Genomic DNA, 62,197 nt, shown 5'->3' with positions numbered 1-62,197 from the left:
GGGCAGTGAGAGAACGCCTTAGAAATGAGGATGTGTACTGGTGCCAACTTTCAAGGGGAGGAAGAAACTGCTGACGAGGTGCCAAAATGTGTAGTGTTTGTCTTATCGTCTGATGGTTCTTTATCTTATAATTAAAATAACCATACTTGGGATGGGCAGGCGGTTGTTTTCATGTGTCTGTTCATTAGAAACAACAATGGTAAAACCATCATCTACCTCCGCTGACTTGTTTATTTCCCCACATAAACATTTCACATTAAGGACGGGTAGAGTTTGGTGTCATCAACATAACAGAGAAAATTGATATTAAATGTGTAGGAGAGATGACCAATTGGAAGTGGCCAGATAAGAAATGGTAGAGGTCCCTGAGGACACCAGTAGTAAGTGGAAATGGCTGGAATTAGACATTTTTGAGTTGAATTAAGTGAGTGCAACTGAAGAGAGAGGACGAACTAGTTCAGGTGTGTGTCAGTAATATCAAGTAAGGTTTGTTATACCTGCATCATTTATATTGTTAAAACTCTAACTTTGATAACAGAGTTAAAGGCATATTTCCACTCTGAAGCAAGTTTTCACATTTGATTCTGCATTTAATCCTCTGTAGATCGCTATCTTCAATCATGTTATCATTGTGAGTCTTAACCAAATGGTGCATTAGCCTCCACGTCTGAAAAGGATAGAGTGGAGTGAAAAACAGAAAAGTCAGTGATGTACTAATGTAGCAAAAATAGGAAACATTAGAACTCAGTGTAGCTCACCCAACACTCTCTATCTTTCTTGCTCTAACTCACTGATTTACTCATTACCCATCATGACTCATTACACTGCTGGGGTAATGTTTCTGCCATTTTCTGAATGTAATTTTACTAATTATTTTATTTTATTTTTAAGATTTAAGACTTTGCAGCTGTGGGTGGACAGTCTTCGCAGTCTCACATGAAAAGTTCTTAAAAACTTAAAGACTGGAAACAAAAAGATCAAAAAAGGAAAAGGTTCTTTACTGTCCAGAGATGTCTGAGAGACAAAAGAGTTTATTCCACTCTGACAGTTATATTATTATTATTATTATTATTTGATTTGATTCCTAAAAATATGAATTGTTAGGGACCCTCTGCTCTACCTGACTGTAGCTTATAATAAAAAGCACTTCGATTGCTCAGTTAGAGTAGAAAAGTGTAACATAAATAAGAAACGTTCCATTTACCAGTTCGGCGTCACAGGTGTTGGTGAGTGAGCTGGATGAAGTAGCTAACAGTGCAATGCACACAAGTGTGCGTTCTATTACACAATGGCTACAAATAGAGTAAAGCCCTACCTTAAATCTGCTGATAACATTCACTGAACTTATCCTCCTTCTCTGACTCTTTAAGGTCTTTATGCGTGTGCTTTCAGTCTTCACGTGTCAAGTAGTTGACACAGATTAACTCTGACATCCAGGAAATGCCGACAGCGAGGAAACAGCCGAACCAACAAATGAACAAATTCTTCCTTCTCTTATTTTTCAGTTCATGCATCCTTGATTTCTTTGCTCTCATTTCCTTGAACCTATCAGTGTATCTTAGCTCCTCCCACCAGAGAAGTGAGCAAGTGAAGCGAGAAAAACATGTAGAGCGGAGCTAAGAGGCTTTAACAATATCAGACATCCTTGCTTTAGTCGTTTTAAAGCAATGCCAGTTAAATATAGCACATCCATTGTTTCGTTACAGCAGACTACTACTAAAGTATTTGGCTGGGTCCGTGTGATGAGTGAGACTTTTAAGTCTGTGCCAGAGACAGAATAATTCTCTCATCCAGGAAATACTGAATGCATTTTAACAGTTAAGATAACACAGAAACAAGTTATTCCCCCTTTTCTTATATTTTGGATTCTACATCCTTGATTCCTTTGCTCTTATTTCCCCAATCATCAAATTGCAGCTCAGTCCCTCACACATGACAGGTGAACAGACAAGGTGAAGAAGACATGAAGAGAAAGGAGCTAAGACGAGAGGTATTCATGCCTCCGAGCCATTACAGCAATGTCAGTTAAAAAAGATGTTTGGCACAGATGCTGCTGGTGTTCATTGTTTTGTTGCAGCACACTCCTACATATTTACAGAGTCCTGTTTCCACTCCCTGTTTGTTATGTCTCTTTTATACGTCATTAGTAAAACACATTACTCAGGATATAGTAGATCCTCCAGATCTCCCCTTTCCTGATGCATTTTAGAGACTCAAACATGCTTCAAGATGGCACATTAAGACTGATTACTGGGTCACAGCCTGCAGCACAGGAAAGAAGGGCAATGAACAGATAAATGAGGAAAAATCTAAGCTGTTGCAGTCCTGTTCTTCATACCTGTTTTAGACAGTAGGGTGAGCAGTTTAATCCTTCACCTGTATTTAGGTATAAGAGAGCCATGTCTGCTTTGAGAGATCAGTTATTGTGATGGATTGTAGCTTTCGAACTTGGATGATGAAATCATCTACTTCCTGCAGGGTTATTGATCACTTTCTTTGATTTCTCAAGTGCATTCAAAATGATTCAGCTGCTGCTAGTGAGAAAAAAACCACAGTAATGTCAGTAAATACCACCTCATGGATCACTGACTGCCTGACAGACTGACCAGAGTATGTGAGACTGGGCCGAGCTCTGTCTGATTTAGTGATGTGCAGCAGGACCTCCACAGTTGGACAGTTCTGTCCTGGACTTCATGCCCTTAGACTTTCAGTACAAGTCTGAGTCAAGACACCTTCAGAAATACTCTGATTCTGCAGAGGCTGGATTTAATAGTGATGGCAGGAGGAGGAGTTCGAAGCACTGATGGATAATTTTGTGATGTAATCGTGAAACAATCATCAGCTGAAGTACAAGTACCTTATACTCATAGTACATTGAAAACAGGCGGAACTGGAAGATCAACACAGAGACTGAATACAAAAAGGACATGAACAGACTTTTATCAAGTAGCAAGAGCCTTCAATATGTGCAATCCTGTCTCTGTAAGGCAGAATAAATATGTTGATCATTATTAAATCATTTAGAAGAGAGAGACCTAATGTTTAATTCTTTTCCTGTAACTGTTTTACTCTTTGGTGTAGCTGAGGATGTTTTATTGTTCTTTCTTTGTGACTTTTTATACTGAAATGATTTTTATGGTTTTCTGTTTGTCTCTGTTTCTGTTTGGGGTTGCAGAGATGTGTGTAAGACTGTAACTCTGCTTCCTGGTCCAAGGTCTGGAGATCCACATTTTGGGGTTTTGAATCCATTCAGTCAGATTTCTATAAATGTGCGGTGCTCCATGTAAAGTAGTGTGGATGCCATCTCTCCTGATTCAATCCAATTCAATTCAATTTTATTTATATAGCGCCAAATCACAACAAAAGTCACCTCAAGGCGCTTCATAGATACAGAGGGAAAACCCAACAATCATATGACCCGCTATGAGCAAGCGCTTTGGCGACAGTGGGAAGGAAAAACTCCCTTTTAACAGGAAGAAACCTCCGGCAGAACCAGGCTCAGGGAGGGGCGGGGCCATCTGCTGCGACTGGTTGGGGTGAGAGAAGGAAGACAGGATAAAGACATGCTGTGGAAGAGAGACAGAGGTTTATAACAGATATGATTCAATGCAGAGAGGTCTATTAACACATAGTGAGTGAGAAAGGTGACTGGAAAGGAAAAACTCAATGCATCATGGGAATCCCCCGGCAGCCTACGTCTATTGCAGCATAACTAAGGGAGGATTCAGGGTCACCTGGTCCAGCCCTAACTATATGCTTTAGCAAAAAGGAAAGTTTTAAGCCTAATCTTAAAAGTAGAGATAGTGTCTGTCTCCTGAATCCAAACTGGAAGCTGGTTCCACAGAAGTGGGGCCTGAAAACTGAAGGCTCTCCCTCCCATTCTACTTTTAAATACTCTAGGAACAACAAGTAGACCTGCAGAGCGAGAGCGAAGTGCTCTAATAGGGTGATATGGTACTACAAGGTCATTAAGATAAGATGGGGCCTGATTATTTAAGACCTTGCATGTGAGGAGCAAAAATGACTCCAAGGTTCCTCACAGCGTTACTGGAGGCCAAGGTAATGCCATCCAGAGTAAGAATCTGGTTAGATACCATATTTCTAGGCTTTTCAGGGCCGAGTACAATAACCTCAGTTTTATCTGAATTAAGAAGCAAAAAGTTAGCGGCCATCCAGGTCTTTATGTCTTTAAGACATTCCTGCAGTTTAACTAATTGGTGTGTGTTACCTGGCTTCATAGATAGATAGAGCTGGGTGTCATCTGGATAGCAGTGAAAATGTATGCTATGTCTTCTAATGATACTGCCTAAGGGAAGCATGTATAATGTAAACAGAACTGGTCCTAGCACTGAACCCTGTGGAACTCCATAATTAACCTCAGTGTATGAAGAGGACTCTCCATTTACATGAACAAATTGGAGTCTATTAGATAGATATGATACAAACGACTGCAGTGCAGTACCTGTAATACCTACAGCATGCTCTAATCGCTCTAATAGGATATTATGGTCAACAGTATCGAATGCTGCACTAAGGTCTAGCAGGACAAGCACAGAGATGAGTCCACTGTCAGAGGCCATAAGAAGATCATTTGTAACCTTCACTAAAGCTGTTTCTGTGCTGTGATGAGCTCTGAAACCTGACTGAAACTCTTCAAAGAAGCCATTCCTCTGCAGATGATCTGTTAGCTGTTTAACAACTACTCTTTCAAGGATTTTTGATAAGAAAGGAAGGTTGGAGATTGGCCTATAATTAGCTAAGACTGCTGGGTCTAGAGATGCTTTTTGAGTAAAGGTTTAACTACAGCTAGCTTGAAGGCCTGTGGTACATAGCCGATTATTAGAGATAGGTTGATCATATTTAAGATCGAAGAATTAATTAATGGCAGGACTTCTTTGAGCAGTTTTGTAGGAATGGGGTCTAAAAGACAGGTTGATGGTTTGGAGGAAGTAATTATTGAAGTTAAGTCAGAAAGATCAATTAGAGAAAAAGAGTCTAACTTAACATCAATGGTACTAAGAGTAGCTGTAGATAATATTACATCTGTGGGATGATTACTGGTAATTTTTTCTCTAATGATAAAAAAATTTTTTGTGAAGAACTTCATGAAGTCATTACTAGTTAACGTTAAAGGGATGGTTGGCTGAAAAGAGCTCTGACTGTTTGTCAGCCTGGCTACAGTGCTGAAGAGAAACCTGGGGTTGTTCTTATTTTCTTCAATCAGTGACGAATAGTAAGATGTTCTGGCTTTGCGGAGGGCTTTCTTATAAAGCAACAAACTATTTCTCCAGGCTAAATGATGATTTGTGACACGCCATAAATTTGTGACACGCCATTTCCTCTCCAGCTTACGAGTCACAACAACCACAACGTTAACAACAACGTTAACAACAACGTTAACAACAACAACAACAACAATAAAGATTATGATAATAAACTTTATTAAATAAGACATTTTCTGTTGAAGGCATAGTTGTAGTTCACACGAATGTGAGCAGGTCATTAATCTGTCATCATGTTGCTGAAGGAAAGAAACAGTAACAGTAGTAGTGAAACTAAAGTTAAGCAAAGCTGTACTATATGAAATGAAAACTAACCACAGATACAATAGATGCATTATTTAAGAAAATTGAAATGACTGACATGGAATTTACAATTCAGCTTGCTTTTCCTCGAGGACTTCAATAGTTTTTTTCAGTTGTCCCAGTTTCATTTCACTTTCCTCTATTTTCTCACCCAACTCCTTATTCTTCCTGTCAGTGTTAGCTTTAAATTCCTTCACTTAATTCTTATAGCACCATAAGTGGGATTAATTCATGAAAACCAGGTTGATGTTCTCCAGAAATGTGTTAACTAGAGGAAAGAAGCTGATGAATGAAGAAATGAAGATATCACAAAGTTCTTTTATGCATGCTTGTGGTTACAGCTCAGTTTTTTGCACAACTGTTTGTGTGTGTGTGTGTGTGTGTGTGTGTGTGTGTGTGTGTGTGTGTGTGTGTGTGTGTGTGTGCATGCGTGTGTGCATGCGTGTGCGCACGTGTGGTTGGGTATGCTGCAGTGTGGTCTGTGTGCAGAGGCATTAGCACTTAGCTCCTCAGGCTTTCATTTTTGTTTCACAGATATTTGCCTGTTTCACATGAAAATGCCAAGGTGACAACCAGAGGGGAAAAAAAGTACATAAAACATACAACAAATAAACGTACTGTTTAAATATTTCAAATGTGCACAAACAATTCTGCTCACCTTTTACATAATTTGTCAATAGGTTTGGATGACAGCTGCGAATGATGCATAAAAGAAAAATAAAGTTTTTGTATGTCAACATCAGTCAGGCACAGGGTTTGATGAGGGGAGAAAACTAGTATGCTGATCATTCAGAGTCTTGCAAAGACTTGAGTGATGGGCAGGTCTTCTACAGCAACACAAGGGAAGACACCAGCCTCCCCCGCAGCCACGCCACAGACCAGGCTCCGCCACAATGAGAAACTGTACTTATTGCTGTTTTCACTTTCCTGTAAACAAACCACATTTATGGAAAAAAGATTCACAAAGGTGATGATTTATGGCCTTGGCAACTCCCATTGTGTGAGTGCTTCTTTCTCCAGTTCTAGTATAACTATGAGAAAATGGTCTGACTATAGATGTGTACTCTGTAAGTCAACAGCAAAACTGAGTTGGTCTGTACATGCCTTACAAGGGTGTAACACAGCATGGAAGCCTACAGGCATTCATGGACCAAGACTACTAGTGTCGTGGAAAATTTAACAATAACCTGCAACACACCCAGCGAGCTTGATTTGAAGTGGGTTTAATAAACACATTGCAATGTGGAGAGAGCATCCCAGTGAAACACCAGGACCATCTCCGGATTGTGGCCACCGCCCTTACATCTTATATACAGAGACACAGAAAAAGAACATTCCACAAATTCTCACATGTTGGCCCCTTTCACGGGGGGCTATACCTCTGCCCTCACAGAGAGAATTATGACCTTGTTTTCTGCTTGGCCGTCACCTAAGGATTTACATCCCTGATAAGGAGAAGGAGTCTCACTATCTGTTCAACGTCACCCATTACAACGGCCTCACTGTGTTAACTTTCCACATGCGTGTAAACTAGTGACAGGAGTGCTCTTACTATAGTAAAGTGAGAAAGTGATATTACTATAACTAATGTGATATGATTAAATATGTGATTAATACATGAGAAAAGAAATCTGCCACTACATTCCACCCTTTGTGATACCGCAATTAAGAATTAAAAATAATTAATTAAGAATCACATAAAAACACATGGAGATTTCTGTTTGAACTACTGAACATCAGCACCATTGTGTACTCAAAGAATTTACAATGTGCATCTTCCCTAAAGTCAGAAGGAACCAACAAATTCACATTTTATGGTCACCTTCTCTCCATCTGAGTCTCCACCCTTTGTTCGAAGGATGGCAGTTATATCATAAAAGAAAACACAATATGAGATCATATAAGAAATGAAACTGTGTTCGTTTTTCATCTGCAAAGAAAACTTCAACCTCGGTTACATCAAGCTGCTCTTTCATAAGAACCTGTTGTTAAGATAAGGAAGTTTTTAGGTGTGTGATATATTTTCCCACTTTATCATTAAATCTCCCAATTTATTAACTGTTTCTGTAAAAGACCCTCTTCCCCAGTGTTATTAGGGATTGAGGCACACATGTCTCACCAAACATCACACACTCCTTTGTGCCATTTGCTTTGCCCTGTCCAGATGTTTGCCATCAAGGACAGTGAATATGTCTGAACCTGTAGGTAAATTAATACCACAAACATATACTAACACTGATGTTAGTGCTTCTCGAGTTTTAAAGTAAAACCCAAAAGTAGCCATGAATTTCCACACAGCCAACATATATCAAACACTTCTGAGCTACATTTTTCAACAGAATTATAGCTCTTTTCTCTGTCTATGCAGTGTACTGTACTCTTTACTACTGTAGGGCCATCAGCCAGTTTAAAAGGTGTAAACCCTCTCCAAGGCATTTACAATTATCTTTACTGTGCCCACATCAGTGATTGGGGAAACCAAAACAACCACATTTAATTCTCAAAGAACAACCTCCTTCTTTAGGTGCTTCCAGCATGTTTGAGGTCTGTCAAAATCCCTCAATGAAATGTGATGAACCCCAAATCCTATCTTTACGGTGTCAAATGTGTCAAAATTGAGTACACATGTCAAAAGAACTCACAACTGTTGTTACTATGTTTACTCAGACAATGAGGGCCTAATGCACTTACACATCAGGAACTGACATGCTAGATAATCAGTCTACCTACCCTACAAAATGTGCACAAGTTGCTGTAAAACTTGCATGCTATAATTACTCCAATCACTTTTACTCATGCTCAGGACTCTAACAGAGTTTGTGATGTTTGGAGAGTCATGTAAATTCATATCATTTATAAAATGATTATTAACGTCACCCCAACGACCTCCGTAACTTAAAAACATACTAAGCTTTCCAGGGAAACTGATTGGCTGTTTAAGCAGGTGTGATCTGCATTCATTCGCTGATCCCTCTCGGGTGGCACAGAGCCTGCTCTGCAGTCGTTGAGTTGGAGCTTGGCACGCCCTTGTTGGAGGAGGGCGCTCTTTTCACCCCTCACCCTCTCGTTCCAACGCAGCTTTATGGTTATTGCTGTGGTTCTGGAATCTTCTCATGATGACTAGTAGGGCCCCAAACCGCACGACCTTTGACCTCAACCACTGCCTGGGCTGTCAGCTCTGCTATGAATGGTCCCTGCTTCTCGCTGGGTCTCTGAAGACTTCTGATCAGCACCCAGTCTCAGTCAGGAGATTCCACCCTTGGGACAATTTCTTCCAGCAATACTCTGGCTGCTGCACCTGTATTTTTTGCTAGGAGGAAAAACTTCTATTTGAAAACTTCTCCTTTTGACGCATGGTCTCTCCCATGAGTCAACTCATCAGAACCAGGAGAATAACAAAAAGGAAAAGGTTAGTTACACAAATTCTCAGACAACATCATGGCTTCTCCTCCGGAGTAATTTCGCTTCAGCCCTGTAAACCCTGTGTTAAAGACTAACATCAGCATTAATGTCATGGTAAGTGGGTCTAACTCTTGGCTCTGCCTGGAGCCTGCATCCGCACCACAATTACCTAGAAACCAAAATCGGTGAGTAAATATGAACTTCACACTTACAAACAACTGTAGGTTATGAGAGTAATAAGGCATCCAACACCACAGACAAAAGTGTGCCATATGCAGGTTATTTCCCCAAATCATTAAGACACTACTGTTACCATAATTTGCCCAAACCATGGATCATCCCATGTGTTTAATTAAAACTACTGTAACCAGTAACTTATCTTAAGTAATGTCACTCACTTGTTTTCACACTTTGAGCTCAACACCTTAAAATGAATAACGATATGATAATGAGCCCCACACTAAGATGTTCTGTAATCACTGCACAACCGTCTTCATTTCACTCATGTCTGCCTGAGTGATGCCAGAACCCTTAGAGAGGGAAAAAAAACATTAGCCAGCGGTTTGTCCTGGCAGGTCGGGCCTGGATCAACAGATTCCAGAGGTGTTGCTGTAAATCATGTGGTCAACCCTCCTTGTCTGTGAAAGGAGTGATACTGATTTTAACACAGTATGTGTTTCACATTGAATACACATTTTCCTCCTGCAGCATTTAACATTTGCCAACAATACAGTGTGTTACTGTAACCAACAAGCAGCCAGGAAAACACAGTTTTCTCCACACAAAATCAGTAACACAGAAAAGTGCTATCTAAAGGGTTAGGTCTGCAAGGCCCACCCACACTCATGTGGACCTCCAGTCTCCCCTCCTCTGGTCTCTGTCATCCTCCTGCTCCTGCAAAAACAAGCAAACAAAAACACACACATCCACCCTTTTTTCACTGTTTAGGGTTTATTAGGCATTAGCATTGATTAATCCTAAAATAGTTACCGTCATCTCAATTTCAAGTCAGTCACACTTAGTCCACATCATCAGTCCAGCCACAGTCCAATCACATGCATTCATCCAGTCACATGCAATCGTACCAATCATTGCTGACAGTGGAAAACCGCGCATGAATTTAAATATCCACTGACAGCAATATTACATCATTCCAAAAATAAAAACAATTCTTGTTGCTTTTGAAATGGATTGAATCGCTACAATCCTTTTAAACACAGGACTTACCATCTGATATGGTCAGCGTCCTAGGTAGGTGAATTTCCTCAGAAGCCCATTGTAATCTATTTTATAGCGCTTTTACTTCCAATCTTGCAGGCCTGCTTTTAAATCATCAACACACAAAATCTCACCCCCAGAGGGATGATACCTGGCAGGTTTTTTTTTTCTACCTAAGTGCACCGTTACAAAAAAACCCAACATATTAGGCCTTGTTCAGGACATGTCTAAATATATATATATAAAAAAAATAAACCTGTGTTTCTCTTACAAAAGAAAACAACCCTAACCTAACTGTCAAAATCAGCCTGCTACTAAAACAAAAAAACAAAAAAAACAACAACCCTCAAATCATTTTATTTTTACCTTTGTTGCGATCCTACGGACTTTTCTCAACCTCCACAAGACAGCCGGCCACAGTTTCCCAGCCCAATTTTCATGTGCTCTCACATTAACAACAACAGCCTTCAATTTTCCTCCATGCTCTCTTCTCCCCACTTCTCACAGCTTCTGTCTCTCTCATGCATCTGCAGCAGTTCACGGTTGTGGCGTGTCAGGGGCCCAGTAGGCCGTTCTTCTTCAGCTTTGCCTTTTGTCTTTCAATCTTTTCAGTCTCTGTCTTTGCCATTTCAACTCCTAGTATGGCAAATGTGAAACTCAGACAGTCTTCTCAAGTCCGTTCACACATAGTGATGTCGCAGGTGAACCTCCCAGCTTGTGATCAGGAGTGCATGCTTCCATGGTATTTATACATGCTGCTGAACCCTTTAAGGTTTAGGGTTTAGGCCAGTGTTCGAAGCTTGTTCCTCAGGTTAAGATGTACATGGAGTGAAGCTGTGTAAAATTCAGCCAAAACATGGGCTGGGTGTGGTTCCAATTATGTTAAGCTATCATTTTGCCGCTGAGCTTGTGGAGGACGTTGATCCAATTCCGTAGCCACCTGTACTAACACACTAAGACATATTTAATGTCATTTTCATCACTACTTATTAACACTTTCCCTCTCTTATTCTTCTGTCCACATTTTAACACATCTCTTTCCATCACTCTTGGTTATACACCACCCACAGCACTTCTTACGCCGCACACACACACACACACACACACACACACACACACACACACACACACACACACACACACACACACACACACACACACACACACACACAGAGTTTTCTTTACTGCATTCCTCAGTTTTTACTCACTTCATACTACATGTATTCTTTCCCATATTTCTGAAAGAAGAAAAAAAATCACACAATCAAAACCTGGATTTGCCCAGACCACCAGTAGGTAAATGGACTGGTTCTTATATAGCGCTCTTCTACTCATCTGAGCACTCAAACTTGTGCATTCACCCATTCACATAAAAGTTCTCATAAAACTGTCAGTCACAATGGTGGAGGGGTGACCTGATTTAGATGCTGTGATGGGACTTCAAGAAAAGTGAATATAAATGAATGTCCCAAAAACCCAGCAAATTGGGGCATTGTTGTAAAAATTATGCCAATGTCACTTTTTACCTGGTTCAAATTCAAAGTACACATTAAGTCAAGTAGACTCAAAATGCCTGGATGTGCTCTTGCTCTGCTTCTATCAAGAGTGCATCAGTAGTGAGTTCTGTGTACTTGGTGCAGCCAAGTATCCTAAAATGCATTCTGTCTGGAACAAAATAGGACATTACTTATTTGCAAAAGTCCTCCAAGGTTTTTGGACGTCTCCATTCCCGCTGGTTTAACAGACAATTGTCAGCTGACCAGGGCGCTGAGGCTCACCAGCGAGAACGCCTGACTTGCACATCGCTTTCAAAATCAGTCATGGCCATTGATCACCAACCATTGATCGAAGATTGATCAATGGCCATGAGTACCATTCACAGAGATTTGGGGAATGGCTGCAATCACAGCATCATTTACGCGAAAAGGGAAAGACTATCTGAATTGAGTAGGAGACCTAAGGGTACATCTTTCATCATCTTACAATGCTGTGATTGCAGCCATTCGCTAACTCTCTGTGACTGGTACTCAGGGCCACTATTGACACGCAGATGTGGTTAGCCCAATTCAATGCAAAAATACGAATGCTGCAAATTACCATAAAAAATAAATGAATAAATCATCAACAACAACAACTACAACAACAACTACAACAACTACAACTACAACAACTACAACAACAACAACTACAACAACAACTACAACTACTACAACTACTTCTTTCTGGTGAGGGCATACTTGCATTTCACAAGAATGTGAGCAGGTTATTAATCTGTCATCTTATTGCTGAAGAATAGAAACAATAACAGTAGTAGGTAAATGTCTTTATTGTGTGGCAGTTTGCAGTTTACATAAACATTGTTTCCACTTCTATATTTAAGTTATGGCAGAAAAACAAGTACCAACTGGAAATGTATTCTTAAAAGTTGTCATCAGCACATATGAGTCTGCGCACAATGGTAGCTGATAGTGAAATGTTTTTTTTTTTTATATCAGATAGTAAAGAAGAATGACAGCTCTAAAAAAAGTTAAACTGAAGTTAAGAGAAGCTGTACTATATGAAATAGAAACTAACCACAGATATAAAAGATGCATTATTAGAGAAAAATGAAATGACTGACATGGGATTTACAATTCAGCTTGCTTTTCCTCGAGGACTTCAATAATTCTTTTTAGTTGTCCCAGTTTCATTTCACTTTTCTCTATTTTCTCACCCAACTCCTCATTCTCCCTGTCAATGTTAGCCTTACTTTCCTTGACGGAATTCTTAATGTTCTCCATGAATGTATCAACTCGAGGAAAACCATCAGGTAAAACTTTTGCAGATTTCTTCATGAGTGTGATCAACGGGTCCATAAGGCTCAAGTATTCACTCAACAGTTCAGAACCGAAGTTCACTCTTTCCACACGTTCAGCCTGATGGGATAAAATGTAACAGTTTCATATTACATGAAGGCAGTTTACTATGTTGTAACGTTATACTGGTCACATATATCCACAAGTTTCTCATAGCGGTTCTCTGAACATGTACTGACCTTCAGTCTGTCCATTTGTTGTTTTATGTTCTGATAGTTTTCTTTGAGTTGTTTCTGAAAATCCAGCATATACAGTTATTAAAAGAATTTAAATTACACCAGCAACTTTGTTTGTGGTGACTCGCAAAATTACTGAAGCATAAGAAAAAACAATTTACCAGCTGGTCCTTGTCTATCAGTGCACTTGAAAGGCAAACCAGAGACAGCAGGGTGAAGATGAGGAACAAGCCTTTGGTGGTGCTGCAAACAGTCACTGATGCCATTGCTGTTCTTAGCAACTCTGTCTCTAAGTCAAAGTTGTACAGCATTAAAATTTGAATGGAAGGTTTACAAACTGCAGTTGACTGTCTTCATTATCCAGTGGCGTTATCATTCAAAAAAGTGCAACTTTAAGGATTCACAAAGAATCACAACTGAAAACTCAAATTACAAATCAATCTGAAACATTTTAATTTCTATATTTAAAAAAATGTGAAGTCTGTATAAACCATGTTACAGTGATTTACGTACCTGTGATGTCAAAAGAAGCTGATGAATGAAGAAATGAAAATACGGCACATCACACAGTTCTTTTATACATGCTTGTGGTTATACCTCCCATTTTGCGCAACTGTTTGTGTGTGTGTGTGTGTGTGTGTGTGTGTGTGTGTGTCACTGTCAGTGTAAAAAGTGGCATAATGGGTATCACACATCCTGTGTGTTGCATTCTTTCATTTCATGAGAAACTTTACTTATTGCTTGTTTCATTTTCCTGTAAACAAACTATTTACAAGAAAACAAGATTCACAAAGGTGAGGATTTATGGCCTTGGCAACTCTCATTGTGTGAGTGCTTGTTTCTTTTGCTCTCCTCCACTCTTTGCCATCTGGTGTGAGTGTGGCTGTGAATGACAGGTGTAGCAGCCCTTGGCATCAAGAACAATAGAAGATACCTGTACAGTCCCCTTGAACCTTAGCAATAAGCAATATCAACAAATGCGCTTCAATTCGATCAGGTATATTAAAACAAAACAAAACAAGTAATTCTGAGATTTACAGTCACTGCTTAAATAAAACTAAATAAAGGCTGTTTAAAAGTGTCAATGTGTTTCACAGTTCAGCTGGATAAAATATAACATCAGATCACATTGCATCACATACCTCAGTCCACTTGCCAAGGGTGCAAACTCCCGTGAACACGTAAACATTCGTCCCGTTTCTCATGGGGCGCTGCTAGCTTGAGCGACACACATGTCTAAGTTAAAAAATATCACATGGATGCATGTAACATAAGTACAGAACGAGAAAGTTTTCACGTATCTCATGATACAAATGCAGTAACATACCTTACGTTAGAAACAAACTTAACACTGAAATTGATTAAAATATTATTGCAACTTACATGGACTTTATAGAATAGAATAGAATAGAATAGAATAGCCTTTATTGTCATTGTACAGAGTACAACGAAATTGGAGTGCCACTCCCTTGGTGCAAGTTTCAATAATAAATATAAATGTAAAATATAAAAAGTGCAGAAAAAAAAAACAATCGTAAGTACTCAAACAATAGTATGTACAATATATACAGGGTAGCAGCATTAATATAATGACAGTATGAATAGCAGCATAATATAATGACAGTGACGGTATGGAATAGGTTCAATTGTTTTTGTGCTTATTTACTACGGTGATAGCTCTGGGAAAGAAGCTATCCCTGAATCTGTTTGTCCTGGTTTTATGTGACCTGTACCGTCGGCCTGACGGTAATAGTTCAAACAGTTGGTTGCTGGGGTGAGAGTGGTCCTTGATGATATTGCCAGCTCTGCTGAGGTACCGAGAGTTTGCAGTGACCTCCAGGCTGGGCAGAGAGCAGCCAGTGATCTTCTGGGCTGTGTTGATGACCCTCTGCAGTACTTTCCTGTCTGCAGCTGAGCACCCTGCATACCATGTTGTTATGCCGTACGTTAGGATGCTCTCTATGGTGGCTCTGTAAAATGTCACCAGCAGCCTCTCCTCCAGGTTGTTCCTCCTGAGCACTCTCAGAAAGTGGAGACGCTGCTGGGCCTTTTTAACCACCGCTGTAGTATTTGCAGTCCAGGAGAGGTCATCAGATATCTGCACGCCCAGAAACCTCATGGAGTGTACCCTCTCCACACAGCTCCCGTGAATGTAAAGTGGGGCCGGGTCTGCTCTGCCCTTCCTGAAGTCCAAGATAAGTTCTTTAGTTTTCGTGGTGTTCAGTTGGAGGTTGTTAACTGAACACCACTCACTCAGTCTGTTGACCTCATCTCTGTAGTCCGACTCATCCCCCCTTGAGATGAGTCCAACCACTGTGGTGTCATCCGCGAAATATATACAACTTATACATATATACATATATACAACAAACTTATACAGCTTATGACTGTGCATGACAGACTGCTCTATACAGTTTACTGAGTGCATCTGTCATTAATGCTACTGTGCACAAAGCTCCAACAACCCCCGTAATGATAATTTATGGTACAGACCAGCGGTTCATTACAGCAGGTTTGGCTGCATTTGAGGTCCTGTTTCTTTTCCTGATAGGTTCCCAACATCCCTGCCTTTGATCAGATCATTACCCTCTGTGTATTTACCCATATGGAAAAGAAATAGTAAAAACTTATAAAAAACTTGCATAAGATGTGGCCTACTTCATATAGTGAATCATATAAGGCTTTTTATGATTTACTCATGAAAGTGGCCACTTTCTCATTACTTTCATATATTGTTTTTGTAAGTATCCAAAACATACAACTTTCATTTATATCATTTTTCAAGGGATCTTATATCTATTTTCACTCTTGTATGCTTTTCATACAAGTTTCACACAAGACAGATACAAACTTTATGACTGTTTCTACAGTCAGACTGACACATTGCCACAGCGTACAGCTAATCATACAGACTATTTCCACAGCTAGTAGCACATCAAGGTCTTCACTCCAGTTAAATGATTCCTACACCTGTTCCTCTCCTGTCCTCTGTCTTAGAAAACCCTCAGTGTTTCAGCTGTTACCTCCTCACTGTCTCCTCTTGATTCATACCTTGGAAAAGGAAAATTTTACCTCAGATTCCCTCACCTGTTCAACTTGATACCTGAAAGGAATTTTCCCGACCACTTACCACTTCACTGATTAATCCTCTATACCTTTGCACACAGGGACACATTTGATCAACTGACTCATTTAGTTTTGTTAATAAAAACTGTAAATCTGTACTTAGCCTTAGCCTTTGTGCTTTTGGAGCTCCAGTTCTAGTGTAATTCTGGTAAAATGGCCTGGCTAAAGATGTGTACTCTGTAAGTCAACAGCAAAACTGAGTTGGTCTGTACATGCCTTACAAGGTTGTAACATAGCATGCAAGCCTACATGCATTCATGGACCAAGACTAGCGTAAAAACTGCACCTCTAACTGAGCGCTTGTATTGAAGTAGTCAGATAAACAAAGATCACAGAATACTGACTGAGATCACAAGAGGGCGCCAAACCATAAGAAACAAACAAACATTAGACACATTCAACTTATACACAATGATGTTTGAAGTTTGTCATGCATCCAAAAGCCAAGATTTTTATTATCTTTAACTTTCTTAATACAAGATGCAGAACAGTGAAAATTTGACACTAATGCTGTGAGGGCCTTTGGGTGTGAGGAACAATGTAAACTTTGCTAAACTAAAGCATTATTTATTTTTAGTAGTTGTAGTTATCAGCACTATACTAGTTTAATAATCATTAACGCCTGACTTGCACATTGCTTTCAAAATCAGTCATACTCATTGATCAACAACCATTGATCAAAGACCACTGATCAATGGTCATGAGTACCATTCACAGATATTTGGGGAATGGCTGCAATCACAGCATCATTTACGTGAAAAGGGAAAGAATATCTGAAATGAGTAGGAGACCTAATGGTACATCTTTCTTCATCTTACAATGCTGTGGTTGTAGCCATTCGCCAACTCTCTGTGACTGGTACTCAGGGCCATTGATCAGTGGTCTTTGGTGGTTTACGCCAATTTGCATATTAATGATCAAGGAACTGACCTCAGAGCCCATTGTTTATTCAGTGGGCTGGTTTCAGTTATTGTGCAAATGTACTGTTTATAAGATTGGGGAAAGTGACTTGGATAAGTGACGAAATGTTTCACCCACTGAAAACCCTGCATCCAGATGAACAGAATCAACCTTTTGGGAAAAATAAAGCAGTTTAGTAAAAGACAACAGTTTTTCTTAGGATACCAAACATAATATGTGCATATGGTGTAATACCCTCTATTTCACCATCTACATTCTACTGTTTTATGATTTAATGTATTATTTAATGCCTTTTTTAAAAGCAGAAAAGATGTTTCTCAAGATGTCTACATCACTTTCAATAGAATCAATAATATTATTTTTCTTCTATAACCCCAAACTTCATGTACTGGATCCCCACAGCGAAATTATGACATCAGGGACAGAGAATTCGTGGCAATCAAACTGGCACTGGAGGAGTGGTGTCACTGGCTTGAGTGAGCAGAGCAGCTCTTCACCATGTGGACCGACCACAAGAACATGGTTTATCTACCTTCAGCCAAGAGATAAATGCTCGCCAAACCTGCTGGTCTCTGTTTTTTGGTTGATTCTATTTCATTCTCTCTTATCACACCAACTATAGGAATGCAAAAGCTGATTCTTTTTCTCTCCAGTTTTCTTAGATTACAGATTGGTTAGAACCAATGTTCCCTCTAATTTTTCATGTGTCTGAGCGAACACACAAACTCCCTGAGCATCCCTTGGACCACTGTGAGCAACAGCAGACGTGTGCACTGTGGTGCACACGTCTGCTGTCAAATCCATCCAAGTTACATGGTTTATTAAAAGAATCAAATTACAGCATTTACATTTATGTTAGACTACTTTTGATTAACTGCTTTAGCCCACATACAATGAAAATTAAAAAAATCTTGTTCATGACCTGTGTTGTATGTTAACACTGTTGGAAGTTAAAATAAGAGAGTCCTGTAACTCTCTCTCTGCAAAATACAGTATATAATGACCAATGTTGGGCAATTAATTATATAGTTACTTCTTCAAAAAAGTAACTGAGTTAAGCAAACACACAAGATTTTTGCAGCTGTTTACCTTAAAATGTAGCCAAGGCGTTTTTTTTTTTTTTAAATAAACATTTCAAACTATTTATTTAAAAAAAAAAAACGCCTTGGGACCGCTCTGGCCTTTGTCTCCTGTCGTCACTGGAGGTTCCGAGGGATCCGTCCAGCCACGCCGCCGCCCGCAGCGCCACCGTCTCCGGCTTCCACGCCGCCGCCCGCAGCGCCACCGTCTCCGGCTTCCTCGTCTGGCCCAGCCTCCGAGTCTTCATCCTCCTCTGGCCCAGCCTCAGTGTCTTCAGTCTCGTCTGGTCCAGCCTCCGTGCCTTCACCCTCGCCTGGTCCAGCTTCTGCCTCTGCGTCGCCTGGTCCATCCTCTATGTCTGGGTCTGCAGTTAACCGGCTATGTACCAGGCTATTGGTCAGGCACTATGGCCGTCGGGGACGGCCCCCAGACCCCCTTCGCCTGAGTCGCCGCCGTTGCCGTCCGCACGGTCGGCCCCCTGAACTGCTTCCACATCGCCGCCGTTGCCGTCCGCATCCCCATGCATAGAGCATGGGGATGCCCTGACAGAGCATACTTAAGAATCTCTTGAAAGTCATGGCATTTAATATCAAATATAACAAAACATTAATTTCTTCTGAAATGAAAGCAGGACAAAAATCACTGGTGATTTGATTTAAACTTGTAAAAAGTAACATTGCACTTGTTAAGCTTTTGTAAGGTTGGAAGTTCACAAAAACGAAAGCAAAAGCAAGGAAAACAGGGCTATTTACACACACACACACACACACACACACACACACACACACACACACACACACACACACAGAAAAAGAGGAAATGGTTACAAATGTAGACACTCAAGACAATCAAAGTCAAACAAAATCATGAAAGATGGCCATCAAAATAAGGACGGGGCAAATCCAATGTTTAAATACTAACAAAAATAATAATAATAATTTCTTGTATTGGAAATTTCCTTTCAATAAACCCAAGGACACTTAACAATAGAATAAAATACATGATGGAACAATGACAACAAAGAAAAATAAGAAAACAAAAGCTGGGAGCAGAGCAGCTAAAAGCTCTGCTTCACATGTTGGTGAGGTGGAAAGAAGGCACAGCAAGCTGGATACACTCAAAAAAATAATTCATTGGATGAACGTAATTTTATCTTGCCACTTATATTCCATCTAAACAAATCATGTTATATTAATCCATCTTGATTGTGTTGTCTCAACAAGATATATGTGTGTAGGTTTAACATAATATTAACATTAACATTCAATTAATTTGACTTTTGTTCAATCAACATGTTTGCACCACGTTAGTCTAATTAAATTTATTTAAATCCATCTTATATTGTTTAAACACTTTGGCACATCAAAAATCAGTCTTGTTACATGAACTAGTAAAATATTTGTTTGTTACACCAATGATAATCTTGTTGAATGAATGAAATGTAACTTATGTCTGTAGTACATGTTGTATTCATATTAAGTAATGTTCAACCAAAAAAAAAAAATCAATGGATTTACAGCAACTTCCAATCCACCCATCTTCTTAGCTTTATCTGGGCTGCGGAAGTGATAGGGCAAGAGGGACAGGGTACATCCTGGACAGGTCGCCAGTCAATCATACAGAGACAAACAATCATTTGCACTTTAACACCTTTGGGCAATTTAGAATAACTAGTTACCCTTACAACTGCATGACTTTTAACTGTGGAGGAAACCAGAGTATACGCAGAGAGAACCCACTGCAAACTTTGCCACATTGTGGATTTGAACCCAGGATCTTCTTCCTCTGAGTCAACAGCACGAACCACCATGGCATTAATCTGTCAATACAGACTTAACAAAAGTAGGAAAGCTATGCTTGATGATGCTTTATGTTGTTGTTCTTGACAAGTTAAACCATAAGAAATAGTAACAGCATACATGTGGTGTGGTTGTCTTCCTCTTGTAACCCCACTGATTTTCCTGTGGTTTGACATCTAATGTGATCTTGTGAATTTCGTGAGTCGACCCCCAAAATGAAATTGGGTGGTTGTTACATGCATAAGATCCAAACTTGTAATTTGAACTAAATAATTCCATGTTTTTATGGTGAACGTAATTAAATCATGTAGCATCTGCATGAAATTCAGCAACTTAATTTGTTCTTGTTGAGATGACATCATACAATCTAGTAAGAGCGGTTAGTTGCCTGGATCCAGCCACTCTTACTAGATTGTATGATGTCATCTCAACAAGAACAAATTAAGTTGCTGAATTTCATGCAGATGCTACATGATTTAATTACGTTCACCATAGAAACATGGAATTATTTAGTTCAAATTACAAGTTTGGATCTTATGCATGTAACAACCACCCAATTTCATTTTTTTGAGTGTAGAAGAAGAGGATCGAAGTTAGTGGGCAGAAGAGATAGTGCTTAACAGGTCAGAAAGGTAAGGAGGAGCGAGGTTATGAAGGGTCTTGAAGGTGAGCAGAAGAAGTTTGTACACTATCGGGAAATTCACAGGGAGCCAGTGAAGTTCCTGAAGAACAGGGGTGATGTGCTGATGGGAGGTGGTTCTGGTAATAATGCGGGCAGCAGAATTTTGAACCAGTTGAAGCTTATGGAGGGATTTTTGGGGGAGACCATGCAAGAGAGAAGTACAATAGTCAATACAAGAGGTAACGAGACTATGGACATGAATGGACGTAGATGGGGTAGAAAGAGAAGGATGTAATCGGTTAATGTTGCGTAGAGGGAAATAGGCAGAACGGGTGAGATTATTGATCTGAGATAGGATAGTGAACTGTCTAGGATGACACCAAGGCTCTTAACCTGAGGTAAAGGGAAAACTGTGGAGTTATGGATGGTGAGTGAGAAATGATTTGCCTTCAGTAGGTAGGATTTAGTGCCACTAAGGACGATTTCAGTTTTATCCTAATTAAGCTTCAGAAAATTAGAGGTGAACCAGCATTTTAATTGAGGTAGGTATTCTGTAAGAGAAAAAGGTGCGAGGGAGGAATATAGATATAAGAGATATAACTAGGTGTCATCTGCAAAATAGTTGACAAGACAAGACAAGAAACTCACAGTAAACAAGAAAGCACGACTATGGTTAGTGTTAAAATGAAAATGTTGACAAACCCACTGTGCTTATAAACAAATTAAACAAAACAGATTAAAGGAATGTGAACCGTTCTATTAAGAATTCAAGGTAAATAATGGCATGGCATGTGCTAAACTTAGTGTAAATAGGCAAATGGTAAAAAAACAAAAAAAAGATTTGGTTAAAATGCTGTTTTAAAACTCAATGTCAACCAGTTTCACTCGGTTGAGAACGCAATCTTTTGTCAATCCGGTGAAATTCAAAATATACATCATGTGGCTAACAATTACAATGGCACAATTTTCTGTTTGTCACAATGTGACAGCTCAAACACTCACTATGTGTTAATAGACCTCTCTGCATAAAATCATACTTGTTATTAATTTCTGTCGCTCTTCCACAGCCGGTCTTTTATCCTGTCTTCCTTCTCTCTCCTGAACCAGTCGCAGCAGATGGCCCCGCCCCTCCCTGAGCCTGGTTCTGCTGGAGGTTTCTTCCTGTTAAAAGGGAGTTTTTCCTTCCTACTGTCGCCAAAGTGCTTGCTCATAGGAGGTCATATGGTCTACCTTACAATATAAAGCACCTTGAGGCGACAGTTTTTGTGATTTGGTGCTATATAATTGAATTGAAATTATTTTGTTTTTTACCATAAATGAAGTTTGTGTTTTACTGTAAAACAAAAGTGAATATTGCCACTTCTAGAAATCAGAGGCACACAGACACACCCACAGACAAGCCAAGTCACGCACAGGTAAGCTGTGTCATGGGGGAGGGGACACTGAAGAATATAAAGCATTTTGTGGTGTGAGCCCTTCATATTATCATTCATCAGTTCTCCTGTAGCAAGTTAAAAAAAACAAACTGGAACACTGTACTATAAGAGGATATTGCAGGTATTTTTATACAATTTTCACTCAAATTAAAACTTGCAATTTTCTTACTTAAACGTTTAAATTTACTTCATGCTCAGTTTTCTTCAGAAGAGTGATGACAACTGTGAATTTATCCAGAAGCAAAGGAGTGAGTGGTGTCACAGCCACCAGGGGTTTATTCATCATATTCACCCTGTTGGTTCTGGTCAACCTTTCAAGTTCACTGATAAAGAAGGACCAACTGGTAAAATGATTGTTACACACACACACACACACACACACACACACACACACACACACACACACACACACACACACACACACACCAGTTGTAGTTTTACTTTTACCAGTTTGCCTTTGGCACACATGTTTCACATGGCTGCTTGTGGACATTCTTTATCTGGATTTGCAGGAAGGACTGAAAGAAAACATTCAGAAATTACAACAAGCAGCAGTGACAAGGAAGGTGAGTCTGTCTCTGTCCATGTTGTTAGCGTGAATGAGTAGTGTGAAATATCTATCACTGCTAATATAAATATTTATAAATTTATTAAACAACCAAAGCCGAAAAAAGAATATAAAAGTATTTTTACACATTTGTTTTACTTTATTTTCTCCTCCAGGATAATCTCAAATTAGACATATTCTATATTCCACTATTCTATGATGATTATATGCGCTTACTGGACATTTTCTATGAAACTCTAAATACAACAAGTGAACATTATTCACCACTGCTGGGTTTAATTGATGACGTGAAAACATTCCTGAAAGCCACCAAGAAGTACATAGACAAACACCTTGAGATGACAGCTGGAGAAATCAAGGACTATGAAGAGAAACTAAATGTTGTGATGGAGCGGCTAACCAGAGGTGTGGACTCGAGTCACATGACTTGGACTCGAGTCAGACTCGAGTCATTAATTTTATGACTTTAGACTTGACTTGAAAAAATGTTCTAAGACTTGTGACTTGACTTGGACTTTTACACCAATGACTTGGGACTTGAATTGGACTTGAACCGGTTTACTTGAAAAGACTTGATATTTCACCCCAAATATAAAATTTAACATGCATATTATATAGAGATTGAAAATGTGACGTCATTCAGGGGTAAAACCGCAAAGGATTCTGGGAACTCGTGGCAAGCGGTACTAGCGCACGCAGGCTTTCAAATGAAATCACAGCGATAAAAAAGAAACACAAAAATGTCAAGAAGCTGTTGTATTATTAACTGCAATAGCCGGTCGCATGACAGCCACGGAAAGCCGACGGGTAAAGAGATCGGTTGTTATCGGATTACGTCGTTGAAGAGAAATTGTTTGAGCCATGTTTCCGAAGTAACAAAGAGGCGACGGGTGGCCTGGATTGCAGCCATTCAAAGACCAAATATAACGTCCCAGAACACTCCAGCTCACAGGTTAGTCTGCTCCAAGCATTTACACAAAGGTCAGTCTGCTGTTGTAGTTAATACGTCATTTTCATAACATAATTGGTGATATAGGTTACAAGCAAGTCTGGCGCTGAACAGAAATTGTCGCGCTATGCTCCTTTGTTTATTGTGCATAAATAGTGAATTGTCCTGACACAATATTGTGTTTCGCTTCTGTTATTACCATGGTACATTGACAAAAACATATACTTTTATTCACAGGATAAAACAGTTGTTTTGTATCACTAATTGCCCAGTACGATTACAGCATACAGTATTATTGTCACTGCTACATTTCTGTAACGCGTACCAGAAATTATTTCCACTGCTAATTAATTACCGTTGAGCTTAAAGGTCCTATTAATAAACGGTTAACGAATGTGTATTTATGACGACGATTTGTGAGACTGGTAAACTTATGATACGTACGATGGTCTTTCGTTCTACACGGTGCATTTCAAGGTCCTGTACCCATCCGTCGGTAAACTGTACCTGGGCTTGTTGCAGTGACCGGAAGTTACTATCGTGCCAAACTAGGTATCCCCGACAGAATTTGTTTCCCCTGCGTCGGGAGCACACGCTGGACTGTCCAAATCACGGACAAACAGTATCCCGCATTGTTGATTTTTAGTTTACAAACACTTCTTATAATGACTAACTACTCCTGACATTTTTGAGATCTTAGCTCTTTATACAACGAAGTTATAGTGGGATACAAATAATATCAGGCTGGTCCTGCCACAATTTGTTCCCCCTGTGTAAATCACGGACAAACAGTATCCCACATTGCTGATTTTTCGTTCACAAACACTTCTTATTATGACTCATTTCTCCTGAAACTTTGGAGGATTTAGCTCTTTATATAATAAAGTTACAGGAGAATAAAAATAGTTATTAGCCAAAATGTTTATGGTTTATTAAAAATAATCCCATCTGATACCCCGTGAGCAATAAATATATAATTTTCTGTTGTAACCCTCAAACTGAATGGTAATGTAATGATACTGTAATGTCCTGGTGCAGCCACAACAACCTGGTGCTGAATGCCCAGAAGACAGTGGAGATTATTGTGGACTTCAGGAAGCACACAGCCCCACTCCCCCCCATCATCCTGACTGACACCCCCATCACCTCTGTGGACTCATTCCGCTTCCTGGGTACCACCATCACCCAGGACCTGAAGTGGGAGCCCACCATCACCTCCGTCATCAAGAAAGCCCAGCAGAGGATGTACTTCCTGAGGCAGCTGAAGAAATTCAACCTGCCAACACGGACGATGATGCAGTTTTACACTGCTATCATCGAGTCCATCCTCACCTCCTCCATCACCGTGTGGTACGCTGGAGCCACTATCAGGGACAAACAGAGACTGCAGCGTGTTGTGCGCTCTGCTGAGAAGGTGATTGGCTGCAGACTCCCATCCCTGCAGGACCTGTACACCTCCAGGACATTGCGGCGTGCAGCTCGGATCTCAGCTGACCCTTCTCACCCTGGACACAGTCTGTTTGACCTGCTCCCCTCAGGCAGGAGGCTCCGGTCCATTCGCACCAGAACCTCTCGCCATAAGAACAGTTTCTTCCCCTCTGCTGTTGGACACATGAACAATAACCATATGACTGTCCCCGCCACTATCACATGACCCTACGCTGTGTCACTGCATCATTCCATGTTTGGCACTGATCACCACCTGCACTAATGTATATATCTTTCTACGTAGCACTCTTAATTCTTATTCTCATGTATATATCTCATGTATATCTCATGCACATATCTTTCTACGTAGCACTTTTAATTCTTATTCTTATTTTTATATCTATGACACTATGTTTGCACTGAAGCACCGCAGCAATTTCCTAATGTTGTAAACCTGCTCAACATTTGGCAATAAACCCCTTTCTGATTCTGATTCTGATACTAATTTTTCACAAAATGAAAACATCAGTACTTCCTGCGTGCTCCCAGCACAGGGGAAACAAATTCTGTCGGGGATACCTACTTTGGCACGACACCGGTCCTACAACCGCATCCAAGAATAACATGCAGCTTATCTCAGAACTGTCGGTGAAAATTATTCTTGGAGCTAGGTTTAATTGAGCTGCATTTTAAAGAGGTGCAATTTCACAATTTGTGTATATTTTCTAAGTTCACTATTTTGTCATGTGTTGAGAAAAACACAGATTTAAAAATTACATGGTCTAATATTTACATTTAGCATATAACTGCAACATGCTTTTTTTCGTTTTTTTTTTTTTTTTAAAGACTCGAAAGGACTTGAAATTCAAAATTTCAGACTTGTGACTTGACTCGGACTTTTACACCAGTGACTTGAGACTCGACTCTGACTTGCCTGACATTACTTGAGACTTGACTTGAGACTTGAGGATAAAGACTCGAGACTTACTTGAGACTTGCAAAACAATGACTTGGTCCCACCTCTGCGGCTAACACACGTAGAGAAACATAAAGATGAATTGTAACACATTAGCCTGCATATGTCTCTAATACTCTTTGTATTGTGTTTGTAAAACTTCTCTTTTATACCATGCAGTTTCAGTTTGATGTTTTTCCCTTATGAGTCCCAGTGATATTTTAAATTGCTGAGTAAATCTAACTGTAAACTTACGTTTGACCTGAAAAAATAACTTTTCAAATTTCTCTTTTTCATTATCTTCATTATAAAAAAGTTGTAATGCAAGTACAAGCCACTGATCATGGGGATTTTGCATGTGAAGTAATTGACAATTATTAATGATTTATATGAAGAAACACTTTAATGTGAATAAAAACTTAATAAAACTGTTATCATTGCCTTTTTTTTCTCTTTTTTTTTTGCAATTTTTATTTTTAAAATTCAAAAGAAAGTACAAGAACTGTGGCTGATTGTTATCCAGTGTTTGCTCACTGCCAAAAATGCAAATTCTGTAACCCACAAAATGCAAAATACCAATCAGCTCTTACACTGTTTTTGGCTAACTAGATTATACACACTATATTTTATATATCCTTTCTTTCCTTGCCATTCTGAAATAAAAGGGCCAGGCTATGTTTTCTGGTTATACCTCAATAATGTGATGAGGATACAATGAGCTGGTCAAGTTCCCTTCAATGCTGCTGAACTAAAAGCACAGGAATATTCTAGTCCGAATCTGTGATTTATTTGGAAACATCAACCACCAAACACGTATATTTTGTTTGTCAAGTAAAATTAGTAATACTGATGATTTGTTATAAATGCCTATTTTTACAAACTGTGAAATTCACAAGGAAGGATGACTGTGGCTCGCTGATGAAATTGGCCATGTGTAACCCTATAATACATACAATCATTATCAAAGGATAACATATTTGAGAAACAATGATACAAATGGATGTAAAAAGCACACTGCAAATAAAGGTCTGAAAGGGTCTGAATTGTACTTCTTATACTTTTGTTTTTAGTGTTTGCATCAAATTATGAACACTGTTACCAGGTTATAAGTATATTGCTTCATGCTTATGTTGCTCAATATATGTAATGCCGATTTTAGTGTTGAGATATACTACTGATTATATGAGAATGATGAGATGAATACTAAACGAAAACCAAAAGGTTTAATCATTGGAGAACTGGAATATGAAGCATATGAAGTGATGCTGGCTCTAACATTGGATTATTCGCTTTCCGTTCATTTGTATATTCTGTTTTAATGTCTAAAAACACAGTTCTTTGTCTTTATAAGTAGCTCATGTGTTAAACAAACCCAGTCTCAGGGCAGTTTGTAAAATAATCCCAGGAAAGCCATCTAGATTTTCCTGTTCATGTACACAAACGGTCGATAGTTTTTTCTTGAAATGATGCTGAGTTACATGCTTAACCACATTCTTATCCTTTTTCTGCCACGCTTCTGTCATGGCTGTTGTTAAAGGTGACGTATGTGGAATATCCTTTGACTGTTTAAAAGTCAGAACTGATGGGCCTTAATTTCCATAAAGTGGATCATATTACATGAAAGTGAAAGAGCACTTAAAGTATCTGTAACGTGTGAGTCCATTGTGTTTTCAGTCTACACCTGTATAGTGCAACAGCTCTTTCTCCTTTCACCAGCCAGGTAAGATCAGCCAAAACTATACCATAAGATGGTTTATAGTTAATATGTTTTATACAATATATAATAATAACATAACAACAGGAAGCATACATTTAATTCTTCATTTATTCATTTCATTTATTTTCTGTCATTTTCTCTCCAGAAGTTTTTATTTCACCAGTGATGGCAGCAGCAGGCGTCTCCAAAAGCAGAGGACTGACTGGTGTCAGAAACACCAAAGTTGTAATCATCTTCTTGCTGCTGTCCCTGGTCTATGCGTCAAATTCACAGACAACTGAGGAATATTTGAATGTAACACTATAAGTCACTATAAACTTATCAAAGTCTGGATGTTTTTTCTTCACTTACAGTTGTTAATATGCAGTTCTTAAGCAACTGATGCATTCTACTTTTGCAAATTACAGAAAATCAAGGCAGTCTCAAGAGAAGCTGATGAAAAACTACAGTATCTTCAATTTACCCAGGAACTAATGAAGACATCATCATTTTCAGAGCATTTTCCACCACTGGTGGATTTAGTAAATAACTTGATTCACTTCCTTGAGAAATCCAAGATCCTGTTCAAAAGAAAGGAAGATGACTTGTTAAAAATGGGTGAAAAAGAAAGTGAAAAAAATGATGGAGATCCTAAAACTCAATGGAATGAACTATAAATGTTTCTAACTTCTTTAAAATAAATGATAGATATGATTTAGAGTTTGGCATCGTTGTTATTACTATTTTGATTAAAGAGCTGGATGAGGCATTTATTTGTTTTGTTTTTACTGTTCCTGAACTGGGAATTGTTTTCTTTCCTGAACCTCATTATTTCAATGTTCTTAAAGATCTAAAACTATTATCGAACACATAGAAAACTTTATGTTTTGTAAGTTTATGTTGTTCTCTTAACACAGGGATGCTGTCAGCAATACTGGCATCACATGTTGACAGGGTGCATTCATTAATATTTGAGTAAAAGACAAATATGATTCCCATGTTTTGCAAATAGTTGAAGCTATTTTGTCTTTACTTTGGATTTTTGTGACGTCTTTGTCCCAGACATTATGGAGGGTACTGGCATGGATTTGCCTACACTCTTGAAAATAGTTTTGTTCATCATTCTACCCTCAAGTTTATAAAACTCATCGTTGGATCTCATCATTAGACATGAAAAGATTGGTTGTTTAAGAAATGACAGCCATATGCTATCTATACTGTTCACATTGGAATAGTATAATATGCAAAATGCTATATTGGTACTCCAGGTATTATTATACTTGGAAATTTGGAAAAAGTACCTGACAAGTGTGTGTGGCGTTCATAGCTCTTAATAATTTATATTCACATATTGTTATCTTACTGTGTTCTCTTTCATTTTGTATCTTCTGTTGGTTATTATGGATCTTCAATATTGTAATGATGGCTAGCCCTAAATTATTTTTAGAGTTTAAATAAATTATATCATAGTAATCGCTCTGTGTGGTATACTTTTCTTTTCTTTTCTTTTCTTTTTTTTTACTATGCCTACTGCTTTCAGAAACATGGTGAAGAGATAGTAATATAATTAAAAAAATCCTAAACTTGTCAAATCTGCTTTTTGGACATATTATTGCTATGACTGGGCAATTGTTTTTATGTGTATTAGTTATACATGAGTGTGTATTTGTAATATACTATCCACGAACCAATATATTCCTAAATAGAAAGGTTTCAAATGGTGATGTAATTTAATAAAGGTCTTTAATGTGCATGAAACTGTTTGCTTTAAAAGTAAAAGTGAGGAAAATTATCAGGTGTTGGTCATAAAACTCCTCTGTGTAGTTACTTTAAAATAACTTAATTCACAATATTAACCTGACTGAACCAGATGAACTCATAAAAAGTTTAATTTTTTAGTTAAATAAACCCTATAAAATAAGAAAATATAAATAGTAACTTTACTATTACTTATTAAACACTACTAAAAAGTAATTAAGTAATTTACAATCCATTTATGATACTTATTATGCATTTCCAACCTAGGTTACGGGAAAGGCTTCAACTAGAAAAACCTCTTTGTATATGATGTTATTTCATAACAGTAACCGTTGGGCTTCTATCAACAGGACTAGACAAACACAACTTTGACAAAAACAATAGTGAAAGCGCTTTTCACAAGCGTGAGATATAGTGTGAGCTGGAGTGACACCGTATATAAAGCCTTTGTAGCATTATGTTTTCATTCTTCACCCGTACGGTACAACAGCTCTTCTTCACTCAGCAGGTAAGTGTAGTAATTGTAATCATGCACAGTTATATGATTTATATTGAATTCATTTACAGATTAAATTTATATCAACCTGGAAAGCATGATCACTTAAAAAAATGGAAAGCTGGTGAATAAAAGCTGGTGGGTATATCTAAAATCTCTCTCTCTCTATATATATATAGCTTGTTCCACTTCTAAGAGCAATGGCAGCAGCAGTCTTTTCCAGAATCAGGGGACCAACTATAGCCACCAAAGGCTTATTTCTCATCTTCTCTCTGCTGTGTCTTGCTTCAGTCGCAAGTTCCCAAGCTTCCGAGGAACAACGGGTGAATTCAGTCTTCCTGAATTCCCTTTTTTGATACAACAATTACACACTTCTGTGTACATATACAGTCTAAGTCATCATAAGCTCATTAACTGTCATTTTTTCATTATTTGCAATGGTTTGTATAGATACTTGAGGCGATCAAGCAAGGAATAAAAGACACAAACAGATGGAAGGTGGGTCATTCCGTCTCCAAGTTGGCTTTGTAGAGTGTTTGGGCAGAAGATAAGAATTAACTCTTTAAATATACCTTAATAAATGCATATTACACTGGACTATCTATACTGCAAGTCTTGCAAGCACAGTAAATGCAGAGTATACAATGCAGAATAATATAGTAAATTTTAATGTGCTATCTTTTTTTCCCAATAGGCAGAAGACAAATATAGAAAGGAAACAATCACAATACTATTGGATCTCTCAAGTTCACTGACCCACAAGGGCCAACTGGTATATTTAATATTTCCTTAACCTTTGTTAATTAGTTTCATATAAATGATCCCTTTCTGTGTAAGAATGCCCTTCCTTTGGTGTGGTTTTAAATGTTCAGCAACTGTCAAACTCACTGTGCTCTGTTTTTTGGGGGAAAAATTTCAGGAACTATTCCAGGAAACCCTACAAAGAGCTGTAAATTTTGAAGAAAGGCTGAAGGTGGGTCAGATAGTCTCCAAGTTATTCACATGTTGACCGAGAAAGTCTTTAATTCATAAAACTAGTAACTAAAAAACTCCAGTAACATCAGGATACATTTAGTAATCTGATACACACCAAAGAAAATTCAAACTCATGTAAGTGTAGAAAACAGCAGTTATATAATTTGTGCTAAAATGTTTATTTTCTCATTCAGGCAAGAAATACAAAGATTTTCCAAATGGTAACAAGAGAAATTGATGAACTGTTAGAGAACTACACACGTCAAGTGAAACTGGAGATGTTATTAGAAGAGTCCCCGCCAATTCAGGAAATGAATGAAATCAATTTGCGCCTTGTAAAGAATGGGAAAATTTGCATGGACAAGAAGAAGACTTTGCTAGATGAATCAAGAACAGTAAAAATACTCGGTGGGGTGATCACCATCTTTCATTTAATTTGGCAAAATGTTGTAGTAAACACAGAATTTCTTTGGTTTTACGACAATGATTCTTTAATTTAAACATGATACATTTGTATGCAATTTAAATAAATGTATTATGTGAAGATGCTTTGTGGTGCTTCCTTTGCCAAGCCCTGAAGGGAAAAAGAATCAGATCTGATGCATGTAGAAACTGTCATAACCCCCTGCTCTCTACAACAAAGATGATGACAGTCTTTCTTTGGTTCATAAGTTCTGATTATGTCCTTCAGGTCAAGCATAGATGTGATTAATATGATGGAATCATAAATCCATTTTTAGATATTTGAACTCCGAAAGCTTAAGGGAAAATTACATATTTCTTCATTTTATTTTATCTATTCATTTACTCACTTTCTTGCTATTTTACCTCTGTCCAACCCAACAGTGGATAATGGGTGTTACTAGTAGAAATCAGCCCATAGATATGGGCTAGTTTGTTCTGAAGATTGTTAACGTCCATTCGGATGGAGGGTTCAAGAACCATGAAACCAGCTCAGTGTCCTCTAGGCTGTTACACCCAAGCAGGCAGCCCAGAGTTTGTGGCCAAAGGTTGTTGTAAATGAAAGACTTTGTACCACTGAACAGAGGGTGTGTGTCATGCTGAGCAATATAACACTGATGTGTGTTACAGGGAGGTCTTTAGTTCTTTAGTGTGAACCTGCAGCTTTTTGCCTTTCATCTTCTATGCTGATAGCACACTGTTTATATTGTCCTAAAATTAGACACTATACCACCATCATCATCAACTTGAAATTCTACTACTCTTTATGTAAGCTAACGCTGACCATGAAACCACAGCCATTGCACCAGTCACACATTGTTTTTTGCTTTAAGTAAACCAAACCAACCTGTTTATTCTGTAATAACCTGCAGAGCATTTTCATGCAACCTTTAAATAACACAGTTAGTCTATCTCAGTTTGTTTTGCAGCAGGTTTCACAACATGAAAAAACACAATGTCACATGCACTTGTACTTTGTAACTTCACGCCTCTGCCGATCACTGACAATTTAACTGTTGGTCATATGTATTACTGTGAAAATAAAAAACAGCCCTCTGGTGGTGCTGAAAACAAACAAACAAGAATAAAACCCATAATTTAGCATATAAAGGCCACGTAAAACCAGAGTAATGATAAACAATATATGCGCAGCGTTTTTTCCTCAATAGTTTCGTCACGTTTATTGTCTAAGGACAGCGCTAGCAAGCACTCTCTGCTTATGACGTTTAGTGTGTTTAGAGTGTGTAGTTAATGTGTTGCCTTGTGTAGTTAGTGTGTAGTGCTGTGGATAGTTTTGTGTTGTGTGTCAGAACAATGAGGCGACTGCTGTCTCCAGGTAGAATCAGGAGTGATACACCTGCTGCTGTCAGACCTGCAGGTATCAGGCTGTGATGTTCTCCTTTATAGTGGACAGAAATTATTTTTTTGGAGTGGCACAAATAATTTGTGAGGCATCTTATTGAATGCAGAACAGCTGATTGTTATATAAGTTTGAAATGGTTATTTTAAAAAAATCAAGGTCAAAGGTAAACGGATGCAAATGACTTTGTTGTTTGCAAAACTCGTGCATAGGATTTTAAAAATGACAATTTATATTTGCATTTAAAGTTATGAAATATGATTCATTAAACATGTTTGTGGTTGTTACAGTAAAAAAAATGTAACTTTTTCTACTCTGACTTTATGTTTTTTGTCTGATTTTAGATCAATTGTGTTAAAACAGTATGTTAGAATGAAAACATAACTGACAGCATGGTGGGAGTTTCTAAAATTGACGGCGTCTTCATTAATCCCATGCAAACGTACACCTATCTGGAACAACCCTGACATATTACAAAACAATAATATGACAAACTTTTCAGATTGGAGTGGTAAAGGAATCAAATATTTAGAACATATACTAGAAGGAACAGAATTTATTTCATTTGACGGACTAGTTACACAATATGGGATCAACAAGAAAAGATTTTTAGAATATCAACAAATTAAATCCATAGTAAAAAAGAAATTTAAACCGGGTCAAGTTGAACTACAAACACCACCAAGTGTGGTTCAATTTCTTACTCTTAAAATCCCTAAATTACTATCCAAAATATACAGAATGCTTTCTGAAACAGATGAATCAATATCACTTCCTATTGCAAAATGGGAAGCGGATTTATCAGTTAACTTAGACCTAAACTTCTGGTCTCAGACTTGCTTAAAAACCTTTCATCTAATCAGAAATCCCAGTCTTCAATTAATTCAATACAAAATATTACATAGAGTGCACTATACAGGTCATCGGATGTTCAAGATGGGCTTTACGTCTACCAACAACTGCTCACACTGCCAAACCAATTCACCGGACAATTATATCCACGCTCTTTGGTTCTGTCCACCAGTTCAGAAGTTTTGGCGCGAAATATGTGAAGACTTATTGAAGTGTCTGAAATGTAACATTCCAACTTCCCCCTTAGTGTGTTTGTTGGGCAGCTTAGATAATGTCACTTCAGAAAAGAATATAGCCCATATGGTTTTCACTGCCCTATGCATAGCCAAGAAAACAGTCCTCATGAACTGGAAAAATAAAAATAATCTTAATTCTAACCAATATAGAAATTATCTATTAGATTACATTAGTCTTGATACAGCCTCTGCCACCACATCAGATCAATTGCTCTGGGCTCCTTTGATCAGCTCCATCACCTAGTGGGGGTGGGGGGTCATAGTTTGGTCCCGCCTTCACTGTTGTGATTGGTGTGGGGGTAGGGACAGGCTTAGGGCGTCGGGGGGTTCCCCGGAGGCATCTTCCTTGGGGGGCTCAACCCGGGGTAGTGGTCATGTCCAATTAGGGGCTCTGTTGGCTCTCAGGTGACGGTTTCCTCGTGGCTGCGTGCAGCGGGGCTAGGGGAGGGTCTGTGCTGACGGACGTGGGTTACTGACCTGGTAGCCTGGCTGCCCCTGGGTGGGTCCGGGATGGGCGTGAGGTTCTGGGGGCGCTCCGTCTCTGGGCTGGGGCCCTGGCCGGGCCTCGGGGGCTTGGGTCCTGGTTGGTGTGTTGCCGGGGTTGTGGGCGGGTGGGTGCATGGGGGCCCAGCCCTGGCGCAGGGTGCCGCCGGTGCGTCGAGCCACCTGGGGGGCTCTTCAACTGGTGAGGGAGGTTGTCACATCTTGCAGGAGCTTTCCTCTCTTCAGGAACTCTCTCTGCAGGAGGGGGAGATACAGGAGAGGTGGAGGAAGATCTCAGCCTGGGCGTTTATTGTCTTATGTAGTCTGGAAGATGAGTGGATGGTGGGGTGGGTGCAGTTTTCTCTGTGGTGGGATTGGGTGGACTGTCCCGGGCTCTGTGGGGCCGGGCGGCGCTGCTGCACTGGGCCCCGGTCTGGATGGGCCTGGGCCCCCTTTCCCTGGCGGGTCGCGGAGTATGGGGGTGCCTACTGGGGTCACTTGCCCCTCCCACCACAACCACCCACACACGCAGGGCCTTGGAGTAGGGGTGTGTCACCAGGGTGCAGAGGAGGCTACCCCCCCCCCCCCCCCCCCCGTCCCCTTCTGGCTGCCTCTGCCTCAATTTTATCTCACAACTTAGACATTCACATTACTCACACTCTCATTACACATACATATAGGATCTTGGGGGTGGGCACGCTACACGGATTCCAAAAGACCATCAGGGTGTACACCTCACCCCTGGCATCGTTGCCCACCTCTCAATTTTAAATACACGTAGACATTGAGGGCTAGCAGGAGGGACCATGCGCTTACCTGCTGCTCTCTGGCAGGTAGCTCCATGCCCTCCTGGGTTTTAAATGCACCTTAGAACACACATGCATCAACACTACAATGAGCGGGTGGAGGGAGGTTTGGAGTCTTCTCTCACCCCCATTCTCTGCAGCCTGCTGGAGCGGGGGGGCTAGGAGGAGTTGGCCATCTGACTGCGGTCTGGAGTGTGGGGCCTCCCTGCTGCTGCGGAGTCGGGGCGGTCTGCCTCTCCCCACCGCAGGGAAAAGGGTAACACCACCTGGGTCTGGGTGCAGTTCCCCCCTCCAGGGGCAAGGGTACCTAGACCCGGTTTGTAGAGTACGCTTGGGGAGTGTGATCGTGTGTACAGCGTCTCTTTATGTTTGTCTCCACGTTGGTTGAGTGTGGAGTAAGTGCATATGAGAGCGTGAGGGTGGGAATGGATGTTTGTATCTGTGTGTGCCTGTATGTCTGTGTCTATATGTCAGGTTGGGTGTCAGGCGCCACCTCTCTGGGGACATCTCAGGCCCTCCAAGGTTTGGAGGCCTATCTCCCCCCACCACCACTTCCCCTGCCAGTGGCGGACTCCCTCAGGTGTCAGTGCGTTGGTGGTTCTTTGTGTCTGGGGATGGGCGTCCAGGTACACACCGGCTCACTCCTTGGCGGCCGCTTATCGGGGCCTGGAGCCTGGGGCTCGCTCGGGCCACTTCGGAGGTGGGGTGCCCCCGGCCTCTCGGCCTGGGGCTCGGTCACTCAGGCACGGCTGGCTGCCGGCGGAGCTCACGGGCGCGTCACTGCAACCCCCCCTGGCTTCTGCTCCGCGGCTGCTGAGTGAGCCCTCATCTGGGACTCTCCTCAGCTCTTTCTGGGACAGTGGCGCGGCTGCCCCTCTGTTGGTCTTCCTTGGTCTCTTGTGTTCTGGGGGCCTCTGGATGTCTGGAGTTTTGATCTCCTCCATACCTGCTTCATGCCCTGGAGGACGGGGCAGTGGCCCCCCCACACCCTCTAGCAGATCATTACATGAAGGAACCTTTTAAAAAAACAAGCGCGTCCATGCTCACAGGTGTACACACGGGTGATCACATCCACAAACTACACCCTTTTTGGCTCCTACCTCAAAGCACACTGTGTTCTGTTGATCTTATGTGCTGCACAATAATGTTTAATATTTAGTATTTACTGTCATATTCCCATATATCATTGTGATTTTGTTTATTCTATTACTCTTGTTCTCTTCTGCTTGTTTTCTTTTTTCTTTCTCAACAGGTGATCCAGGTGATCAATAGATGCATTTTTTTTTCTTATTTTTTTTTTCTTTTTTCTGCCCGTTCTGTTGGTTTTTGGTTTTTGCCCTTCTCCCCCGTCCCTCTTCTCAGCTGTTTCTCGTTCTCTCTTTCTTTCTCCCCCTCTTTCCCCCAGTCAAGTCTGTCCCGTATTCAGCAAGTGAAAATAAAATAAACAATAAAAGGTGAATCAAATGGACCATTACGGCAAGGCTGGGATGGTCAATTTGGTAAAGTAAATCCGTTGGGCATCTTTCTTTGCCTTTAGACAATAATTCTGATGGCACATTGACTACTTTGTCATACCTGCCGGTATAACAGCCACCCCGTACGGTTTTTCAAGCTTTGTTTAATCATGTACTCACATCACCCACATTAACTGTCAAAACCACTTTGTTTGTTTTTTTTACCTGAACAACAGTTTCACTTTCCTATCAATGCAATCTCAAAGAACATCATAGTTCCATCTATGTAGTACACATAGGGGAATAAGCACTTAGTTGAAGCTGAGAAATGGGAGTTTCAAAGTCCTTTCACAAATAAATGATATACGTTGCATAGGTCAACAAATGAAAACAGAAACACAAGTTCAATTTATTGTTTCTCTTACAATTTTCTGAAGCTCATCATTTACTCCTGTCATTTATATTTTCTGAGTTCTCTATTCTTGCAGCAAATCCAGCTTCTTGTCTAAGTAAGCTCTGTTTTTTTTGAACATGTAAAATGCAATGTCAACTATTTCCTGCAGTGGTGGAAAATTATATGATGATATCATTGCTTGTTCCAATTGAGGAATAAGTTCCTTCATTTTTTCATTGTATTGTTTTGAGAGGGTTGTCATTTTGTACTTGGATTCTTCCTAAAGGAGAAAAATGAAACTTTTCACATATAGTATTTCTACTCATATTATAGACTTTCTGAGAATAAACTGGAGACTGACTGACCCACCTTCAGTCTCTCTTCCTGTTCTATCGCTGTTTGAAGGGTTTCCTTGAATATTTCCTGAAAGGAAAGGAACAGAACATAGTGAGTGTGTTACAGAATACAAACAGTAATATATAAAAATCCAACAGGATGGTAATATTTATGCTAAAGGTAGGTAAAAATAAAAATGATCACAAGCAAATCCCACAAATAACCAGTGATGGGAATAATGGTGTTACAAGTAACGGCGTTACTAATGGCGTTACTTTTTTCAGTAACGAGTAATCTAATTACTATTCCTATCGTTACAATGCCGTTACAGTTACTAACAACAAAACGCGGTCCGTTACTATTTTTCAACAAACAGATGGTTGAAGCTGTGTTCAGCTTACCACATCTTATATCAGTTGCACGGAAGTAGCTGTAAGTAATCTGGACGCTACAGCTTTAAGCAGCTGCACGCGCTCCCGCGGACAGTAATCATGATCACTGTCTAGCACAACACCTTGAGCTAAGGGGGCAAAACAATGGCATGAGTGCTGCTGTTTGACTGAGGAAGAATAAAGTAGTCGTGGTAAGCCAATCACACGGCCACTTAAAGACAAAGCAACAAGGTGATAGATACCAGTTTTTAAATTGTGTTGCTAGGCCACGTAAAACCAGAGTATCATGATAAACAATAAATACGCGACGTTTTTTCCTCAATAGTTTCCTCACTTTTACCGTCTAAGAACAGCGTTAGCAAGCACTCTCTGCTTATGACCAAAAACAAACAAACAAACAAACAAAAACAGGGCAGGTTTTAGGAGTGACGGCGAGAGAGAGAGAGACAGCAGAAAAAGAGAGAGTGAGTTTTGAGATGTAAGAGATTTGTGACATTTCGTGTGTTTGGAGTGTGTAGTTAATGTGTTGTCTTGTGTAGTTAGTGTGTATTGTTGTGGATAGTTTTGTGTTGTGTGTCAGGACAATGAGGTGACTGCTGTCTCCAGGTAGAAACAGGAGTGATACACCTGCTGCTGTCAGACCTGCAGGTATCAGGCTGTGATGTTCTCCTTTATAGTGGACAGAAATATTTGGAGTGGCACAAATAATTTGTGTGGCATCTTATTGAATGCAGAACAGCTGATGGTTCTGTAAATAGTTTGAAATGGTTACTTTAAAAAAAGGGTAAAAGGTAAATGGCTGCAAATAACTTTGTTGTTTGCAAAACTTGTGCATATGACTTTAAAAATGACAATTTATATTTGCATTTAAAGTTATGAAATATGATTCATTAAACATGTTTGTGGTTGTTACAGTAAAAAAATATAACTTTTTCTACTCAGATTTTATGTTTTTTGTCTGATTTTAGATCAATTGTGTTAATACAGTATGTCAAAATGAAAACATAACTGTAAATTCAGACACGTGAGGTTGTGCTGAAAAGCATGATACCAAACAAGGCAAAGTAAATAGTTTTTAAAGGTGAAATGTGGAGGAAACATCACAAGTAGTTAAAAATGGCCAATTATACCCTGGACCCCAGAGGGTTAAATGTTTTTTTTTTTTAAAGTAACACAATAGTTACTTTTCAAGTAATTAATTACTTTTAGAATCTTGTAACTCAGTTACTAACTTAGTTAAGTTTTTGAAGAAGTAACCAGTAACTATAATTATTTACTTTTTCAAAGTAACTTGCCCAACACTGGCTGCAGTGTGGCCTGTGTGGAGAGACACTTAGCTTCCTCATGCTTTCATTTTTTCACATGAAAATGCTGAGATAACAACCAAAGAGAAAAAAGTGTTAAACCCCCCCCTCAACAAAAAATCCCACACATTTAAATATTTCAAATGCGCACAAACAATTCTGTTCACCTTTTACATAATATGTAAACTGGTTGGGATGACAGCTGGTAATGATGCATAAAAGAAAAAGTTGTTGAAAATATATTGAAGTAAAAAGTATTTTACTTCAATAAACTGTTATCTGTTTATTGTTAAAACTGTTATCACTGATTAGTTTTGCTCAGGACGGTGTCAAAATGTTCGCTCAGTGTGAGATAAGCAGATATCAGCCTTTAACACACCCTTTTGGCACATTGACTACTTTGTCATACCTGCCGGTATAACAGCCACCCCGTACGGTTTTTCAAGCTTTGTTTGATCATGTACTCACATCACTCACATTAACTGTCAAAACCACTTTGTTTGTTTTTTTTAACCTGAACAACAGTTTCACTTTCCTATCAATGCAATCTCAAAGAACATCATAGTTCCATCTATGTAGTACACATAGGGGAATAAGCACTTAGTTGAAGCTGAGAAATGGGAGTTTCAAAGTGTACCTGAACGCCTACACTACATCAAAAAACCCACCATTTAAAGTTATATAGTTCGATTTAACTATGACGAAATATTTTGAATTTTGGATAAACATTGTTTACATTTCACAAATTCTGTAAAGTTTGAACAAAGTGTATCTGTGCATTCACTAAAACTTAACAGCATATCAACAGACTTTGTACCACTCGCTTCAAGAGTAAATCAGATATTAGGTTGCAAAACTATTTCTGTGACTACCAAGCACACTTAAAACAACTAACACTCAAAGAGCACACACACACACACCACACACACACACACACACACACACACACACACACATTCCATCTGAAATATATTGATCTATCTCAATACAAATGACATTGCAAAAATGTAAAAGACAACACATGTAAATTAATGATGGCCAATAATTAATAAACGCATTCAATATCTTACCCCTTAATGTAAAATGATACTGGTCCTACCAAATATGTGAAGAGCTGCTGTGTTGTACAGGTGATGAATCAAAACAAAATGAGATGTACATGCTGCAAATGCTTTATGTACTTTTGTATACTCTGGCCTTTTTGCTTTCATTTCTAGTGACTGTCAGGTCCACTTCATGGGGACCATCAGTACACTATGAAAAAGCTCCAACAACTTTCTACTTCAAACTCTTCCTGTCTTCACCTTTGTTACAAAATTAACAGGGCACATTTTATAAGATTTTAGCATAGCACATTAATTAAAAATGAATTATGCATCATATTAAACTATGATAGCTAACTGTTAGGAAATAAAAATGTTTGCTTATTGTCAGTAAAATCATATTTATTTATCAGCAGTAACTACAAAAAGCAGGTCATAAACTTACTGTTTAGTGTTTATTGAGTTTATTGTTTGTCTCTTCAGGAGTTGGACTCTGCTGCTGTCTCTGCTGTCTTGCCTTGAGTTTTGTCTCCCCCTTGTGAATATGCTGACTATTTACATCTGTGTCCTATTCTCAAAGCTGTGTCCACTAGTGATGGTAAATTCGATTCTTTTGACTGAATCGAGTTTCAATGAGTCACTCATCAAAGTGAATCGGGCTTTTTGAGTCAGTTGCCCGGAGAGTGCAAAAAGTGTACATTTTCACTCAAACTTAATTTGTTTCTGTTTTCATGTATATCCTACTGCTAAGATGAGTGATGCTTGACCTGGTGTGTTGCCTGAGCCAAAACTGCAATTAATACTAACTTTGAAAACTGTGATTATGATGGTGCCAGTTTGTCTATAATACTAGCCATACCCCTCAATGGAGAATTTCTCCATCAGCTGAATACACCACCACAGGCGAATTGCTGGCATGTCCTCCTTAAGAAAAATATAATATAACGTTTATCAAGGTTGGAGACTGGCACAGGTATTTTGGTGGTACTTTATGAAAAAGCTTACCTCTGTGAAAGATAGTGGAGATGAGGTGCAGATGCAGAGAGCATACTGTAAAGTAAAAGAAGCCTTTTACATGTTTAAATGTTATATTGAAGTAATGGCAGGAAAAGGAAAATTCTCACCATCAGCATAAAGATGCCACAGCAATTTCCATTGAACTGCTGAGGAAAGAACTGTAAAAAGAAAAATGTGTCCTTAAATGAAGAGAGCTGACATGCACCTGCTAGTTTTTTTATTGAATTACTATGTACCTGATGAGCTTTCAAACTTTTGCATTGAAAACATACCTCAAGGTCTCTTCCTGTTTTCTCCATCCAGGATCCAGAGTCAATAGGCTGCTACTCTCCTGGCATTGTAGAGAATACACATAACACAAAATCAAATGTTTGCCATTAACAAATAAATTCAAGAAGTAGGGATGCAACAATACGTTTTTCAAACCGATACGATACAGATCCTTGGATCTGAGTATTATTAGATTATTCTGTTATTATATGTTACCTTATATATGTAATCAAAGTAGTTGAAGTATGATACTGCTGTAGATAATATTATACCCTTTAATATAGAGTGTGTGAGCTGTATGTAGTTTAGTTCTCGTTATACTTTTGAGTTAACAGAACATATTCACATATTAGTTTATTAGATAAGTGTGCATCACTCTGTATCCTTGATCTGCTGTGAATGTATTACATGCTTAATTGTTGAATCATGAAGAGAAGCTTGTAAGCAGGAGACTCTGTGTCTAAGACAGGGGAGATAGACAGACCACATTCCATACCCCCACCTTACAGAAAGCAGAGAAACAACTGCCGAGGTCATAACTTAGGCGCCGTAACGGAGAAAGAATGTGATGTTTTGGCTTTTACGACTAGATGGGGGCCACTAGAGACTATAAAAAGCTGAGCAACCCGTCACCATTTGGAGACTGCTGTGACCCTCTTCAGGCATGTCTCCCCATCATGATGGTCCTTATGCTCTTAAATGTTGAATTGTATGGAAATAAATGATTGTTGATTGAGCATAAATACACCGAGTATTGTCCTTCCTTCAGCCCAAAGATTCAAAGAATTGGGAGATTTCAACAACTTGGTGCCGTGTGACCCGGATCTTTGGTGTGCTGAGGAAGTGCAGATTTGGCTTTTGGTGAGATCGTGAGGCGAGGTGAACAGAGGACCGGTCCAAATATAAAAAGGTAAGCACAGCCTGTTGTATTATAAATACCAAATGTGCATATTGGGCTTTCCAAATTAATCTGTTCACTGAGTTACACGTATTTTCACAGTAAATTTGTCGGTGTCTGGTTTTTGGCGCAAGATACTAACAACATAAGTTGAGGCTGAATTCCAGTGTGTTAAATAAACTGCTTCTACCGAGATACTAATAACATACTACGTTGGACTAGTTGCAGTAAACTGCTTCTACCGAGATACTAATAACATACTACGTTGGACTAGTTGCAGCCACTTTACCTTCCACATTTAATTTTGTCTAATACTGGCTTCTGTAGCAATAATACATTAGAATTTCTTCTGAAGACGCGGCCATTAGTTCAGTACATTGAAGTCGAGGTTTTGAAGTTGTTTATGGTGTCGGTAAAGTCCTGGCTCTTGCCGGCTATGAAATAGAAGTTGATTTAAGGAAAAGCAGATGCTGGCTCACGGTGCAGTTGAACACTGGCAACGCGGAAGCGAAACACGTCCGTAGGTTTGGTTTATGATACGGCCGTGTTCCGGTGGTACGGCCGTGGAGTGCAGTAGTGGTTGGTGCTAGTTTTAGTACATTGGATAGAGGTTTGACGGTGGTTTGTGGCGTCAGTCGAGTCTCAAGGGCTGCGGTCATAAAACAAAGTAAAATTTTACTTGCCAAGAAGTACATAGAGCAAAACCTGGTTTATGGTATCAGTATAACTTCAGGGGACGCAGGCATCACTTTTATGATGCGACTTTGCCCCGTTGTGGCGGCCATAAGCGCAGAGAAAGGGGTATTTTGGTCTATGGTGCAGTGTGCTTTAAGGAGATCTAACAGTTGAGCTCAGAAGTTTCTGTGTAATCTTCCGCTGATGAGGAACGCTCTCTGTGTGTCTCACTGATGGTGAAACGCGCTGTGTGTGTAAGGCGCGCTCTGGCTGTGTGTGAGGCGCGCGCTGAGTGTGTTTCTGTGTGTGAAGTCTGAACACAGTGACAGTGACGGTTGATGTGTTTGATTAGGAGGACGCTAGAGCAAAGACACATTTTAGGATCAAAGGTTGATGCCTAGTGTACCTGTGGAAATAATTTTGTTCAAGGTGTGGCGACCCTCCTGGTCGTGGACGCGCGGCCAGGCCCAGCGGCGTCTGGATGCCAAGGTGGCAACTTGGGAACTGAGGACTCCCGCATTAGCTACGGAAATAACACTGGAACGGCCGTGTAATCACGGGTTCACATTTATTCCGGACTAGAACAAGACACATTTTGCGAACAAAGGTTGAGTCTAGATTAGTAAAGAAATATAAAAAGGTTGAATTCCTCGTTTCAGTGGTTTGAAATTGTTGTGCCTGTCCCCTGACGAGTGAAATTAAATAAAGAGGGAATTTGGAGCCACATAGAGATAGACGGGCATAATTGGGTGTATTACTCTGTGGTGTAATAAAAATAAAATAAAATTAAAAAAAGAGAGATAGTAAGAGGTGTGTAGTGGAGAATTACGACGCTGTCAAGGTAGGCGTGTTGCCTGCTTATCTGTTTAACATGTGATGAAAATGAAATTAAATAAATCTCTTAGTGTGTTAATACAGGAAGCTGCGGACCTGGACCAACTGCCCCCACAAGCACAGCGGCCGAAGCAAAATTATAAGTAATGGGAACCACACCCAGCACGAATCAGCAGCTGTGAAAAAGACAGCAGTGAGGAGAGAATTAGAGGAGAAATTAAGAGAAGTTTTAACACATAAAATTGGGGCCAACGGACTTGTGGAGGTTGGGAAGGCGTCCGGAGCATCACAACAAAAAGGTGAAACAAAAACACACACAAGCAGAGAAATCTGAGAGAAAGGCTCCTTTTAAGGTAACGCCTAGTTTGAGAAAAAGATAAAATTAACCTGCCTGCCTACAAATGCACACACACGCAATGAAGAAACAGCTTACACTCATGAACACGTGAAGATTTTCCAGCAAGGCTAAAGCAGCGAAACTTAACATACATCTGTTGTTAAAGGATAAATACATTACTGATAAATAAACTCTCTGGGTTGCAGGACAACAATTTAACTTCAAAGAAAAAGACACTGGTCTGACCAACCAGTGAAGACATGACAAATTTAGGGGTTAAAAGATTCAAATTGTGACATGTTTTCTGCTGATTGATTGATACAAGTGATTACTGAATGAAAGAAAATTTCTTTTTGGGCTTTTAAACATGATCTTAAGAATTTTAGCAAGGTGCATGTTGTCCTGTCAACTTGCTGGGTTAGGAGTTGATTACATCGGGAGAGAAAAAACAAAAAAAAAGGGGGAGAGAAGGCTGACACAGGGCCTGGTCCCGGTGTTTCTCCCCTCTCGTTGTAATACAGCCAACACAACATCATTTTCCTGTTCGTTTGCTTTTCTTTTTGTCTGTTTTTGTTTTTTGTTTTTTTTGTTTTTCTCTATATATTTAATTACAGGCTGCTTTGCCGGCCCTGAAAGCCGAGGCTGACTGGACTCCTGCTCTCCCCCATACGTGACCCTGACCAAATGCTGCAACAGCTGGACCCACAACAACAACCTGAAAAAGTCAACAGTGCTGCAGGAAGGCGATCTCATCCAGCAGAGACGGAGGGCACTAAACCTAAGGCCCGTTTCACTACACGGGGGAAAATTCTCAGACAGCTTCACCTGACAGAGCTGTGACGAGACGCCCGCCAAGCCCGAATGAAAAGTAAGGCCGAGCAAAAGAATGCTGACCTTGATAACTTTGCAATCACACTGTGCAGGACAGTGATGGACCAACACGGATGATCGGGCGGCGAAAAGGGCGTGACCGAGACAGGAGGAGTAACTGAGGTCAGAAGGCACCTCAGAATGGACAAAAAACACAGGAGAAGATGCAGGTTTCACCTGCGGTGACCATGGACATTGGAGAAAGGACTGCCCCAATTGGGGTCAGAACCAGGACGGACTGAACTTTGAGCAGCAGCAGCAATGGTCGCAAACAAACTGAAAAGGAGGAGGGCAGGACCCCAGGGCATGCTTCAGGCCGTGGTTTACCCAGAACACCAGAACAGGAAAGTGATGAACACAAACACCCACACAAACACACACATCTACATGCACTGACTCAGAATGAAGAGAAACACACATACACACACACACACACACACGCTGATGCAATGAAGAATGCTTTGCTTATGCTGATATGCAAAATGCTGCACACAAACATCCCAATGCATAATTTTTATGAGGAGCCATTGATTACTTAGAATGTGTTATATGTCACCTAGAAGGCATTTATGTAGAGTTAATAAGGCCTAAAACGGTTTGGTTATGAAAACAATGTCTGTGCGTGATGTCTGTTTATGGCTCAAGGCCTTGACTGAATTCTTTGCTGTGCCTCACACAGCCCTGATGAGGAACAGTGGCACAGAGTGAAAATTGATGAATTAAAAGTGTAAGTTTTAGGTCGGAGTACGGCATTTTCTGTGATTGAGATTTAATTCAAGGAGGAACAAAAGGTTCTCATTCCCACACAATATTGTCCCGGCAGGAAGCAAAACGTTCCTGTGAATTTCTGGTTGATTTTGTGGCTTTGCTTAGCGCTAGCTTGATGTTATCAGTGAGCTTTGGCTTGTGTTCTTTCTCGTAAGCGAGAGAGGGATAGTTTTATGTTTGGACATGTCTGCAACGGGCCCTAGTTTTGTGTTATTTTAGTAGTATTTTGTTGGTTATGTCTGTTTTCGTTTTTGTTACAGTGCACTGAGATAAGAAAATCTGAGAGGTGTGATCCACCGGTGGTGATATGTTGATATTTTGTGAGTTCATGATTTAACAATCAGCTCTTTAAACCAGGCCTGAAAGATTGAGATTTAAAGCGCTATAAAATATGATTACTGTAAACAGTTGCAAAGTGTGCTTCTCCATGATTGTAATTGGCTTGGGAGAAATTCACTTATAGGGAACACTGAGAAGTTCTGAGTCTAAAAGGATTGCACCGAGTCAATCCGGCCCAAAAAAAAAAACAACAACAAGGAATTGTTTTCCTTTAAAATGATGACGTCATCTTGCTGATGATGGATGCTCGAATAGGTTGCGCGTGAGACTCCATTATCAGCAACATCTGGTATGAATGTGTATGGAGGTATGCATGTGAATGGACTGGGATGGACTGACGACTAAAAGTTTTGACTGACTTGATACTGAGACAATGACTGCACCCACTTTAGGATTAGTAAATGCCAATAAACAATTCACCCAGCAGACAAGAGAAGGGTGGATGCTTCGTTTTGTTTGTTTTGTTTTTGCAGGAGCAGGAGGATAAGAGAGACTGGAGGAGGAGACTGTAGCTTCACATGAGTATGAACTGCAGACTTAACACTTTGGTTGCTGATTTTGAGTTACTGATGTTTGCATTAAGAAAACTGTGCTATATTAGCTGTGTTTTGATTAAGGTATCATGTTATATTATTGGGAATGCCAAATGCTACAGTGGAGGAAAACTATTGATATCACTCATGACTGGAATATGTTACTATTAACCACAGCAGGCCACTGTAAAAAGTCAATTAAATTTTATAGAGGAAAATCGCCAAAACTTTAACAATACCTATGAATGACTGGCCACATTCAGAATAGAGATATGCAATAACAAACATTGGGCCACGTGATTTAGGTTCTCGCTTGAAATAGTAAGTTATTAAAAGTAGAATATAATCGACAGGGACATTTGATAGGATGTGGTACTGAAAAAGAACAAGAGCAAAGTGAAGAAAGAAAACCTATTGTGTTTAGTTTTGATAAATTCAAATTAAAATGTACGATTACACTCAGAGGATCAATATGAAATAAAACATATGCAAAATTTGTATGAAGTACATGACTGATAACTGTTCTGTCCTGAGCTTTTGTTTCTATAGCACCCACTTGACCACACCAACAGTTTCTCGCCACCAACAGGGGGTATTTGCAAAGAATAGGGAGGAATATCATCAAAACTGGGAAAGGTAAGCCCCGAAGGGGGTGATGACACCATAACTTTCACTTATGGTCAAATTCTTAAAATTTGACCCCAAACTTGAAAATTCTTCAAACATTTAGAGACAAAGTGGATAAACATAATGTCGCAAACCACATAAGGATGGAGCGTTTGAATCAATAAGATGGTGAAATAACACGCAGTAAAATGTGGATCATGTTGATTATGTTTATTCCAGTGTGCAGAGGAGTCAATTCCCTTCACAAAGTTTGTAAATTCACTTGAACCAAAATTAGGGGCACCCGGTGCTGCAAGAGTTAATAGTCACAATACCCAAGGATAAGCACAAGAGCATGACTGATATGATGGGACTGGGATTTTGCTACACTTAATTATTGCAGACACAACTAAAACTATAACTGAAACTAATCAAAACTAACCTAAACTAGCAAACAATTGGTAAAAACTGATTAAAACTTATATAAAATTGAAAATCTGAAGTCGAAGCTAAATAAAAATAAAAACTAATGAAAATTGCAAAACTACTACAACCCTGGTCCAGACTAAGATGGCGTTGGACATCTTCAGGGCAGAAAAGGGTTGGTGTGACCAAGGTGTGGTTTGGCTTGTTGTATGTACATTTCAAAATGTTACAGCTCTGGATGGACCAGTTACCAGGGCATGGAAGGATGACAGACTTCATTACATGAGGAGAAGGGAAATTTCCGGGATTGAAGATCCTCAGGGATGACAAGGCTGGAGAAACGCTCCAATGAATTGACACATGGGAGTGTGTCAAAAGGGGGAGTTGACTCCGAACATCAAACAATGGTTTCATGAACATCTTATGACGTTATTTCTGTGTTTAATAATTTAGGTATGGCAAAACTTAAGCATATAAGGTGTTACACTTAGAAATGGTTCATTAATTTTTGATTTCTTTTACACACACAGATTATGATTAGAATAAGTCCTGAACATAATATTTTGAACCAAATTTGAATCATTAGAACAACAATGGATAACAATATTAGATTATCAGGGCTAGGGAGAGAGGTGTTTTGGTTTTCTGTCTCTTACAGAGAAAGGAACAGACACCAGACGGGGACACGGAGATGTGAGGACCCTTCACAGCAGAGACAGATGTAGGGACTGCCGAGACAGCAACTGGGGTCAAGTGTCATGGCGTTTGAGCTCCTTGAGAAGATGGATCCCATAAACACAGCAATAACCATGAAGGGGTTGGCGAAAACCAGGAACACCAGACCAACGAGGTTCAAGAGGCTCTTGGCAAAAAGGGGGACACGGCGGTGACCCCAAAACACACAGATCCTTGTTTGAAATCGGGGCAGAATAATCCCCAGAACTGTGCAATGACTAAAGGGTGGTCTAACCCCGGAGGTCGAAGAAAGAAGCTGAGAATCACCCAACTGGAAGACACTGGTAGCTGCAGCAATAAAAATAAAGGTTAAAAGCTCCTTAGACAGAGGTTCTAGTCTAAGTACGTTTGAAAGGTATAAGGGGGCATTAAAAAGGGGGTGGAAAACTGGAGCACCAAAATAAAGCTGTGGGAGAATTGGGGAGTGATGGGAGTGTCATCTGTAACTGCTGTTATGGTCGTAAATCTAACTTTGCTTGCATCTGAACTGCGTAAACACAGAGGTCATCCCACATATGGTCCACCCGTTAAAGGGGGACAGAGGGCCTCAGGACCAAGAAGAACTGGACCTTGCGACCCTGGAGTGCATGTTATAAGTGATCTCTTTTAAGAGATCAAAAGGGGGAATTATTAGATTATTCTGTTATTATATGTTACCTTATATATGTAATCAAAGTAGTTGAATTAGAATACTGCTGTAGATCATATTATACCCTTTAATATAGAGTGTGTGAGCTGTATGTAGTTTAGTTCTCATTATACTTTTGAGTTAACAGAACATATTCACATATTAGTTCATTAGATAAATGTGCATCACTCTGTATCCTTGATCTGCTGTGAATGTGTTACATGCTTAATTGTTGAATCATGAAGAGAAGCTTGTAAGCAGGAGACTCTGTGTCTAAGACAGGGGAGATAGACAGACCACATTCCATACCCCCACCTTACAGAAAGCAGAGAAACAACTGCCGAGGTCATAACTTAGGCGCCGTAACGGAGAAAGAATGTGATGTTTTGGCTTTTACGACTAGATGGGGGCCACTAGAGACTATAAAAAGCTGAGCAACCCGTCACCATTTGGAGACTGCTGTGACCCTCTTCAGGCATGTCTCCCCATCATGATGGTCCTTATGCTCTTAAATGTTGAATTGTATGGAAATAAATGATTGTTGATTGAGCATAAATACACCGAGTATTGTCCTTCCTTCAGCCCAAAGATTCAAAGAATTGGGAGATTTCAACAGTATTTACCGATACCAAGTACCACTGCTGATACTTCTACCACACAAAAATGGAATAAATTTGAAGGCAGGTTTTATTTTTGTGTGTGTGTTTGTTACAAATAATAATGGTGAATAAGATTTTTTAAAATATATATATTAATAGAAATTAACCAAAACTTCTAAATTTGGGTGAAAAATAAACATTTTCTGTTAAACTTTTACCGATTTTCCAGATTTCAAGTATCTGTTCATGGTATTGGTTAACAAAAGATATGGATACGATTTCATTTGAACCATATGGGCCCGGATACCAGTATTGGTGCATCCCTATCATGAAGTAGCCTAAGAACGAGGCTCCCTCCTGAACCTTTAAGCCTGAGAACGAGGCTGCTTTTAGATGATCTTGCCAAAGAACGCACTTGGCCATTGAACAAGACCAGAAAAACTTGTAATTTCTTTAGTGTGAACCTAAATATGACTCGGTAGAGATCATCTCCAAAACCATCAGGGCGAAGTGTCCAGAAAGAGTATCTGTCTCTCAGCTACCAATATAGCCTGAAATGGACATGTTGTCATCATCCATGAAAAGATGACATGACAACCTCCGTTATTTTCTATCAGATGAAAAAACACAGAGCGAGAAAGACCAAGGGCACTCACACAGAGCAGATAATGGTCAGCTTCACCTGTCTGCCTGCTCCAAGCTGGAAAAAGCAAGATGTGGACCTAAAGTTTTCCTACAGGTATTGGTACAAATTAGTAAAAATACACACACAGGAGAAAAATCAACAAAAAACGTACCGGCAAGCAACGAAGCAAATTGACTTGTGGATCCTTCCAGGTGGCCACGATGTAGAGATCAGCAATGTGAACATCTTTTCCCTAAAGGAAAAACACACACACACACACACACACACACACACACACACACACACACACACACACACACACACACCAAATCAATACACAACAACCATTCATGGCTTGAACCAAAGAAAAAATGTACCAGTACAACAGATTACATGTCTTTGTGCAGCTTCTCCCACAATCTTTAGACAAGCATTCCCAATCTGAAAGAAACAGCAAAAAGCAATAGAATACGGTTTCAGTTACTATTCTTAAAATCTTGCATTACGTGATATTTTCTAAAGTGATATTAGCTAGTAACAAGTAACAAGATATACTTACACTAGATTCCATGGATTGTTCCAAACCCAGGCTCCAGAAGTCTTCCCGAGTCAGGCAGATATTGTCTTCCTTCACTAGGAGTTCTCCTGGAGATCGGTTTTGGTCCAAAACATATCCGAGCTAAATGAAAAGAGCACATAATGTGAATTTGCTTCAAAATATTATAGAAAATAATAAAGAAAAAGAATGAAAGGGTAAATACTAAATAAGGCTGGAATTACTCTTATGCTTCAGCAATTCTAAAACCATCAACGACTTTGACTTAGATTTAACGTGACTGCACAGAAATGCGCCTTACCAGACTGGACTGAAGAGGTTCCAAGTCTTTCTGCCACTTTGACTGGCATACTGATGATCAATCTGCCATTCAGGAGTCCCATATGAGTGGTCCAGGAGAAACTTCCTCTCAGTTGGTGGATCTGATAATATGCAAATATGTGGCATGACATACAAACTTTAATCCATTTTTAACATTAAATCAAAATGTAATTGCGACTACTTATTGCATGTCATACTCTTACTTTTTGATCTGTGGTAGTTCCTAAGCCTGGACACGTTTACCTTCTGGCAAGTTGCTCCCTTCACAATAGTGGCCACCCCCTTTGGCATGATGCTGGCCACAGTGTACGGTCCTTGGTGTTGGCTCAATAATGCATCTCCAGTGCGTCCTCTCTTTGGATCACCTGACAAAAGAACATCATCACCTGCTTGAACAACACACTGTCTTACCTGCTTCCTTTTCCGTGTTCCAAAGGTCTTCTTCTGGGTGTCCTGTGCCCTCTCAATGTTGCGAAGAACCTACAAAAAAATTACACAAAAATCAGAGTGAAAAAAAAAAATTATTATTCACCAAGTGGAAGAGCAGGAAATAGGGACTGTGGCGGGTGGAGTGCTGATCCCACAAAATCTCTCCATTATTTCACTTTCCCTTGCACTTTTTTTTTTTAAATTTAAGTTTAAAAACACATTCTTAAAACGATGCAACACTGTAAAGTATCTTAAAAGGAATACAATATGTCAAAACAGGAATACCTGCTTTGCAGTGTTGATGCCATACACCACAGCAGCAAGGTGTACGTCCCAGTCATCATGGTTCTGGTTAACGTACTTTCTGAGAGCACGCTTAATGTTCTGGTTGGTCCTCTCATCCTTTGAGTTTTATTGTAGAATAGATAAATAAGCATGACTGATTTCACATGAGTGACTCAAGGTTAGTTATCCAAATGCTTACCTGCCCGTTGGTCTGGGGGTGATACGCACTGGAGAAAGCATGTTTAATATTCAGCGTGCTGAAAATGCTGTTGTTAAGCTGCAGTGACATGAGCAAACTTGGCCTAAATACATCATATCATATCATATCATATCAAGGCATGAATAACACTTTCACAAGTTTTACCTGGTTCACAAACTGCTTTCCTTGGTCAGTGATGATTTTCCTGACCATGCCAAACGTGTATAACTTAGAGGTTATGATTGCAGAGACCTTAGCTGCAGTCTTGGACTTAAGAGGTTCTGCAATCACCCAATTAGTAAACAGATCGGTCATTGTCAGGACATGTCGGTTCCCTAGACGTGTTTCCGGGAGTGGTCCATGTAATCCATGCCCAGCACCTCCCAAGGTTCTTTTACCTGCAGGTCACAGAACTTATCAAATTAAAATTTAAAGCTACCCTGCAGCACAAAAGCTTATTAGCATGAAAATGAAATTGGTGAACAGGCCTTAAGATGTACCTTGATGGGATGTAATGCTGGTGCCACAGTCTTGATTGGGTCATTCATCGGGCAGCGATGACATCATCTGACCTGAAAGATGTATCCCAAAAAATATTTCAAGGATACTGTAAAACCAGTTGATGTAAATTGATAACAATTTAAAAAAAACCAGACACACACACACACACACACACACACACACACACACACAGAAACTAATGCTGAAATGTAAGTGTGCAAGTAAAGACAAGGTTCTTTATTTTGTTAACTGAAATAAGGCCATACCCATTCACCGATGTCCTGGTTCAATGTTGGCCAGTAATAGCCAGCAACAACCCTGTTTCGGGTACCTCTAACACCATTGTGGTTCCCGGTACCAGGGTTATTGTGGCATTCCATCAGAACTGACTTCTTCTCCTCCTCTGACATGACTACCAAGCGCATGCACTGCATACTGGGGCCAGTGTAGAAGAGTCTGTTGTCTGTTACAAGATGAAAATGTAAAAAGCTGAAAGAGTTGCTGACTAAAGTAAAATAAAATGCCTGAAAGATATTAATAAAGTTTGGGATAATGCACCAGTATGGTACATTTACCTTCAATTGAAATTAACTTTTAAAACTATATATAGGGTATATATGACAGAGTTGTATCTTTTTGTTTTATTTATATATATAGCTAGATAGAGAGAGAAAGAGAGAGAGAGAGAGAGAGAGAGAGAGAGAGAGAAAGAGTTTTAAAAAATAAAAAAATAAAAGTAAAAAAATAAATAAATAAATAAAATAAATAAAGGATCAACATTAATTTTCATAGTTACCCTTCAGTTTGTAATTACGTGCCATTCTTCATATTTTACGGCGCAGTTCTTCAGTCGGGGGAAGCTCTCCATTGAGGATAAAGGTATGAATTTGCTTGTATACATCTATTGTTTAAATGTCCCCGGGCAGTCGAAAAGGAGGCAGAGCTGTCGACAAATGCTAGAAGCTAACTGAGTGCTAACCGTATCATTCAAATATATTAAGGTCGTGTCCAAATTCATGGGCTGCATCCTCCTGAGGCCGCATTTGTACATCAATTACATCACAGTAACGCGACGAAGGCTGTCCAAATTCGTAGACTCCTCCGAATGCAGCCGACAAATGCGTCCTCCTTTTCCCCGAATTTGAAGGATGGGTTGGGTGTGTCCTTCGTGGCCTACCATATCCCAGAATTCATAGCGCGGCCCAGCCAAACTCCAGTTTCCAACAATGGCAGCCGCTACTGTTTTTAAATTACCCTTACTAATCTTTCTGGGTCACAAAATAAACTTTTAACATATTTTCAGGCGAGAAAGTAGTTGTGTAAACATTAAATATCTGCTCGGTTTATCAAGATATCGCATATTTGCAAAAGTGCTTCGACGTTTTCGGAGACGTCTGCTACCCACCAGCTCGATAGCAAGCCGAGAGCTCGAGGGTCACTGAAGCCGCCGAGAACGGCACAACTTCCAGCACATCATTTTCGGGTTTGGTGATGATTTATGGCATTGGCAACTCCCATTGTGTGAGTGCTTGTTTCTTTTACTCTCCTCCACTCTTTGCTATCTAATGTGAGTGTGGCTGTAAATACAGATTATTTCCACAGCTAGTAGCAAATCAAGGTCTTCACTCCAGTGAAATGATTCCTGCACTTGTTCCTCTCTTGTCCTCTGTCTTAGAAAACCCTCGGTGTTCCAGCTGTTACCTCCTTGCTGTCTCCTCTTGATTCATACCTTGGAAAGGAACATTCTACCTCAGATTCCCTCACCCGTTCAGCTTGAACCTGAAATGAATTCTCCCGACAAATCACCACTTCACTGATTAATCCTCTACCTTTGCACACAGGGACACATTTGATCAACTGACTCATTTAGTTTTGTTAATAAAAACTGTAAATCTGTTCTTAGCCTTAGCCTGTGTGCTTCTGGGACTCCAGTTCTAGTATAACTATGAGAAAATGGCCTGACTATATATGTGTACTCTGTAAGTCAACAGCAAAACTGAGTTGGTCTGTCCATGCCTTACAATGTTGTAACACAGCATGGAAGCCTACAGGCATTCATGGACCAAGACTACTAGAGTAAAAACTGCACCTCTAACTGAGTGCTTGTATTGAAGTAGTCAGATAAACAAAGATCACAGAATACTGACTGAGATCACAAGAGGGCGCCAAACCATAAGAAACTAACAAACACTGGACACATTTGACCTACACACAATGATGTTTGAAGTTTGTCATATATCCAAAAGTCAAGGGTTTTATAATTATTAACTTTCTTAATACAGGATGCAGGACAGCGAAAATTTGACACTAATGCTGCCAGTGCCTCTGGGTGTGAGGAACAATGTAAACTTTACTAAACTAAAGCATTATTTATTTTTAGTAGTTGTAGTTATCAGTACTACAGGGAGTGCAGAATTATTAGGCAAATGAGTATTTTGTCCACATCATCCTCTTCATGCATGTTGTCTTACTCCAAGCTGTATAGGCTCGAAAGCCTACTACCAATTAAGCATATTAGGTGATGTGCATCTCTGTAATGAGAAGGGGTGTGGTCTAATGACATCAACACCCTATATCAGGTGTGCATAATTATTAGGCAACGTCCTTTCCTTTGGCAAAATGGGTCAAAAGAAGGACTTGACAGGCTCAGAAAAGTCAAAAATAGTGAGATACCACTCCCCTCCCTGCAAGACATTTACACCACTCGCCTCACCCGCAAAGCCATCACAATTGTCAACGATGCAACCCACCCCGCGCACTGTCTGTTCAGCCTCCTGCCCTCTGGAAAGAGATACAGAAGTCTCCGCTCCCGCACTACCAGGCTCACCAACAGCTTCATCCACCAGGCTGTGAGACTGCTGAACTCTCTTCCCTCCCGGCTCCCAGCCAGCAGAATCACCAGATTGGCAGAAGTATAGTAGACAGATTGGACTCTACCCCCCCACCCACCACGCACTCTCCAACAAGGAAAACTGAAAACATTCCTGACTTGTATTGCAATTGCACACACCTGCTGCTATATATATATATTTAGTATTCTTTTAGCACTATTTATATTATTATATTACTATTTATTACCTTATTGTTAGGGCTGTTTTTGTTTTTGTTGTGCATCTGCACCTTATTGTTGTCAATGCCTACGCATGGGACAGTGTGAAACGTAATTTCAATTCCTTTGTATGGCAAGTACATTTGAAGAAATTGACAAATAAAAGTATTCCATTCTATTCTATTCTATATCTTGCAGAGGGATGCAGCAGTCTCAAAATTGCAAAGCTTCTGAAGCGTGATCATCGAACAATCAAGCGTTTCATTCAAAATAGTCAACAGCGTCGCAAGAAGCGTGTGGAAAAACCAAGGCGCAAAATAACTGCCCATGAACTGAGAAAAGTCAAGCATGCAGCTGCCAAGATGCCACTTGCCACCAGTTTGACCATATTTCAGAGCTGCAACATCACTGGAGTGCCCAAAAAGCACAAGGTGTGCAATACTCAGAGACATGGCCAAGGTAAGAAAGGCTGAAAGACGACCACCACTGAACAAGACACACAAGCTGAAATGTCAAGACTGGGCCAAGAAATATCTCAAGACTGGTTTTTCTAAGGTTTTATGGACTGATGAAATGAGAGTGAGTCTTGATGGGTCAGATGGATGGGCCCGTGGCTGGATTGGTAAAGGGCAGAGAGCTCCAGTCCGACTCAGACGCCAGCAAGGTGGAGGTGGAGTACTGGTTTGGGCTGGTATCATCAAAGATGAGCTTGTGGGGCCTTTTCGGGTTGAGGATGGAGTCAAGCTCAACTCCCAGTCCTACTGCCAGTTTCTGGAAGACACCTTCTTCAAGCAGTGGTACAGGAAGAAGTCTGCATCCTTCAAGAAAAACATGATTTTCATGCAGGACAATGCTCCATCACACGCGTCCAAGTACTCCACAGCGTGGCTGGCAAGAAAGGGTATAAAAGAAGAAAAACTAATGACATGGCCTCCTTGTTCACCTGATCTGAACCCCATTGAGAACCTGTGGTCCATCATCAAATGTGAGATTTACAAGGAGGGAAAACAGTACACCTCTCTGAACAGTGTCTGGGAGGCTGTGGTTGCTGCTGCACGCAATGTTGATGGTGAACAGATCAAAACACTGACAGAATCCATGGATGGCAGGCTTTTGAGTGTCCTTGCAAAGAAAGGTGGCTATATTGGTCGCTGATTTGTTTTTGTTTTGTTTTTGAATCTCAGAAATGTATATTTGTGAATGTGGAGATGTTATATTGGTTTCACTGGTAAAAATAAATAATTGAAATGGGTATATATTTGTTTTTTGTTAAGTTGCCTAATAATTATGCACAGTAATAGTCACCTGCACACACAGATATCCCCCTAAAATAGCTAAAACTAAAAACAAACTAAAAACTACTTCCAAAAACATTCAGCTTTGATATTAATGAGTTTTTTGGGTTCATTGAGAACATGGTTGTTGTTCAATAATAAAATTATTCCTCAAAAATACAACTTGCCTAATAATTCTGCACTCCCTGTATACTAGTTTAATAATTATTAACCACAGCTTGGACAACATTAAAGTATCGTGAAGTTGAGTAGACTCAACAATAAAATTCAATACTGTATCTCCTACTTCTAAATGAACATACGAGATAACTTAAAATAAGAATTGTGAAAAGGAATGGACCTACATGTGTAACCCTCATCAGCTCTGAGACCCTTTTTACAGACAGTATTCCTACCATATTTACAGGCTGCATATGCAGAAATGGTAAAAATGTGTACATATCAAAACATGATAAAAATCTTCTGATTGTGTAAGGGTTTAAAATGAGGTAAATGAAAGTCCTCATACCAACTGTCAAGCACAATGGTGGAGGGGTGATGATGATTGATAGAGTTGACCAATGTTCTGCATAACTCAGTTACTTTTTTGAAGAAGTAACTATATAATTAATTGCCCAACATTGGTCATTATGTACTGTATTTTACAGACAGAGAGTTACAGGAATCTCTCACAGACCACAGACTCATAATACAAGTCAGAGCTTTATTTAAAAAAAATAAATAGAAAGTTGTGTTTTCAAAATTGGAGTTCAAGTTATTTTTACTTCCAATAGTGTTAACATACAACACAGGTCATGAACAATATATATATATTTTTTTTATTGTAAGTGGGCTAAAGCAGTTAATTAAAAGTAGTCTAACATAAATATAAATGCTGGAATTTGATTATTTTAATAAACCATGTAACTTGGATGGATTCGATGCTGCTGTGACCACAGTTCACACGTCTGCTGTTGCTCACAGTGGACCAAGGGATCGCTCAGGGAGTTTGTGTGTTCGCTCAGACACATGAAAAATTAGAGGGAACACTGGAGTTGACCATGAATTCCTCTATGTGAAGTCATCTATCTGATAGCTGAAGCTTGGCTCAAATTGGGTCATGCAACAGGGCACTTATCCTAAGCACACCAGCAAATCTACAAAAGTATGGAAAAAGAAAATCAATCAAGGTTTTTCCTTTGTGCAGGGAAAGTCCAGATTTTGACCTGTTTTAGATGCTGTGGTGGGACTTCAAGAAAAGTGTATATAAATGAATGTCCCAAAAACCCAGCAAATTGGGGCATTGTTGTAAAAATTATGCCAAATTATGGCAAAATTTCTGTGGAGCTTAAATACAGAGTTTCCTGTGTCATGAAAGTTGTTCACTTTTTACCTGGTTCGAATTCAAAGTACACATCAAGTCAAGTAGGCTCAAAATGCTCTTGCTCCGCTTCTGTCAAGAGTGCATCAGTAGTGAGTTCTGTGTACTTGGTGCAGCCAAGTATTCTAAAATGCATTTTGTCTGAAACGAAATAGGACATTACTTATTTGCAAAAGCCCTCCAATGTTTTTGGACGTCTCCATTCCCGCTGGTTTAACAGAGAGCTCTCCCTATCAGTTGTCAGCTGACCAAGAGGCTGAGGCTCACCGGAGAGAACACCTGACTCGCACATCACTTTCAAAATCCCTGCTGACTTTTGCCACTTAGTGAAGCACAAATCTTCAAAAATGACACTTCTGTGAAAACCCTAAAGGATTAGTGGATATGGATTAAAGGATACGTATATACACTCACACACATACCTCAGGGGCTACACAATAACGAGGCACATTTCCAGCAACAGCATTACGTTTTAAAATAGTAAATATACAGAGTGTAACTTTCTAAAGGTTTATATCCATTGAAATGTCATCTGTAATTAAGAGTATCCATAAACAGTAACAATTTCCAGAACACTTTCTAAAAAAATACATCTATTATTTTTATCTGTAGTAATGCCATTTTATTGCAAATACCTATTAAATCAAAACCGATATTAGAGTTGATGCAATCAAAAGTGACCTATTTCTTTTTATTCTTCTGTGTTGTTTTTCAGAAAAATAACTTTATTTACTATAACTACGTTGGACCGGAAACAAATATGACAGTAAATTAAACAGAAAGAACATGTGCTGTAAGGTCGCTGTAGCAGAAGTCATCTCCACTGAAGCCCCCTCACAGCAGAGGGCCAGTCATGCTGTTTATTAGGATTTGCTAGTTTTCAGTGAGAAAAAACATTTTCATCAAGTTTTAAATCCTTTCGTTGCTCTTTTCGCTGCGATTGTCATAAAATCGTCGTCCTCTTTTCAAGCCTTAGCTCGCTTTTATTTTGAAATATGAGTCTTGTGATCAGAGATGAATCTGTGCTGCATGATGTGCGTAACATCAGAGCGATAAAAGCCAGCTTTGCCTTTCAGTGATTCGCAGTAAGGACATAAATGACCTAAACTGAGACTGAAAAAAAGTGCAGTCAGTTAAATGTTAGCTCACCTAACATGTAGCAGTGTTTACATGTAGCCATGTTTGACAGACTCCAGGGCTTTGATACCATAAGATGCCTCATATCCTCACAGACTCATGAGATCACACAGGTGGTCTGACCTGCTCGTGTCACACTGTGCTGTCTGTCTGTCCGTTGTTTTTCTCCTGCAGTGATGTTATGTAGCAGAAAAACAGTTGGATGCTCGGAAAAGAGCAGAGCGATGGGTGACGTGTGGAGAACATCACAGTCTGTGTGTGTTCAACAGCTGTTAGAGCCACACTTTGTCCTTTCTGTGGTATAACTGCTGGATTTATTTTATTTCAACACTCAAAAACTGTCAGCAAAGCAAAACATGATGATTGGATGATCCTGTGTCACGTCCACAGTGTCAAACGTGCACAGAGACAGTGACACCCACAGAGAAACCCTCAGCTTGGTGTCCATTGCAAATCTGCACCTGTTGTCTTCTTTCTACTTTCTTTGTTGAACTCAGAAACTCGAGACTTGAGATGAAGAAAAATGTTAAATAATGGAATAAAAAAAAGATGATTATTAAAAAAAGTAAAGTAAAATGATATAAATAAATGAGGTGATGATATTTCTGTTTACTTTAGAAGTTATTATACACTGTATGCTGTGATTCTGATCTGGGAAACATTAAAGACATTCATAGCCAGACTGCTGACTTTGTGTTTTTATTCAGTCGCCTAACAGAAGTGCAGTAAGAAACGATTTAGCCCATCCTGATTTCTTAGCTATTTGCATATTTGACACACTTACGTGTTTCAGATCGTGAAGCAAATTTTTATGATAGATAAAGATGACCAGAGTCAGTGTAAAATAAAGCTTTTACATGTATTGCTGGGAGGTCGGCAGCTCCCTCCACTGCTTGGCCCTCTGTGAAAAACAACTGGGATCCAGCTTCCCTGTGATGCTGAATTATATAAGCGGAAGAAAATAAATAGATAGAAGGATGGATGATTGTATTTTGTGTACAATCGTTGAAGTGTAAAAAGGGTTGGCCCTCCGTGGTGCCCTAAGCAAAGTTTGATTTTTGGGGCCCTTTAATAGTGCCAATAATACTGATTAATGATCACCTACTATAAATGTATTTCATTTTCTAATGTTGATGTTGTTGTAATCCACAGTGAAAAATGTCATAAAAACAGATAACAAATTTGCAACTTTCATGAAAAATGTTTTCATTAATATTTTAAAAAACCAGCAAAACACCTCCCCCTGCTGGCCACACAGAGAAACAATAGATCAAACCTGAGAGCTGCACAGTTGCAGCAGTGTGGTTTACGTCATTGTGTTGTCAGCCTGTTTTACACATCGGTGGTTTCTTATTGACGTGTAAAAAGATCTGAAATCGTAGTAAATTCAGCTGCTATTGTGGGCTGGGGATGATTTACACTTAACATTTTAATAACTGGGTACTGAATGTCATAGGCCCAAAGTTCCCTCTAATTTTTCACGTGTCTGAGCGAACACACAAACTCCCTGAGCGATCCCTTGGACCACTGAGCGACATCAGACGTGTGCACTGTGGTCACGCCGGCATCGAATCCATCCAAGTTACATGGTTTATTAAAATAATCAAATTACAGCGTTTACATTTATGTTAGACTACTTTTAATTAACTGCTTTAGCCCATTTACCATGAAAATGTAAAAACAAAAAAGCGTCACATAAGGACGCTGTCATAGCCTGTCAACCACGTTGATTAGCTGCGCATATACGCATTATTGGCTGGACTATGGGATAAGGTGGCATCGTTCCCATATGGGAGCAACCAGTCACTTACTGACCAACACTGCAAAACAGAATTGTTAAAGTATTAATTTTAATTTCAATTCAAGGTTAGATTTTTTTTGTACACAAAGCAGAATTTCTGTGCGCAGAGACTGTGCCAGCAGTGCGCACGTGCGCAGCTTAGAGGGAACATTGCATAGGCCCACTAAAAGTTACAAAATAAGCTACTATCAAATACATTTACTTTAAACACATTAGAAGGTTCTTTATGTGGCAAAAAGTTAGATCTATACAAAATGTTGCAGGGAAACAGAGAAGGAGCTCGTATAGGTTTGAGTTTTATTCACATCTGTTGTGCAGGTACAAATAGCAGTTTGCAAACATTAATTTATGAAGATTAATTAACATGAGCGTAGCACAAAGTAAAGGTGAAAGCAGTATTCTGACACGACAGTGCAATCAAAACACATTTTGCCACTACAATCTGTGAATAATTGTAACAACTGTCATTTTAATATTGGACAAACTAGTTGTGCAGCCCTAACCTGAAATATGCTGTTTGTTCTGAATGAAAAACGTTAGTCTTTGGTAAACATTTTAATCGCATTTATAGATGCAATATGTTATTTCAGTTAAGACTAAATGTTACCACACATTCCCATCATTAGAGCGCATTTAAAGTGTGGAGAAGTCTGTGAAGGTTCTCAGTCATCCAGGTCATCGTAGTCTAAGGAGCTTGGAAAGAAAAGCGTCTGGACTTCTTTGAGTTACTTGAAGACGTTTCACCTCTCATCCGAGAAGCTTCTTCAGTTCTAAGGGTCAAATGGTGGAGAGTCCAAGCTGTATTGAAGAATTTCTAACTTCATATAGACTAAACAGTGGCCTAGAATTAGACTCAAAACCCTGCAGTGCCCAAAATAAAGGGGGCATTAATGTGCCAGATTCTACAGAACACCAGAAATAACTGCTAAGATGGGTC

The 62,197-nt window shown here is 39.6% G+C and overlaps 2 protein-coding genes and 3 long non-coding RNA genes across 6 annotated transcripts; 3 read left to right on the top strand and 2 right to left on the bottom strand.

The window, feature by feature from the left end:
* Positions 1–17,208: 17,208 nt before the first annotated feature.
* LOC120721707 lies at positions 17,209–44,665 on the top strand. 2 transcript variants are annotated; one of them, XR_005693241.1, is made up of 5 exons: positions 17,209–17,220; positions 17,740–17,744; positions 18,045–18,058; positions 26,892–26,900; positions 42,224–44,665. It is a non-coding gene; the product is annotated as an uncharacterized LOC120721707 (long non-coding RNA). The 2 variants fall into 2 exon arrangements; XR_005693242.1 differs by lacking the exons at positions 17,209–17,220; positions 17,740–17,744; positions 26,892–26,900 and adding an exon at positions 26,329–26,333.
* LOC120721709 lies at positions 27,716–29,518 on the top strand. Its single transcript, XR_005693244.1, has 3 exons — positions 27,716–27,840; positions 27,983–28,131; positions 28,245–29,518. It is a non-coding gene; the product is annotated as an uncharacterized LOC120721709 (long non-coding RNA).
* Positions 29,903–32,687, top strand: LOC120721706. The gene is made up of 6 exons (XM_040012197.1): positions 29,903–30,082; positions 30,250–30,393; positions 30,521–30,568; positions 30,765–30,842; positions 30,990–31,043; positions 31,240–32,687. The coding sequence occupies exons 1-6, from the start codon at positions 30,032–30,034 to the stop codon at positions 31,543–31,545; spliced, it is 681 nt and encodes a 226-aa protein (XP_039868131.1). The 5' UTR covers positions 29,903–30,031; the 3' UTR covers positions 31,546–32,687.
* Positions 36,727–41,517, bottom strand: LOC120721711. Its single transcript, XR_005693245.1, has 6 exons — positions 41,457–41,517; positions 41,292–41,342; positions 41,173–41,217; positions 41,027–41,091; positions 37,462–37,515; positions 36,727–37,372 (listed from the first exon to the last, which is right to left on the bottom strand). It is a non-coding gene; the product is annotated as an uncharacterized LOC120721711 (long non-coding RNA).
* Positions 44,666–50,498: 5,833 nt separating the features above from the next.
* LOC120721705 lies at positions 50,499–53,573 on the bottom strand. The gene is made up of 11 exons (XM_040012195.1): positions 53,415–53,573; positions 52,885–53,081; positions 52,618–52,689; positions 52,283–52,515; positions 52,118–52,195; positions 51,919–52,035; positions 51,408–51,684; positions 51,185–51,305; positions 50,887–51,006; positions 50,721–50,768; positions 50,499–50,580 (listed from the first exon to the last, which is right to left on the bottom strand). Exons 4-9 carry the CDS (start codon positions 52,430–52,432, stop codon positions 50,961–50,963), a joined length of 789 nt encoding a protein of 262 aa, XP_039868129.1. The 5' UTR covers positions 52,433–52,515; positions 52,618–52,689; positions 52,885–53,081; positions 53,415–53,573; the 3' UTR covers positions 50,499–50,580; positions 50,721–50,768; positions 50,887–50,960.
* Positions 53,574–62,197: the final 8,624 nt, after the last annotated feature.

Source organism: Simochromis diagramma, unplaced genomic scaffold (genome assembly GCF_900408965.1).
Source record: "Simochromis diagramma unplaced genomic scaffold, fSimDia1.1 OVJJ01000604.1, whole genome shotgun sequence".
Lineage (NCBI taxonomy): Eukaryota > Metazoa > Chordata > Actinopteri > Cichliformes > Cichlidae > Simochromis > Simochromis diagramma.
Note: the sequence above shows the minus strand (reverse complement) of the source record. Positions and strands in the feature narration are given on the sequence as shown.

Bases quoted from the DNA above. Each gene is read 5' to 3' on its own strand.
- LOC120721705 (XM_040012195.1), bottom strand. From the start codon at position 52,432: ATGACCGATCTGTTTACTAATTGGGTGATTGCAGAACCTCTTAAGTCC. The intron at 51,685-51,918 runs GTATTCCTGTTT...ATTTTTTTGTAG, and splicing joins GCATCAACACTGCAAAGCAG to GTTCTTCGCAACATTGAGAG. The intron at 51,306-51,407 runs GTAAGAGTATGA...GCATATTATCAG, and splicing joins GAACTACCACAGATCAAAAA to ATCCACCAACTGAGAGGAAG.
- LOC120721706 (XM_040012197.1), top strand. From the start codon at position 30,032: ATGTTTTCATTCTTCACCCGTACGGTACAACAGCTCTTCTTCACTCAG. The intron at 30,083-30,249 runs GTAAGTGTAGTA...ATATATATATAG, and splicing joins AGCTCTTCTTCACTCAGCAG to CTTGTTCCACTTCTAAGAGC. The intron at 30,394-30,520 runs GTGAATTCAGTC...TGGTTTGTATAG, and splicing joins AAGCTTCCGAGGAACAACGG to ATACTTGAGGCGATCAAGCA.